Genomic DNA, 72,089 nt, shown 5'->3' on the forward strand with positions numbered 1-72,089 from the left:
AGAATAGAATGAGGTCTAGAGGGAAAAACACTACCCATATGCACATGAGACAAACACAAACATATCACTCAATCAATCAAACAAAGGGCATACAATCGGTCTAGAACTATCGTTACAAAAGTGCTTGGACTATACTATATACATGGTGGAATACTACTACTGATATGGTGGTCGACTAGAAAAATTGATCGGTCGAGGACTCCATGATATCTGCTCCAGCTTCATCAACATAGTCATCATCGCTATCATCAGGGTCCGAGTCAGTGCCTTGATGATGATGTAGTTCTCCGGGCAAGTGGAATCGTCATCTTCTCCTCCTGGCGCGGGGTCTCCCATGAAAACTCCGAGCTTCCTAGTCAGGTCGTCATTCTTCTCGACTAGCACGACGATTTCCTCCATATAATCTTCGCGTGTAGCCTTGAGTTCTTCCTCCAGTTCCGTGATCCTTGTCATCGCCTTCTTTAAATCTATCATGCCTGCGCACATCTGGTTCTCCTGGCGTCGAATGTGCTGGTTTAACTCCTGGATGAAAGAGGCAATCGATCTATCCTTACTGGTGCTGATCATCTCCCATTGCTCATCTCGGCGCCCACAAATCTGGTAGATAGTATCCTTGAGATCCTTGTGGTAAACTTCTCCAATGCGTCCCATGGTAATGTGAGCTGCCATACTCTTTCCTAGACTCCAGGTTGGTGCATCAAAAGAAAACTCTATGGGCTCAGTGACTGGCGTGAACGTCCTTCCTGGAACTTGAACTTGAATCATCCAGCGCTCCTCTTCTGGTAAAGTGGCGTTATAAGTCCCCGTGAAGCTTGGTATTCCGATGTTCAGGTACCTAGTAACTTCCTTCAAGTGGCGTCCAAAAGGGGTGTCTTCATCTGGTTGCATGAACTTGATCCTTGCATCCGCCATCCTAAAGAGTAGAAAATGGAGAGGAGTTAAAATGAGAAGAGAGTAGTGATCTAGGGCTTTAGCTTAGTGGTCGTGTCCTACAGTCAGCGGGTGCTCTGATACCATCTTTGTAGCGACCAGACCTCAGACAGTCTGATCTCTGTGCATAAGTGTCATCCCTGGATCGGTAATGCTGACACGCACAATACTTGAAGGATTTATAACAGAGTAGCAATCACACTTATTACATCGAATGTCTCAAAAGAGAACTTATTACAATAAAAATGACTTAAGGCCATCTAATACGATAACAGCGGAAGGCTTGGAAGATAAAGTGAGTCCATCAACTCCAACGGCATCACTGAGTGAAAGAACGTGACCTAAGGCTCCTTACTCGTCGTCTGAAAAGTCTGCAACATGATACGTTGCGGCCCGAAAACGGGTCAGCACATGGAATATGCTGGCAATGTAACACAAGAGAGTAATGAACAGAATAATGCTATCACTATATGCATATATGGCTAGTGGAGGCTGTATGGTTAATATGTTTTGCGAAAAGCCAATTTTTCCCTACTACAAAGGAATATATTTTATTTAACTACAAAGTTTGTTGAAAAAAATATTGAGAAGGTAAACCCCCTCTCAACCCCAATTAAAAGTAATCATTAACAACCCAACAATTTTTTATAATTAAGAGTGATGAGATCAACATGATAATCCAAGAACCAGATACTCAAGATGTCCATAACCGGGGACACGGCTAACCATGATTAGTTTATACACTCTGCAGAGGTTTGCGCACTTTTCCCCACAAGACACGATCTCCTCCGTTGGATTTCTCGCACTACATGGTGTTTGAGAAACGGATGACCGAGACACAGTCTTTCAGAAGCGTTAGCGCCTTATGATAGGTAGACAGTACCACCTACATCCCCTACATCTGCTAGTCTACCACTGTAAGAGTTCACGCGACTTAATCAACTATGCTAGAGCCCATAATAGCTTGTGGCTGCGCACAGAAGTTTCTAGCATGAATAATCTTATGATCCCTTTGAGCCTAGGTGGCAGTCCATAGGAGAATCACACGGTACCCCGGGATTTCCAAAAAAATACAGGCAATCACTGGAATTCCCCAGGTGCCTCAATCCACCCAGATGTGTATTTAAGTTGCCACCTTAAGTTGAACCATTAATTAACAATCTCACATCAGTCATGAATACTCTCAAACCCAAACCACGTCTACGAGCATAGCATGGCAATATAAGCATAACGTAATAGTAACTCCCAAGGTTTGAATGCAGGGCAATAGGTTCCTACCTCATCAACTACTTCCCAATACCCACATGTTATCAATCCTACTCATGCAATGTTTGAGGGGTGATACTAATGCATAAAAACTGGGTATGAAAGAAGTATGATCAAAGTGTTACTTGCCTTGCTGATGATCCGCGAAACCTAGAGACTCGTAGTAGCACGCTTCGCACTCCGGGTACTCTATCACAAACAAACAAGCATACAATAAGCAATCAAGCAAGGGCAAGGGTAAAACTCAAATAAGAGATCTAACCAGAAAGTCAACTTAAGAACTCCAGTTTGCAAAAAGAATCAAATCAAACAAAGCAACAAAACTCAAACGGCAAAAGAAACAAGCTTCGTTTACTAATCTGGACTAAAGTCAAATTTTACAGTAGCAAAACTTGTTTAAGTTGGTTAAACAGAAAGAGGGCTTCGAGACGAAACTCTAGGCGCTTGAATCGCCTGATTCAGAATAAACGAACGAAAAGTTACACTAAAACGAAAATCAGATCACAAATCACGATCGAAAATAATCGCGGAAAATCCGAGAAAAAGAAAAACTGACGAATAGGCTAACGAACGAACGTTCGTTGTCTGCGGTTAAACGGTGAAAACCGTTCATTAAAACGAACGAACGAATGGGCGTTCGCTAAATAATTAAACCGAAAAAAATAAAATAAACCGATCTAAAAAAATAAACCGCGGGTCTTTTAAAAAAACCGTACGGTTTTCCGAAGAAAACCGGCGGCGGCGGGCGGCTACCTCCGGCAAGTCCGGCGAGGGCGGCGGCGGGCGGCTCCGGCGAGGCGGCGCGGGGCGGCGGCGTCGGGCAAGTGTTAGGGTTTCGGGGCGCGGGGCGGGCTGGCGGCGCTGGTGGGCTTCGGCGACTCGGGGTGGCGGCTTATAAAGGCCCCCCGGGCGGAGTCCCGCTCGGGTACGGCCCGGAGTCGGTTTGACTTTTTTTTAAATAATTCTGACGTGTAGAAAAAGAAAGAAAAGAAATACTAAACGGACTGCAAAAATCCCGAAATAAATTTTCCCCGTCTTCTAAAAAAAGCCGGACAAGGTGAACATTTATTTGGCCCTAAAATGCAATTTTTAAAAACGCATATTTTTCCTAATTCAAATAAAATAGTGATAAAACTCCAAATAAAAATCTTATTTGATTTTAATATTAAATCTCCGATATTTATTTATTTTGGGGAAGTCATTTTATCCTCTCTCTTTTATTTTAATAAAAGAAATATTTCAGAGAAAAATAATTAAAATCAAACGATCCTCTTTTCAAAATTCGAGAAAAACTCGAATATGAAAATTATGAAATCCCCAACTCTCTCCGTGGGTCCTTGAGTTGCGTAGAATTTCTAGGATCAAATCAAAATGCAATAAAATATGATATGCAATGATGATCTAATGTATAACATTCCAAATTGAAAATTTGGTTTGTTACAGATCCTCATCCACTTGCTAATCTTTTAAAAAGATCCAATTATGATGAACCAATTGCTAGTGAGTTGGGTGCACTAGATTATCTTTATGAAGTTTTGCTTGAAATTTGTGAATCTGAAAATTGTGATGAAGAGCTAAAAAGGAAATTTATGAAGTGATTCATGATAGCTCCTTGAATTAAAAGCATGATTGCAATGGTGTTATTATACATTATATTAATGCCAATTTGCTAATAATATGCCAAACCCCAAGCCTGCGGATGCTAATTTTGATATGTCTACTACATTGCAATGATCATGATTGGGGTGATTCTTCTTATGATCTTGAAAATTTATTTAAGCCTCATGATGAATATTTTTGCAATAATATTGAAAGTTGGGTTCGAAGAGTGTCAACTATAGCTAAAAATAAACCCACATATTTGGATATTGTTCAATCTTATGATTTTTTTATGAAAGTGGGCTTGGAGAGGTCATGACTTTATTTGATGATAATCCCACTATTTTGGAAGAGTGTCAACTTTGCATGCATGTGGATCATGTAGAGAATATGTTACGTGATAGCTATATTGTTAAATATGAATATGATCCAACATGTAATTATTATGAGAGAAGAAAATATGGTTGTAGAAATTTTCATGTTACTAAATTACCTCTCGTTATGTTGAGACTGCTATTGTTTCTTTCTTCTTCCTTGCATATGCTAGTTTTTGCTGGTCTTGATAGATATTTTCCCTATAAAATGCCTATGCATAGGAAGTACGTTAGACTTAATTTTTTTTTCACATGCTATATGATGCTCTCTTTGTGCTTCAATTTTTTGTCTTTCGTGTGAGCATCTTTAAAATTATCAACGCATACCTAAAAGGCTTTAAAGAAAAGCGCTTGTTGGGAGACAACCCTGTATTTTTATTTTTATTTTCTGTTTTATGAGTATATGCAATATTACTTCTGTAATAATTGTGTTTTGGTGTTTTAATTAGTGTTTGTGCCAAATAAGACCTTTGGGATGATTTCAGTGATAGTTGATTTGATTTTGCTGAAAAACTAATTTTTTTTGCATCTAGTAGCAGAATTGTTAAAATTCACTGGAGCGTGATAAAATTCTGATTATTTACACAAGATTGATATACAAATTGCCTGCGTTGTCCTAATTTTTCAGAAGTTTTGGAGTTACATAAGTTTGGTCAAAGTCCACATTACTACAGGCTGTTCTGTTTTTGACAGATTCTGCTTTCATTGTGTTGTTTGCTTATTTTGATGAATCTATGGGTAGCATTGGGGGTTATGAACCATGTAGAAGTTAGAATACATTATATATAACACCAATATAAATTTGGAATGAGTTTACAACAATACCTAAAAGGGTTTATTTGCTTTGTTTCACTAATGGATCTCATGAGTTTTCTGTTGAGTTTTGTGTTGTGAAGTTTTCAAGTTTTGAGTGAAGTTTTGATGGACTAGAGAATAAGGAGTGGCAAGAGCCTAAGCTTGGTGATGACCAAGGCACCCCAAGCTAATATTCAAGGACAACCAAGCATCTAAGCTTGGGGATGCCCCGGATGTCATCCCCTCTTTTGTCTTCAATCCATCGGTAAAATTACTTGAGGCTATATTTTTATCCACGACACGATATGTGTTTTTCTTGGAGTGTCTTGTATTATATGAGTCTTTTCTTTTTAGTTTGCCACAATCATCCTTGCTTTACAGGCCATTTGAGAGGGACACACATTAATCGTGAATTTATTAGAATACTCCGTGTGCTTCACTTATATCTTTTGAGCTAGGTAGTTTCTCTAGTGCTTCACTTATATCTTTTTAGAGCACGATGGTGGTTTTATTTTGAAGAAATTGATGAACTCTCATGCTTCACTTATATTATTTTGAGAGTCTTATAAATAGTATGGAAATTTGCTTAGGTTATGAATTTAGTCCTAATATGATGGGTATTCAAGAGGGATACAATAAAAACTTTCATGAAGGTCATTGAATATATGAGAAGTTTGATTCCTTGCATTTGTTTTGAGATATAAAGATGGTGATATTAGAGTCATGGTAGTTGGTAATTGTGGATTAGTAAGAATATTTGTGTTAAGGTTTGTGATTCCTAAAGCATGCATGTATGATCTCTAGTTATGCGATGAAGTTGGAGCATGATTTATTTTTGATTGTCTTCCTTATGAGCGGCGGTCGGGGACGAGCGATGGTCTTTTCCTACCAATCTATCCCCCTAGGATCCTGCATATTAGTACTTTGTTTCGATAGATAATAAACTTTTGCAATAAGTATGTGAGTTCTTTATGACTAATGTTGAGTCCATGGATTATACGCACTCTCACCCTTCCATCATTGCTAGCCTCTTCGGTACCGTGCATTGCCCTTTCTCACCTTGAGAGTTGGTGCAAACTTTGCCGGTGCATCCAAATCCCATGATATGATACGCTCTTTCACACATGAGCCACGTTATATCTTCCTCAAAACATCCACCATACCTACCAATTATGGCATTTCCATAGCCATTCCGAGATATATTGCCATACAACTCCCACCGTTTTGTTTTGTTATGACACATCCCATCATTGTCATATTGCTTTCATATGCATGAGGCATTCATATAGAGTCATATCTTTGTTCTAGTATCAAGTTGTAATTCTTGAGTTTTAAGTAAACAAAAGTGTGATGATCATCATTATTAGAGCATTGTCCCATGTGAGGAAAGGATGATGGAGGCTATGATTCCCCCACAAGTCGGGATGCGACTCCGGACTTAAAATAAAAACAAGAAAAAGAGCCCAAAATAAAAAAAGGAAAACAAGAAAAGAAAAAAAAATTAGAGAAAAAGAGAGAAGGGACAATGTTACCATCCTTTTCCACACTTGTGCTTCAAAGTAGCACCATGTTCTTCATATAGAGAGTATCCTATTTTGTCACTTTCATATATTACTAGTTGGAATTTTTCATTATAGAACTTGGCTTGTATATTCCAATGATGGTCTTTCTCAACTTGCCCTAGGTCTTCGTGAGCAAGCGAGTTGGATGCACACCCACTTAGTTTTCCTTTGAGATTTCATACACTTATAGCTCTAGTGCAACTGTTGCATGGCAAATCCTACTCCTTGCATTGACATCAATTGATGGGCATCTCCATAGCCCATTGATTAGCCTCGTTAATGTGAGACTTTCTCCTTTTTTGTCTTCTCCACACAACCTCCACCATCATATTGTATTCCACCTATAGTGCTATATCCATGGCTCACGCTCATATATTGCATGAGAGTTGAAAAAGTTTGAGAATATTAAAAGTATGAAACAATTGCTGGGCTTGCTGATACGTCTCCAATGTATCTATAATTTTTAATTGTTCCATGCTTTTATATTATCAATCTTGGATGTTTTATAATCATTTTATATCATTTTCTGGTACTAACCTATTGACATAGTGCCAAGTGCCAGTTGCTGTTTTCTGCATGTTTTTACATCGCAGGAAATCAATATTAGATGGAGTCCAAATGCAACGAAACTTTACGGAGATTGTTTTTGGACCAGAAGACACCTAACGGGCCCTGGCTGCGCCTGGGGGGTGCTCCGAGGAGAGCACAACCCACCAGGGCGCGTCAGGAGGCCCAGGCGCGCCCTGGTGGGTTGTGCCCACCTCGGGTGCCCCCCGGACCACCTCTTTGCTCTATAAATACCCCAATATTCCCAAAACCCTAGGGGAGTCCAGAACCACCAGATCCAATCTAGACACCATCTCGGATGGGGTTCACCACCTCCATTGGTGCCTCTCCGATGATGCGTGAGTAGTTCTTTGTAGACCTTCGGGTCCGTAGTTAATAGCTAGATGGCTTCCTCTCTCTCGCTGAATTCTCAATACAATGGTCTCTTGAAGATCCATATGATGTAACTCTTTTGGCGGTGTGTTTGTTGGGATCTGATGAACTTTGAGTTTATGATCGGTTATATCTTTTTATATCCATGAAAGTATTTGAGTTTCTTTGATCTCTTTTATGCATGATCTCTTATAGCCTCGTATTTCTTCTCCGATATTTGGGTTTTGTTTGGCCAACTTGATCTATATCCTGCAATGGGAAGAGGTGCTTTGTAGTGGGTTCGATCTTACGGTGCTTGATCCCACTGACAGAAGGGGAACCGACACATATGTATCGTGGCTACTAAGGATAAAACGATGGGGTCTATCTCTACATAGATAGATCTTGTCTACATCATGTCATCATTCTTATTGCATTACTCCGTTTTTCCAGGAACTTAATACACTAGATGCATGCTGGATAGCGGTTGATGTGTGGAGTAATAGTAGTAGATGCAGGCAGGAGTCGGTCTACTAATATTCGACGTGATGCCTATATAATGATCATTGCCTGGATATCGTCATGATTATTTGAAGTTCTATCAATTGCCCAACAGTAATTTGTTTACCCACCGTTTGCTATTTTTCTCCAGAGAAGCCACTAGTGAAACCTGCGCCCCCCGGGTCTCTTTCTCATATATTTGCCTTTGTGATCTACTTTTCCTTTGCATTTATTTTCAGATCTATTAAACCAAAAATACCTTGCTGCGTCTTATTCTTATTTATTTTATTTGGCATTCAATCTATCAATCTAGTACAATTTTATCTCACGTCCGTTTGCCAATTTCTGGCGCCGTTACGCGGAAGGGATTGACAACCCCTTTAACACGTCGGGTTGCGAGGATTTGTTATCTGTGTGCAGGGGATGTTTACGTTGTGTTGCTTGGTTCTCCTACTGGTTCGATAACCATGGTTTCTTCACTGAGGGAAATACCTACCGTCGCTGTGCTGCATCATCCCTTCCTCTTTGGGGAAATACCGACGTAGTCCTAGCCGACATCACTTGCCATCGGGGTTGTGCATGATAAATACTTTGTGTGATGAAGATAGAGCATGACAAGATTATATGATTTGGTAGGGATAACTTTCTTTAGCTATGATATTTTGAGAAGACATGATTGCTTTATTAGTATGCTTGAAGTATTATTATCTTTATGTCAATATTAAACTTTTGTTTTGAATCTTATGGATCTAAATATTCATGCCACAATAAGAAAGATTACATAATAAACATGTTAGGTAGCATTCCACATCAAAAATTCTGTTTTTATCATTTACCTACTCGAGGAGAGCAGGAATTAAGCTTGGGGACGCTTAATACGTCTCCAATGTATCTATAATTTTTTTAATCCATGCTATTATATTATCCATCCTAGATGTTTTTATGCATTAATATGCTATTTTATATCATTTTTGGGACCAACCTATTAACCTAGTGCCCAGTGCCAGTTGCTGTTTTCCCTTGTTTTTGTCTTTTACAGAAAATCAATACCAAATGGAGTCCAAACAGAATGAAATTTTTTGAGGATTTTTCTTGGACCAGAAGACAACCACGAAGCTTCGGGAGCAGGCGAGAAGAGCCACGAGAGGGCCACAAGCCCTAGAGGCGCGCCCTAGGGGGGGCCCCAGGGTTGTGGGCCCCTCGGGACTTCCCTAACCCTAATTCCAGCTCTATAAATACCCAAATATTCCCCGTATACCAGAGGGCACACCAAAAATACTTTTCGGCCGTCGCAAGCTTCTGTTCTTGTGAGATCCCATCTTGGGGCCTTTTTCGTTACTCTGTTGGAGGGGGATTCAATCATGGAGGGACTCTACACCAACCTTGCTGCCATTTCGATGATGTGTGAGTAAATTACCACGGACCTAAGGGTCCATAGCTAGTAGCTAGATGTGGCACCCCGGCTCAGAGAAAACCGGAACGCCCCGTATTCCAGCCCAGAGATCGAGGAGAAGTCTTCTGGAATACGGCACTGCTTAGCATAGAACAAACCAGCTTACTATTATTACAAGAATATGAATACAAGGTCTTCGATATTACAATGAATAACATCGGCACGGCGACACTACGCCATCCTCAGTTGCTCTATGCAAGCAGCAGAACAACTCGAAGCAGCGGAAAAACTTCTAGCAGCGGAACAACGACAACGGTGGTGAACTCCACTCCGCAGGGACTCTGGCTGGAACGCTTATCCTAGCTCGTGAACATAGGGACAACACCAAACAAGCAAGCAACCCAGGCACGACCTGCAAGCTGGCATGACACGCCAGGTCAGTACATTGAATGTACTTGCAAGCTCACAATAACCAGAAGCATTCAAGACAAACATCAGCATGGCAATTACAGGTTAAGCAGGACTTAACATGAGATCCTCATAACAACATGACATGAGCAAACTGAACATGATACAGCTAGAACAATATGGGCATGGCATGAACATATGAATCTGACGATACTAGTATGCAACATGATGACACTATATGCACTATTTATTCTGCTCGGGTTACTACGTAACCATCACATGCATCACTTACCAACCTCGGACATCACACGATCATCTCAGGATCAAATCAAGCTTGGTATAAACAATACTGTAGTCATTAAATGACCACAAGGAGCTTGATCTTTACCCATGATTCTCGCACAACATCACGAATACCCAACAACTCGATATCCTCGATACCACGGTGATCATTCCGGCGATCACAACCATGACCAACACTTGGTCTCAAACGGTGATCTTTCCGGCGATCACAACCAACTTATCTCATCATCAAACCGGGGTTGTCATTAATCAAGTTATTATTAATACTGTTGACTCACGGTGTGACCGACACGAATTGGGCCCTTATCCACGGGCGCGGCTATCGATAGATTTAATATACACTCTGCAGAGGTTAGTACACTGTACCCACACCACGGAACCCATGGCCTCGCACTCCCATTCGGGTGGACCAACGGCATTCTGACAAAACTGATCTATTGTCATGACACTCTCCCGGCCACTCCGAACCACTCCCAACTGGGCTAGTCTTGGGTGGCCCCGTGTCTACCAAAGACAAAATGACCACCGTCGTGGCCAAACGTCCCTCACGGGGACCGGATCCATAAAAATAACAACAACGGGCACACAAGGTTATGTCTGCTTACCTGATCAGGGTACACACGCCCATAACCTTCCCTAGTTGGAGGCACCGGCGAGAGGCACGACAATAGACCCAGTTAGGACCGTCCCATAAAGGTAAGCGTGGTTGCACTGGTCAGTTTCAATATGGTGGCACCATGACTCAGCCAACAGTTGTTCAAGTTCAATATAATCCGGTTAAACTTGAATGCAATATGCTGAGCCATGATAAAATAACATGATGCATATACAAAGCATGAGCATGATATCAACATAAGCACGGGATGCAACATAACTATCCATCATATCAACTATGAATAATCTCCAACTGAACATGGCATAATGACGAGCATAAATATTAGAAGTGCAACACTACTCATAGTATAACATGACCACTAGCATCAACCATAAATACCATGCCAGAACTCATCAATAACATTAACGAGTAACACTTAACCAACTAACAACAAAGGAACAATGCATATTAACAGTACTCGGTAACCGATGTTAGTCATGCACCAAAGAACATGACCAACCCACCATGTACTACTATCAAGCATGGCAATATGAAAGTAATACTAGCAACTAGCAGGGCATGATAACCTGGTGCATAACAACATAGCAAGCAAGTAAGCACTAACCCAGACCGAAACAACGATAACCATATTTTAACAAGCAATCATTTAATAAATATTCAAGTTGAAAACCATGGCTACTGCATGACTATCATGCAAGTGGGTATTGTGGCTTGCCTGGGGGTGAAGAAGGCATCGGGGAGAAGTGCGGTGAAGCCACAGAAAGATTTGCCGGAAACAGTTCTCTCTCGGAGGGGCTGTTTACGGGCAAGGGCAAAACGGTCATTTTTACAGTGTCAAACCATTGTGAAAATTAAACCAACAGAACGGGCTTGACGAGATGAAGAAGTGGGCTTTGGAATCACCTCATTTGGAGTTGTGGTTAAAAAGTTATAGCCCGACGAAGTTCAAGGACTGATCTGTAAAAGAATCTCTACAAACAGGCCCCTGAGTGAGAAAACAGAAGGCGCCTAAGGAGAGAATACGTTTTCAAACTATGAAAGCGCACTTACGGCTGGAGCAGAGGAGAAATACGCTTTTTGAAGGCAAAAATGTACTTCTGCGAAGTACGCTTCCAATATCCACGTGGACAGCGGCGGGGCCGGGCTTGGGTCGCTGACGTGCGGGTCCCACGGGCTGTGGGGCCTGTCACTTATCCAGCTAGGCAGGCAGGGTTAACGCCTGCCCGCCGACAGGTGGGGCCGCGTGGACATGGGGCCCGCCTGGCCTGGCTCCTTCTTCCTCCTCCCGCTCGCCCGCGATGCAGAGACGAGACCGGCGGCCCGACGCGGATTCCCGGCGACTCCGGCCACCTCTCGCGGCGTGCGACCTACCAGCGTGATCAGCGCAACGAGGCGGATCCATCCAGGCAAGATGCAGCCACGGGGAAGGGCTTGGCTGAGCGGGAGGCCAGCCGCGGCGGACGGCGATCTTCGGTCGGCGGCGAGCTCATGGCAGAAGGCCACCGGAGGGGAGGGAGAGCACGGGGGCGAAGTCTAGGTGGAGGAGGAGTCTATTGGTGGTGGAAAGAGAGGGGGAGGGGCACTGCCCAGCTCGAATTTGAGCGGAGCCGAAAGGCGGCCATGGTGGCAATGGAGGCCGAGGAGGGGTTCCGGTGCTCAGGGAAGGGGCTCGGGGGGACTAGGGGAGAGGAGTGAGGCTGCTGGTGCGGTCGAGGGAGCTCCGGGTTGGCTTATATAGCCACGGGACGAGGTGCCGCACTGGCGTCGCCGCGGACACGTGCCCTCGCTCGTGAGCTCGGAGGTAGACGATGTAGGAGGAGCAGTGGAGGCTCTCACGGGGCAGAGGAGGCCAAGGGGGCGCAGGGAGGAAGAAGACGGCGACGAACCGAGCCAAAACGCCACTGTACGTCCATGGGCACGCGGCGGTTTGCGTCGGTGAGGAAGCTGCCGGAGGGGGAGCGGGGTCCAGGTGATCGGCGACGACGAGAGGAAGACAATGGACATGCTCACGCGCGCTAAGACAACGAGAGGAGGAGGGGCCCGAGCAAGAATCCATCCTGGGCGCGGCCAATGGCAGCAGAGCACGCCACAGGCTTGCCATTAACGCGGTCACCGCGTGCACTGGCATGTAGCGGGGGAGATGGGCTGGAACTTGATGTCTACGGGTAAGTTCATCCAAGGTAGGTTGCAACTGCGCTGGTAGTTTGGTTAAAAGAGCTATGGTTAAATGCTAATCACCCTCTGCAGTAAACTTGGGTGAGAACTGCTGAGCAACAGGAAAGGGATTGGAAGCAATGGAGTTGTCTGGTAGGTTTAGGGTAAGAAGGACTTTCACCCTGGTAACTTGGAGAGGATTAGGATCAAGATTTAATGTAGTTGCTTAACAACCACATAAACTGGTCCAGAAACTAGATTAGGATGATGCACTCTGATGAAGCATCAACTGGAGCTCAGATTGGGCAAGGTAGAGTCATTTGGTCCTATGAAGATGCTCAAAAAGTCTCATACCAATTGGCCAAGCCAAACTGGTACTTGCCTCACAAACATCTCCTTTGGACAAAAACTTGCAAACATTCTAGAGGAATAATGGCTTGATGAACCATGCCCAAAATGGGTGGAGGTAGGTTATATGGATAGTAGAAGGCCTAGAATAATGGAGCAAGATAAAATATACTTGCTTCACAAACTGAAATTTTGGACAGAATCAAAGAATTGAAGATGAGCTCACATGGAGGCATGAAATGAGCTCTACTTTTGTAACGCCCACGATGCGGCTATATCTCCCACGTGTCGGGGCACGACTTAGAGGCATAACCGCATAGTGGTTTTGTCGCAAGAAGGGTCATCTTCACACAATCCCATGTAATGAACAAGAATGGGATAAAGAGTTGGCTTACAATCGCCACTTCACACAATACATAAATATCATCATACATCATCCAAAATACAATCATATAGACCGACTACGGTCAAAATCCAGATGAAAATAAGACAACCCCAAATGTTAGATCCACGATCGTCCCAACTGGGCTCCACTACTGATCATCAGGAAAAGACACATAGTAACGACCACGTTCCTCATCGAACTCCCACTTGAGATCGACGCCATCATCTGCACTGGCATCGTCGGCACCTGCAACTGTTTTGGTAGAATCTGTGAGTCACGGGGACTCAGCAATCTCACACCCGCGAGATCAAGACTATTTAAGCTTATAGGACAAGGAGGTGCAAAGAGGTGGAGCTGCAGCGGCAAAAGCATGTATGGTGGCTAACTTACGCAAATGAGAGCGAGAAGAGAAGCAATGGAACGGACGTCATCTAGCAATGACCAAGAAGAGGTCCTGAACACCTACTTACGTCATACATAACACAGACCGTGTTCACTTCCCGGGCTCCGCCGAGAAGAGACCATCACGGCTACACACGCACTTGGTGTATTTTAATTGGGTCAAGTGACAAGTTATCTACAACCGGACATTAACAAATTCCCATCTGCCTCATAACCGTGGGCACGACTTTCGAAAGATAATACCCTGCAGGGGTGTCCCAACTTAGCCCATCATAAGCTCTCACGGTCAACGAAGGATAAACCTTCTCCCGGAAAGACCCGATCAGTCTCGGAATCCCGGTTTACAAGACATCTCGACAATGGTAAAACAAGACCAGCAAAGCCGCCCAAATGTGCCGACAAATCCCGATAGGAGCTGCACATATCTTGTCCTCAGGGCACACCAGATGAACACTACGTACAGCTAAAACCAATCCTCGAGTTTCCCCAAGGTGGCGCTGTAAGTGGCTCTAGTTTGGACCAGCACTCAGAGGAACACTGGCCCGGGGGTTTAAAATAAAGATGACCCTCGGGCTCTAGAAAACCCGGGGGAAAAAGGTATAGGTCGCAAATGGTAAAACCAAGGTTGGGCCTTGCTGGAGGAGTTTTATTCAAGGCGAACTGTCAAGGGGGTCCCATAAATCACCCGACCGCGTAAGGAACGCAAACTCAAGGAACATAATCCCGGTATAACAGTAACTAGGGCGGCAAGAGTGGAACAAAACACCAGGCATAAGGCCGAGCCTTCCACCCTTTACCAAAATATATAGATGCATTAATTAAATAAGAGATATTGTGATATCCCAACATATCCATGTTCCGACATGGAACAAACTTCAACTTCACCTACAACTAGCAACGCTATAAGAGGGGCTGAGCAAAAGCGGTAACATAGCCAAACAACGGTTTGCTAGGAGAGGATGGTTAGAGGCTGACAAGGCTAAAAATAGGAGACATGATATGGCAAGTGATAGGTAGCGAGCATGGCAATAGAGCGAACAACTAGCATAGCAAAGATAGAAGTGATTTCGAGGGGTGGTCATCTTGCCTGCAAGATTCTCAGAGTTGTCGAAAGCTTGATCCTCGTAAGCGTACTCGACAGGTTCCTCGTTCACGAACTCGTCTCCCGGCTCTACCCAAGACAAGAGCACAAACAAATGGAACCACAATCAATCACGAGAAATGCGCGAGCAACATGATGCAAGACATGTATGATATGCAAGATGTGATATGCGATGCATATGCGTGCTCCGGAAGGAAAATGATGAACATGGCAGTAACTTGGCAAACCAAGCATGTCACTGGAAAGATGAGGTGATTTCGGTCGAAATCGATATAAAGATCACCGGAATCGGATGCACGGTTTGCAACTGGCAAGCAAAACAATAATGACACTAATCTGCGATAAACAGCAAGATAGCACTTAAAATGCAACAAGTGACAATGCTACAGCATCCCAACATAGCAACAAAGCACATGGCAGTAATCTACAGGAGATGCGTGACAAAAGATGAACACTGAGCTACAGCTAGTTTACAACATATCAAACTCAAACAAGCATGGCAAAAGTGCAAAAGATTACAGGTTCACAGACTTGGTGAAAAACTGGACATGGCAGAAATCGTCATCAGGTAGCCATGTTCAGAGCACGAAATCAACATGCTACAGGAACTTAACATAGCAAAACAAAGCATGGTAGTGTTCTCTTAAATGCACATGACAAAAGTCCCTTACTGAACATCAGCCAAAAATGACCAGAAGATAAGATGGCAAGCATGTAAACATAGCAAGTTTCGTTATCAGGTTTCAGACTTAGCAGAAAACAGAGCATGGCAGAAATATAAATATGTAGGCCTCTTTGTGAGCTTGATGCACTCACTACAGAGAAATGCATGACAAACCAAGCATACCTACAGCAAGATGGCATGTTTAGGAAGCTATCCATGGCAAGAACAATTGCATAGCATGTATGGCTCAACTAAAATAAGCTTGGCAAAAATGCATCTCATGTTAAGAATCTGCCAGAAATATTTTATAGCAAAAGTAGAGCAAGATAGAGTCATGCTATGACACTCTAAAATTGCAAACAATTGCAGGAATGGATCAATTACAACTATAGCTACAAAACATCCTTACTGAATATCTCCAAAATATGCATGGATCTCTCTGTAGCATCAAGTTTACATGACAACAAAATTACAGCAGACAAAGACTTAGAGAAATGAAATCACTAAGTCCCTGAAATCAGAATTATTACGGGGCCTACTTTGCATGCTTGTGCTAGTCACCACAAAGATCACAAAAATACATGGACTATACCACTGGAAAGATGGCATGGCATACTTCAAAACACATGTAGAGCTCATGCTCATAATATGCACAGAATAAATGATACAAAAATGACAAATCTCCAAGTTCTGATAAGAACCAGAGATTAACAGCAACTAGCCCTCTTCCAACGAAGATTTGGGCATCAGGATGACCTCTAATGAAAATTGTGCAATTGAACAAAATGAAGAGCATCACGAGGCGAACAATTTGACATATTATACACGCGAATCGGAGCTACATGCACAAAGTTATCGCATCGGGAACAGGAGCACTTGCTGATAATTATCCAAGACTTAGAAAAATAAAGAGGGGCGAGAAGTCAACGGGCTCACGGATCTGGATCGAGCTCCCGAGCTCGGGCTCGACCGGAGGCGAGGCAGGGGCCGGCGAGGCGAGGGGCGAGGGGGCCGGAGGCGGTCGCCGGCGGCGGGGCTCGGCGGGGCCGACCGGAGGCGGCGGCCGGCGGCGGGGCCGGAGCTTGGCGGCGGCGGGGCAGGCGCGCGGCGGAGGCGGCGGCCGGCGGCGGGGCAGGCGCGCGGCGGCGGGCGTGGGCCGCGGGGGCCGGGGTCGGGCCCGCAGGCCGGCGGGGAACGGCGGCGGTGGAGGCTGACGTGGCGACGGGCGATTCGTCCGCCGGCGCGGGCGGACGTGTCCGGCGCGGGCGGACGCTGTCCGGCGGCGCGAGGGATTTTTGCTAGGGTTAGACTGCGATTCCGTTTTCGGGATGCCCACTTATAAATAGGTAGAGGGAGCTAGGAGGCTCCAAATGAGGTGCGGTTTTCGCCCACACGATCGTGATCGAACGACCTAGAGCATGGAAGAGAGTTTGGTGGGTTTTGGGCTGGTTTTAGAGGGGGTTTTTGCTGGATACTCAAATGGACTTTGCGGATGCCCGGTTAACCATTGAAGTACCAAACGACCTCCGAATGGAACGAAACTTGACCGGTAGTCTCCGGGTGGTATATTAAGACCACTTGACAAGCCTCGGTCCATTCCGAGAAAGTTTGACACACGCACACGAAAGAAAACAAGAGGGGTGCACCGGAGGAGATAGGAGCGCCGGATTGGAAAACGGACAACGGGGAAAATGCTCGAATGCATGAGACGAACACGTATGCGAATGCAATGCACATGATGACATGATGTGAAAATGCATGACATGACAAAATACAAAACGAAAGACAAAAACCCGACAATGGAGGGAAAAACATATCACATAGCCGGAAATGGCAAGAGTCGGAGTTACAAATATGGCAAGTTACATGCGGGGTGTTACAACTTTGGTGGAGGGCTATGATATGATGATATGAGGGACCATGAAAAATGGCAACTCCTTTGGATATGCCTAGCTTGCACCTCCTTCACAAAGCTTCTTTCTGGATAGAAACTTTGGAAAATCATAATTAAATAATTACTAGGCAAATGAGGTTGCATTTTGGCATGTGGCAATGATATGGAGAGGAAAAGGTGTCCAAGGAGTTTGAGGTCAATTGGGAAAAGGAAAATAGCACTTGCTTCACAATGTGCCATTTAGGGCAGAATAGGAAATGAATTATTTGAGCATGATGATAAACATGACAAATGAAATATTTTGCCATATTTGAGAAAGATATGACCCAAACAATTTATGAGAATTATTTGGGAATTTTAGGAGTGATGGAAATAAAGGTTGCTTCACAACCTAGGGCAATTTGAGTTATCCCTTTAATAGAAAAGGAATATTCCCAATGAAAAGAATATTGGGATTTGGGCTAGGATGAAAATGACAGGGTCGGGAAGGAGTTGGGAATGACAAGCCACTCTGGAAACAAAGAAGAGGGCATCTTCTTCAGTTTCCAGACCACATAGCCACGGAAAAAGGAAACTCAAGCAAAAACCTCAGAAAAAACAAAAGAAAAAGAAAGGGCCAAAAATCAGGCTGTTACAAACCTTACCCCCTTAAAGAAATTTCGTCCTCGAGATTTGGTTGCTCAGGGAACAAGTATGAAGATACTGACTTAAGGAAACCGTTTCCAACTCGGGTATCCTTTTTCTTATTTTTGTTCCCACTAAATTTTTATCTGACTGGCCCTGGGGTGGTTTGCTTTAATATATCCATTTTCTGACAGATCTTACCTTGCTTGTTCATGCTTATACAGGCTCCAATTTCTTTTTAGACCTGCTGACTTAACTGATTGTGATGGATTCTCACGACTGAAATATATGTCGGTCTCACAAATCCAAGTGTGATTTCCGCTGGGTGTGTCATCCGGCACTGACAATCTTTCGTGAATTGGTGATCAGATTTTTCTAGTGGACACCCAAGCTCTAACTCCTTGCATTGGGTTTCTCCACCAAATGTAGGTCCTTCGGGTTCCAAACAGTGAGTTGGGTCATAACCGCTTTCCTGACAGATTCTGGCTTATCGCAGAAGTTTCTGAATCATCTTAACTGGTTCCACTGTCTTGAGTATCGGATCCGTACCAAATATTTGATTGTCGCCTGCATCATTGGTCTTGCTCCTTCATTATTGTTTTCTTGGTCTGGATCCTTGGCTGAAAGAGCTGGGTCATATTGCTTTTTCGTATCACCATAGGTACTGTCGGTACAATTTTTCGGCCATCATAGCTTATCCTCATTTTTCTGACAGGGTACCCAATTAAATGGCAGGTTCAACACCCCTCAAGTTCTGACCGCAGGAAAATGATCATCCGAACCTTTGCAAGAAATTGGCAAATAAATCAGTAGCTACCAGAACAGACTTTACAACTCAGATCTGGGACATTACTGAAATAACTCAACCACGGCTCAGGACGGCCGAAAAGCAGCTGAGAACATGAGACCGGGTTGATAAGAAGAAGGTGGCAGCTCCCTAAAATAGCCAAAAAGCAGCTATAGGGCTACTGTCACAAAAAGAAACTCAACAGCTGTACGAGACGGCCGAAAAGCAGCTCAGAACTCGTGACAGTCGTTGAAGAGAGAAATAAAAATCGGCATCCACCCCGGATAGCTAAAAACAGCTTAGATCACAGGCGCGGTGCCGTCATTGGAGAAAAAGGGGACAAGGGCTCATTAGGATCATTTTCCAGGTTCACAGGTACTTGCATTGAGCTCATTGATGTCGTCGAAGCTCATAATCCTTTGTCACACTGCGGTGTATACTGGCTTTCTTCTCTTAACCATCCTCACGTGGTTGTCAGATCCTCATCCGAGTGACTTGTAAGATCTTGGCGGTATGCTCATCGCATATATATGAGAATCTGATTCCCGAGACAGGCGTGTATTCTGACTGATTCTTGCTTCTGACCAAAATGTTGCGGATCTGATACTTGGGATTTACTGCCATATGCTGTCAATTCACGGCGTACTACCTTGTACCAATGTCTTACTGAGGAAGATTGGCTGGCTTGTGCTCGAAACTTTCATCGGACAGCTTGCTGAAGAAGACTGGGTATCGTGCTTCAGAAGCTTACCCCTTAAAGACTTTTCTGGGGAAAGACTCAGTACCTTATGCCGGAAGCTTTTCTGATTGCCTACTGAAGAAGGCAGAGTACCTTGTACGGGAAATCTTCCATGTATCGTACTGAGGAAGATAGATGAATCTTGCCTTGGAAGCTTTTCGGGTATCTTGCGAGGGGAAGATTGGGTTGCTTACACCAGAAGCTTCTTATTGTGATATGCGGACCGATCTCCACATATATAACCATCTTAATATTTTTGTTATAGATTTCTTGTATGAAACGGGGTTTTGCAGGACTATCCTCCTTTCTGAGTACATGCCATATTTTTGCTTGCTTCCAGGTACATTGGGTTCCAAAATCATCCTCAACGAAAAATTAAACTTGTATCTGAGCCATACCTTTGATAATATTCTATCAACCTTGCACACAATTTATTTTCTTGCTGATTTGATCATTCCTGCTATGAGGAGTGCACGTTAAGGCAAACTTTATACTGACATTCCATCCAGGATTTCTTTTGTATTCAGACGAGCTATTTCCAATTTCACCGCAGACTGCTGACAATTCCATTCCGTTTAGCTGAGTTTCCAAATATATGCATTTCTTGCTGACTCTTCGGGTCCGGTGTCGGCTGACGAGCAACTTTAATAGGGGAAAATTTGTAACACCGAAGGCCCAAAGAAAGAAACAAAAGAAACGACTAAAACAAAAGCACACAAGCATACTACTAATATAATGAATCAAGCAATCATCATATATTACTAGTACTCACACCATAATATGCATGCACACCTAAGCACACAAATCACGCAGAAACTCCGGTATTACGGTCTAATATGCTGTGGCGGTGTGCATGAAAATTATATCCATGTGTGGAAGGAGTTGGCGTAACCGAAGCTACACCAAGCACTAGCTGAACAGTGGCTGGATCTAGATGGATACACATGTGAGAACGGACTTGACGATCAAGTAGCGAGACACAAAAGTCACGACCACCTCATCATCAAGCGTACGAAGGGAATCGTACCCGTCCAAAGAATGAAATGACATGGCAAGATAACAGTGGAAGACTGGGTTTATTGGCATTGCCCTTTTCTGATAACAAAGATCAGCAAGGGTTGCCAAGGGGACGAGATGGAGGGCATGGATGATGATGTGGTCACATCACACCGAGGAGCAGGCATGCTAAGAAAGATGGTGCAGGCGGTGGACCGAAAACGATGCCACCTACACTCACAAGATTAACCGTTAGTGACAAAATAACAATCTATATGCATGCTATGCGACAAACAAATGCAACAATCAAGTGCAACAAACCAACTCGGGTCTATACTACCGCTTTCTAACGTTCGCGCGGGCTGGGGCATCCTACAGCCAGATCTGCTCTGATACCAAGCCTGTGGCACCCCGGCTCAGAGAAAACTGGAACGCCCCGTACTCCAGCCCAGAGATCAAGGAGAAGTCTTCTGGAATACGGCACTGCTTAGCATAGAACAAACCAGCTTACTATTATTACACGAATATGAATACAAGGTCTCCGATATTACAATGAATAACATCGGCACAGCGACACTATGCCATCCTCAGTTGCTCTATGCAAGCAGCAGAACAACTCGAAGCAGCGAAAAAACTTCTAGCAGCGGAACAACGACACTGGTGGTGAACTCCACTCCGCAGGGACTCTGGCTGGAACGCTTATCCTAGCTCGCGAACACAGGGACAACACCAAACAAGCAAGCAATCCAGGCACGACCTGCAAGCTAGCATGACACGCCAGGTCAGTACATTGAATGTACTTGCAAGCTCACAATAACCAGAAGCATTCAAGACAAACATCAGCATGGCAATTACAGGTTAAGCAAGAATTAACATGAGATCCTCATAACAACATGACATGAGCAAAATGAACATGATACAGCTAGAACAATATGAGCATGGCATGAACATATGAATCTGACGATACTAGTATGCAACATGATGACACTATATGCACTATTTATTCTGCTCGGGTTACTACGTAACCATCACATGCATCACTTACCAACCTCGGACATCACACGGTCATCTCAGGATCAAATCAAGCTTGGTATAAACAATACCGTAGTAATCATTAAATGACCACAAGGAGCTTGATCTTTACCCATGATTCTCGCACAACATCACGAATATCCAACAACTCGATATCCTCGATACCACGGTGATCATTCCGGCGATCACAACCATGACCAACACTTGGTCTCAAACGGTGATCTTTCCGGCGATCACAACCAACTTATCTCATCATCGAACCGGGGTTGTGATTAATCAAGTTATTATTAATACTATTGACTCACGGTGTGACCGACACGAACTGGGCCCTTATCCGCGGGCGCGGCTATTGATAGATTTAATATACACTCTGCAGAGGTTAGTACACTGTACCCACACCACGGAACCCATGGCCTCGCACTCCCATTCGGGTGGACCAACGACGTTCCGACAAAACCGATCTATTGTCATGACACTCTCCCGGCCACTCCGACCCACTCCCAACTGGGCTAGTCCTGGGTGCCCCAGTGTCTACCAAAGACACAACAACCACCGTTGTGGCCAAACGTCCCTCACGGGGACCGGATCCATAAAAATAACAACAATGGGCACACAAGGTTATGTCTGCTTACCTGATCAGGGTACGCATGCCCATAACCTTCCCTAGTTGGAGGCACCGGCGAGAGGCACGACAATAGACCCAGTTAGGATCGTCCCATAAAGGTAAGCGTGGTTGCACTGGTCAGTTTCGATATGGTGGCACCATGACTCAGCCAACAGTTGTTCAAGTTCAATTTAATCCGGTTAAACTTGAATGCAATATGTTGAGCCATGATAAAATAACATGATGCGTATACAAAGCATGAGCATGATATCAACATAAGCACGGGATGCAACATAACTATCCATCATATCAACTATGAATAATCTCCAACTGAACATGGCATAATGACGAGCATAAATATTAGAAGTGCAACACTACTCATAGTATAACATGACCACTAGCATCAACCATAAATACCATGCGAGAACTCATCAATAACATTAACGAGTAACACTTAACCAACTAACAGCAAAGGAACAATGCATATTAACAGCACTCGGTAACCGACGTTAGTCATGCACCGAAGAGCATGACCAACCCAACATGTACTACTATCAAGCATGGCAATATGAAAGTAATACTAGCAACTAGCAGGGCATGATAACCAGGTGCATAACAACATAGCAAGCAAGTAAGCACTAACCCAGAAGCATTACCGAAACAACGATAACCATATTTTAACAAGCAATCATTTAATAAATATTCAAGTTGAAAACCATGGCTACTGCATGACTATCATGCAAGTGGGTATTGTGGCTTACCTGGGGGTGAAGAAGGCATCGGGGAGAAGTGCGGTGAAGCCGCGAAAAGATTTGCCGGAAACAGTTCTCTCTCGGAGGGGCTGTTTACGGGCAAGGGCAAAAAGGTCATTTTCACAGTGTCAAACCATAGTGAAAATGAAACCAACAGAACGGGCTTGACGAGACGAAGAAGTGGCTTTGGAATCACCTCATTTGGAGTTGTGGTTAAAAAGTTATAGCCCGACGAAGTTCAGGGACCGATCTGTAAAAGAATCTCTACAAACAGGCCCCTGAGTGAGAAAACAGAAGGCGCCTAAGGAGAGAATACGTTTTCAAACTATGAAACCGCACTTACGGCTGGAGCAGAGGAGAAATACGCTTTCTGAAGGCGAAAATGTACTTCTGCCAAGTACGCTTCCACTTATCCACGTGGACAGCGGCGGGGCCGGGCTTGGGTCGCTGACGTGCGGGTCCCACGGGCTGTGGGGCCCGTCACTTATCCAGCTAAGCAGGCGGGGTCAACTCCTGCCCGCCGACAGGTGGGGCCGCGTGGAGATGGGGCCCGCCTGGCCTGGCTCCTTCTTCCTCCTCCCGCTCGCCCGCGATGCAGAGACGAGACCGGCGGCCCGACGCGGATTCCCGGCGACTGCGGCCACCTCTCGCGGCGTGCGACCTACCGGCGTGATCAGCGCAACGAGGCAGATCCATCTAGGCAAGATGCAGCCGCGGGGAAGGGCTTGGCTGAGCGGGAGGCCAGCCGCGGCGGACGGCGATCTTCGGTCGGCGGCGAGCTCATGGCAGAAGGCCACCGGAGGGGAGGGAGAGCACGGGGGCAAAGTCTAGGTGGAGGAGGAGTCTACTGGTGGTGGAAAGAGAGGGGGAGGGGCACTGCCCATCTTGAATTTGAGCGGAGCCGAACGGCGGCCATGGTGGCAATGGAGGTTGAGGAGGGGTTCTGGTGCTCGGGGAAGGGACTCGGGGGGACTAGGGGAGAGGAGTGAGGCTGCTGGTGCGGTCGAGGGAGCTCCGGGTTGGATTATATAGCCGCGGGACGAGATGTCGCGCTGGCGTCGCCGCGGACGCGTGCCGTCGCTCGCGAGCTCGGAGGTAGACGACGTAGGAGGAGCAGTGGAGGCTCTCACGGGGCAGAGGAGGCCAAGGGGGCGCAAGGAGGAAGAAGACGGCGACGAACCGAGCCAAAACTCCACTGTACATCCGTGGGCACGCGGCGGTTTGCGTCGGTGAGGAAGCTGCCGGAGGGGGAGCGGGGTCCAGGTGATCGACGACGACGAGAGGAAGACAATGGACATGCTTATGCGCGCTAAGACGACGAGAGGAGGAGGGGCCCGAGCAAGAATCCATCCTGGGCGCGGCCAACGGCAGCAGAGCGCGCGCACAGGCTTGCCATTAACGCGATCACCGCTTGCACTGGCATGTAGCGGGGGAGATGGGCCGGAACTTGTTGTCTACGGGTAAGTTCATCCAAGGTAGGTTGCAACTGCGCTGGTAGTTTGGTTAAAAGAGCTATGGTTAAATGCTAATCACCCTCTGCAGTAAACTTGGGTGAGAACTGCTGAGCAACAGGAAAGGGATTGGAAGCAATGGAGTTGTCTGGTAGGTTTAGGGTAAGAAGGACTTTCACCCTGGTAACTTGGAGAGGATTAGGATCAAGATTTAATGTAGTTGCTTAACAACCACATAAACTGGTCCAGAAACTAGATTAGGATGATGCACTCTGATGAAGCATCAAATGGAGCTCAAATTGGGCAAGGTAGAGTCATTTGGTCCTATGAAGATGCTCAAAAAGTCTCATACCAATTGGCCAAGCCAAACTGGTACTTGCCTCACAAACATCTCCTTTGGACAGAAACTTGCAAACATTCTAGAGGAATAATGGCTTGATGAACCATGCCCAAAATGGGTGGAGGTAGGTTATATGGATAGTAGAAGGCCTAGAAAAATTGGCAGCCATAATGGAGCAAGATAAAATATACTTGCTTCACAAACTGAAATTTTGGACAGAATCAAAGAATTGAAGATGAGCTCACATGGAGGCATGAAATGAGCTCTACTTTGGTGGAGGGCTATGATATGATGATATGAGGGACCATGCAAAGTGGCAACTCCTTTGGACATGCCTAGCTTGCACCTCCCTCACAAAGCTTCTTTCTGGATAGAAACTTTGGAAAATCATAATTAAATAATTACTGCGCAAATGAGGTTGCATTTTGGCATGTGGCAATGATATGGAGAGGAAAAGGTGTCCAAGGAGTTTGAGGTCAATTGGGAAAAGGAAAATAGCACTTGCTTCACAATGTGCCATTTAGGGCAGAATAGGAAATGAATTATTTGATCATGATGATAAACATGACAAATGAAATATTTTGCCATATTTGAGAAAGATATGACCCAAACAATTTATGAGAATTATTTGGGAATTTTAGGAGTGATGGAAATAAAGGTTGCTTCACAACCTAGGGCAATTTGAGTTATCCCTTTAATAGAAAAGGAATATTCCCAATGAAAAGAATATTGGGATTTGGGCTAGGATGAAAATGACAGGGTCTAGGAAAGGTGTTGGGAATGACAAGCCACTCTGGAAACAAAGAAGAGGGCATCTTCTTCAGTTTCTAGACCACATAGCCACGTTAAAAGGAAACTCAAGCAAAAACCTCAGAAAAAACAAAAGAAAAAGAAAGGGCCAAAAATCAGGCTGTTACACTAGATGACTTCTTCTCTCTCTTTGATCTTCAATACAATGTTCTCCTCGATGTTCTTGAAGATCTATTCGATGTAATCTTCTTTTGTGGTGCGTTTGTTGAGATCCGATGAATTGTGGATTTATGATCAGAATATCTATGATTAATATTTGAGTCTTCTCTGAACTCTTTTATGCATGATTAAAGCTTTGTATTTCTCTCCGATCTATTGAGTTGGTTTGGACAACTAGATTGATCTTTCTTGCAATGGGAGAGGTGCTTTTTTTTGGGTTCAATCTTGCGGTGTCCTCACCCAGTGACAGAAGGGGTAGCGAGGCACGTATTGTATTGTTGCCATTAAGGATAAAAAGATGGGGGTTTTACCATATTGTTTGGATCTATCCCTCTAAATCATGTCATCTTGCTTAAGGCGTTACTCTGTTCTTGTTAACTTAATACACTAGATGCATGCTGGATAGCGGTCGATGTGTGGAGTAATAGTACTAGATGCGGCAAGAGTCGGTGTACTTGTCACGGACGTGATGCCTATATTTATGATCATTGCCTTGGATATTGTCATAACTATGCGCTTTTCTATAAATTGCTCAACAATAATTTGTTTACCCACCGTATGCTTTCTTCAAGAGAGAAGCCTCTAGTGAAACTTGTGGCCCCGGGTCTATTTTTATCATATTATTTTCAGATCTATAAAACCAAAAACCAAAAAATACCTTGCTGCAATTTATTTACTTTTATTTAGTTTTGCACTTTTATTTATCTTTTATACCTATCTCTATCAGATCTCATCCTTGCAAGCAACCATGAAGGGATTGACAAGGCCTTTATTTCGTTGGGTGCAAGTATTTGTTTCTTTGTGCAGGTGCTATGATTGGAGACTTGTGTGTTCTTCCTACTGGATTGATACCTTGGTTCTTAACTGAGGGAAATACTTATCTCTACTTTGCTGCATCACCCTTTCCTCAAGGGAAAAACCAACGCAAGCTCAAGAAGTAGCAGAGAGTTAACATGAATTGGTCATTCACATGGTTAGTCATAAAATCCTACATAAACTTGTAGATTCAATATGATATGTTTGATTCCTTGCAATAGTTTTGCAATATTGAGGTGGAAATATGGGGGTATGCTAGTAAAATAATTAAAGTTAGGTATTAATAATGGTGTTAAGGGAAGTAAGTCTTTACACAAGTAAATCCTCACGCATGTAAAGTGGTGGCCGCTAACATTAGCGGTGAGGTCAGAGCATAATTTATCCTTCATTGAAATCCTTCTGTGCTATTTGAATCGGGGGTGTACGATGGTTAACTCCTACGAACCTCCCCCTAGGGGCATGCGATTAGTACTTTGTTTCGAGGGCTAATAAAACTTTCACAATAAGTATATGAGTTCTTTATGACTAATGTTGAGTCCATGGATTATATACATTCTCACCCTTCCACCATTGCTAGCCTCTCTAGTACCGTGCAACTTTCGCTGGTGCATAAACCCTCCTTATATCTGCCTCAAAACAGCCACCATACTTACCGATCATGGCATTTCCATAGCCATTCCGAGATATTTTGCCATGCAACTTCCATCATCATCATCATATACATGACTCGAGCGTTCATTGTCATATTGCTTTGCATGATCGTAAGATAGCTAGCATGATATTTTCATGGTTTGTCCGTTTTTTGATATCTTTGCTGTGCTAGATCATTGCACATCCTGGTACACTGCCGGAGGCATTCATATAGAGTCATCATGTATTAGTTGTATCAAGTTGTAATATCGAGTTGTAAGTAAATAAAGGTGTGATGATCATCATTATTAGAGCATTGCCCCAGTGCGAAAAGGATGATGGAGACTGTGATTCCCCCACAAGTCGGGATGATACTCCGGACAAAAAACAAAAAATAAAAATAAAAAAGAGGCCAAAAAGAGCCCAACAAAAAAAGAAAAAAAAAGAAAAAAGATAAAAAGAGAGAAGGGGAAATGTTACTATCCTTTTACCACACTTGTGCTTGAGAGTAGCACCATGTTCTTCATATAGAGAGTCTCTTGAGTTATCACTTTCATATACTAGTGGGAATTTTGCATTATAGAACTTGGCTTGTATATTCCGATGATGGGCTTCCTCAAATGCCCGAGGTCTTCATGAGCAAGCAAGTTGGATGTAGACCCACTTAGTTTCATTTGTGAGCTCTCATACACTTATAGCTCTAGTGCATCCCTTGCATGGCAATCCCTACTCCTCGCATTGATATCGATTGATGGGCATCTCCATAGCCTGTTGATCCGCCTAGTTGATGCGAGACTTTCTTAATTCTCCTATTGATCCCTACCACCGCATTCTATTCCACCCATAGTGCTATATCCATGGCTCACTCTCATGTATTGAGTGAAGTTGAAAATGTTGAAGCGCGTTAGAAGTATAACCCAATTGTCGGGTTTGACACCAAGGTGCTCATGATTTATACTTTATGCAGGGAAGACTGAGTGTGTCATGCTTACCACAATTAAGTGTATAGAGGTTGTTTCCTTTAGCTCCATTATTATGAAAGGCAATGATGAATTACACGCATGTCTTGTATTATTCTTTCGTTGTCAAATTGATAGACTATTGCCTTGAATCACTTGTGTCTTAATGTTCATGCCATGATTATATTACATGATCAAGATTATGCTAGGTAGCATTCCACATAAAAAATTATCTTTTTAATCATTTGCCTACTCTAGGACAAGTAGTAATTAAGCTTGGGGATGGTGATACGTCTCCGTCGTATCTATAATTTTTTTATTGTTCCATGCCAATATTCTACAACTTTCATATATTTTTGGCAACATTTTATATTATTTTTGGGACTAACATATTGATCCAGTGCCCAATGAGAGTTCCTGTTTGTTGCATGTTTTTTGTTTCGCACCATATCAAACAAACTCCAAACACGATAAAAATTTACCGAGATTTTTTTGGAATATATGTGATTTTTGGGAAGCGGAATCAACGCAAGATGATGCCCGAGGGGCCCACAAGCTCAAGGGGCGTGCCCCCCTACCCAGGGCAAACCTGGCAAGCTTGTGGCCACCTCGTAGGTCGGTTGGAGGTGTCCTTCAGCGGCAAGGAAGCTTATATCCGAATAAAAATTGTGTTAAAATTTTAGCACAATCGGAGTTACGGATCACTGGATATTTAAGAAATGGTGAAAGGCCAGAAAACGGGGTCGTGAAATAGAAGAGAAACAGAGAGAAAGATCCAATCTCGGAGGGGCTCCCGCCCCTCCGCCGCCATGGAGGCCATGGACGAGAGGGGAAACCCTCCTTGCATCTAGGGGGAGGTCAAGGAAGAAGAAGGAGGAGGGGGTCTCTCCCCCTCTCTCCCGGTGGCGCCGGAGTGCCGCCAGGGCAAGGATCATGTTGGTGATCTTCACCAACAATCTCGCTACCGTCAACACCAACTTTCTCCCCCTCTATGCAGTGGTGTAACACCTTTTCTCCCCGCTGCAATCTCTACTTAAACATGGTGCTCAACGATATATATTATTATTCAATGATATGTGGTTATCCTATGATGTTTGAGTAGATCTGTTTTGTCCTATTGTGACGCCCCCGATTCAGTCATACACTAATAATGCACGCAAACGTGTACGATCAAGATCAGGGACTCACGGGAAGATATCACAACACAACTCTGAAAACATAAATAAGTCATACAAGCATCATAATACAAGCCAGGGTCCTCGAGGGCTCGAATATAAGTGCTCGATCATAGACGAGTCAGCGGAAGCAACAATATCTGAGTACAGACATAAGTTAAACAAGTTTGCCTTAAGAAGGCTAGCACAAACTGGGATACAAATCGAAAGAGGCGCAGGCCTCCCGCCTGGGATCCTCCTAAACTACTCCTGGTCGTCGCCAGCGGCCTGCACGTAGTAGTAGGCACCTCCAGTGTAGTAGGAGTCGTCGTCGACGGTGGCGTCTGGCTCCTGGGCTCCAGCATCTGGTTGCGTCAACCAGGAAGAAAGGAAAAGGGGGAGCAAAGCAACCGTGAGTACTCATCCAAAGTACTCGCAAGCAAGGATCTACACTACATATGCATGGGTATATGTGTAAAGGGGCCATATCGGTGGACTGAACTGCAGAATGCCAGAATAAGAGGGGGATAGCTAGTCCTGCCGAAGACTATGCTTCTGGCAGCCTCCATCTTGCAGCATGTAGAAGAGAGTAGATGGTAAGTTCACCAAGTAGCATCGCATAGCATAATCCTACCCGGCGATCCTCCCCTCGTCGCCCTGTGTGAGAGCGATCACCGGGTTATATCTGGCACTTGGAAGGGTGTGTTTTATTAATTATCTGGTTCTAGTTGTCATAAGGTCAAGGTACAACTCCGGGTCGTCCTTTTACCGAGGGGCACGGCTATTCGAATAGATAAACTTCCCTACAGGGGTGCATCACATAACCCAACACGCTCGATCCCCTTTGGCCGTACACACTTTCCTGGGTCATGCCCGGCCTCGGAAGATCAACACGTCGCAACCCTACCTAGGCACAACAGAGAGGTCAGCACGCCGGTCTAAATCCTATGGCGCATGCGTCTGGGCTCATCGCCCATTGCACACCTGCACGTTGCGTGGGCGGCCGGAAGCAGACCTAGCCTAGCAGGCGTTCCAGTTCAATCCGGCGCGCGCCGCTCAGTCGCTAACGTCTCGAAGGCTTCGGCTAATACCATGACGTCGAGTGCCCATATCTTTCCCGCGTAGTTGGTTAGTGCGTATAGACCAAATGGCCAGACTCAGATCAAATACCAAGAACTCGTTAAGCGTGTTATTTTGAAGTAACCGCGGACGCCGACCAGGGCCAGGCCCACCTCTCTCCTAGGTGGTCTCAACCTGCCCTGTCGCTCCGCCTCAAAGTAACTGTCAGGGGCCGGCGGGAACCCAGGCCCACCTTTACCAGGATGGAGCCACCTGCCCCTTCAGCCCCCATCTCGGAACAGTATCATAAGTAATGTAACAGTATAAAGTATATAGCATATGCCCGTGATCACCTCCCGAAGTGATCACGGCCCAGTAGTATAACATGGCAGACGGACAAGAGTGTAGGGCCACTGATGTAACACTAGCATCCTATACTAAGCAGTAGGATAGCAGGTAAGGGTAACAACTGTAGCAACAATTATAGGCTATGCATCAGAATAGGATTAACCGAAAGCAGTAACATGCTACACTACTCTAATGCAAGCAGTAGAGAGAAGGAATAGGCGATATCTGGTGATCAAGGGGGGGGGGCTTGCCTGGTTGCTCTGGCAAGTAGGGGTCGTCAACAACGTAGTCGGTCGGGGCACCAGCAGCGGCGTCGGTCTCGTAGTCTACCGGAGAGAAGAGGGGGAAGAAACAATGAATACAATGCAAACAGATGCATGACAAAGCAAACAACGGTGTTAGGTGTGCCCTAACGCGGTAAGAGGTGATACCGGCGAAGGGGGAAACATCCGGGAAAGTATCCCTGGTGTTTCGCGTTTTCGGATAGATGAACCAGAGGGAGAAAGTTGCGTGTTCGATATGCTAGGGGTGTGTGGCGGACGAATGGGCTGCGTATCCGGATTCGTCTCGTCGTTCTGAGCAACTTTCATGTACAAAGTTTTTCCATTTGAGCTACGGTTTATTTTATATTAATTTTGAAAGATTTCAATCATTCTTTAGGATTTATTTAATTATTTTAAATCAACATTATCCAGAATAGTGTTTGCTGACATCAGAACGTTGACTAGGTCAAACTGACGTGTGCGTCCCAGCTGTCATAGACTGTTTAATCTAATTAGAATTTAACTAACCTAATTACTGTTTATCTAATTAACACTAGTTAATTAGGTTAATTAAACATAATTAATTAATTTAATTATTTAATGTATTATTATTTTTAAATCTTTTTTTACCATTCTAGGGGCTAGGCCCCACATGTCTGTGGCCAGGGGAGGCCTACCGGGCGCCGCTTAGCGGGCGCGGGCGTTGGACAACCAGGGCTTCGCCCCGGTGGTGCAGGTGCTTGTGGCGGGCGCCGGAGCGCACGGTCCAGGGGGAAGCAGCAGGCGGCGCCGGCGGAGGGCTGCGCGCGCGGGGGAGAGCTGTGGGGGGGGCAGCGCCGCGAGCGAGAGGGGCCTACGGGTGCGTGGGCCGGCAAGCCACCGCAGCGCCGGTGAGGCGGGGCCAGGCGCGCGGCGAGCGGGCGGCAGAGGCGACGGGGCGCGGCCACGCGCGAGCGCGGGGGTGCGCGAGCTAGGCGCATGCGGGGCGAGGTTTAGAGCGGGCGCGCGGGGGCGATGGCGCATGTGCGGAGGGCGCGGTCGGGCGTCGTGGCTGCAGCTAGCTGCGCGCGAGGGCGGAGGGCAGAGGGGAAGAGGCCGGGGGCCTCACCGCTGGTGTAGGGACAGGGCAGTGGGGCTCGGGGAGGAGACGACGAGGTCCGGTGGGGAGGCTCCGGCGAGGTCCAGGCGGCGGCGTGGGTGACGGGGACGAGGCAGTCCAGCGGGATCCGGCGACGGAGCGGTCGCGGACGAGGCGGCGAGGCCCTGGTCGACGACGTAGAGGTGGCGGGGTCCCAATCCAGATCGGGATCGTGGGAGGAGTGAAACGGGGGGGGGGGGAGTGGACTGAGAGGGGAGTGGGGTACGTGGGGGAAGTGGGGAGGGACCGCTAGGGTTCGGTCACCCCAGGGGGTGCTGTAGGCGCCAGCTGGGCCGGCTTGGTTGGCTCTGAGGCCATCTGGGCCGTGGCCCAGCGGGGGGGGGGGGTGGTGTTCTCTTTTTATGTTTTTTTTGTTATTTTGTTTTTCCTAATCTTTCTATTACTGTTTTATTTTTAGTTTAACTTTATCTTAGTTTTATAAACTATAAAAGTAGTCCCTACTTTAGTGTTAATAAATAGGCTACTGCCACATAAGTTTGGGCAACTAATTAACATAGTTTAATATTTTATTTATTGTAAAAGGCATTCAACTAATTGTTTTTGCTACTTTTTAAAAAAATTTAGAGTATTTTACACTTTTATAAAAGTGTGGTTTCTTTACCAAAATTACCTATGCAATATTTGGTTCACTATGAACATTTTAGTTTTATTATTTGAAAACTTTTATGGTTTGCTTGATTTTGAATTTGAATCGGTTTCGAACTAACGCGAGATTATCAACAGTAACGGAGGTGACGTGGCATCATTAACGTGGGATTACTGTAGCTTAATTATCCGGGCGTCACAATTCTCCTCCACTACAAGAAATCTCGTCCCGAGATTTAGGAGGGGAGTAAGGGGGAAGGGATTGGGTTACGAAAAATCTAACGGATCTTCTCGGTCTTGGTTGCTCTTCTCGAAGAGGTCGATCCATAGCGTTGATTTCTTCATACCTATGCATCAATGCATCATGATGAAGTTGTCGTCCTTTCTTCGGGAACTCCATCATACTTACGAAAGAATAAGGGGGGTATTCTGGGAGGGGTATTCTGGGAGAACGGACCTCTGCAAGATTGTCTAGCTTGTAGATAACATCGGGGAAGGTGGCGGAAAGTAACTCTCAAATTGAAACTTAATAAAATATCAAGAGCAAAGTATGAAGGTCGCATGAGAAGTTTCAAATGGATAGGAAATCGTTCGATGCCTAATCAGAAGGTGAAAGGGTTTCAGGGCAACGAGAATAAGTATTGCGTCTGATACCAGAATAGATCACTAGGCAGGTGGCCCGTGAATTACATACGAAGTCAAGCGCGAGGATTAACTTTGACAATAGGTTGTACAGGAGAGTCAGGTTTCGATCCTGTGGAATTGTGGGTTATGGGCCCACCATGTGGGTTTAAAGTAGGAAAGGCGCTGACATCTTGTACGGTTATGATAGCAAGGCATGGCAGGGAATAACCTGTCGGTTATGTCGGCAACAACGTCGGTACCAAGGGCGAGGGACGACGAGAACAATTTTCCTGCTCGTCAAACGAGGCCGACCAATAGGCAAAGTTCTCGTCCATTGGTGGCTGCCGGAATGTCATCAACAATAGTAACAGGGTCTTGCTGACAGAATTGTACACCGAGGTGTTTACATAAGCAGGAAATTATTTTTGCTTAGATCATATAGTGCACAAGAAAGTTTAAACAAAACAATGGAAAGGTAAATGTGATTTCCAGATTAAACAACAATGAAAAGGATAATGTGCTTAAACACATATTTTAGGGGTATAACCTTCCCAGGGACAAGCAGTGCATGATATCCATGACAGGATAGAAAGTAGAAAACCATTTAGGTAATGGGAGAGGAATTTCATGACATTACCCATACAAAGGTGTTTGGATAATTGATAAGGAAAATTTAGCATTGTGCTTCAAATGTTCTTATTGATGATAGGAGTACCACATACATGCTTCGAGATATCATTGACATGGTCTTCAAGCAAAGGCCGGACTTTGCATACACAAAGGATTCATCAGGAACAACTTATAAAATAAGTCTTACGATTTCCCCATGGAAGAATTGCTAACCTTTCTTAAAAGGGAACTATATCAATAGGTTCTCCAGCCAGGTGCGCTAGGCATGACATCACCTTAGCGGGTCATATAAAGACCAATGTTATAACTCTTGGAAATATGTTCCAACCATCACATCTGACCAAGGTTCAGATTCGATTGGCATTAGGATACCTCAGACTCATGATGTCTAAGAAGGAAGGGGTGCAACATAATTTGACGAGATGGCGTTGCAAGATCCTCGGGAAATGAATCATGGAACCAAGTTCTGAATCATGAGTTCATCATTAAACCAAGGAGAAGAAGAGGATGTGGCTGATGGACTCAGCGACAATACATCAAGATTTCCAAAGAGATGGATTTCCACAATCATGTGAACAAGTAGATAAAATTAGTCAGATGAAATGATACAATGATGTATGCTCGAGGAAAACATACACAATTAAACATTGGTTGAAAAGGTGCACCCAAAATATGGGCCAAGTAGCACGATCAATGTTAGGATGGTGAATCAATAACCAAAAAGTCTTAGAATGAAACTATCGACCATTCACTTCAAGGCAAGAGGGTTGCTAGAAGTTTTGAATTCACACATCATAGTTCAATTGTCGGTATTCCCGTTAGAAACAACACGGGGAACAAGAAATAATGGTGGTGGTGAGAAGTATCACTATGTATTAAGGATTCTCAAGACGTGGTGAAATTCCCACGACATTCTTGACATAAAAGATGGTAATATTCCAAGGTAAAGAAGAACAATTGTTGGATAGCAATGAACTCAAGGTATAACACCAAACACGAACAAGTTTGTGTTGAACGGAAGGCAATAAAGTGGTCGATGATAACACAAATCATCGAGGGCAAGGATGGTATTTCTCATCATGAATTCAATTGATATCCTGGAAGAGCTCAGAATGTTGATGATGATCATGACACAGTTGTCGAGAGATTTCATGAAGATATAATCGATCGACGATGACATCAAGTCAAAGGAATGATGAAGCGAAAGGTTATTGGAACCATGGGTACGACACAAACTCGAAACCAAGCTTGTTGTTCAAGGCGAAACGGTAAGACAAGGAAGATCGTCGTAAGCTTAACTCATCGCCGAAAGTGGTGCTCCGGGAGTAAGGACCAGGTAGCACAGTTAAAATCAGCACGATACTGATATAGCTGATCAGGCTAGAAATGACATGACCGAGTACAAACTCGTAAGTAAAGAAGATTACTAATTGTTGTTTAATCGCGATGCGGACTCGATTCAGTTATCGGTGTCCTTGAGTGTTTAATGACTCAAAGCCCGTGAAAAAATTGGAATCGGTGAGAATGGTACTTGATGAAGAACTCATAAGAGGTTATGCAGTTCCATTATAATCTCGAGATACCAGGGGGTAATACTCGATGACAGATTAAAGTAGAGGTTGGTCTGGTGTATTGCTCTGCAGAAGACAAGTGCTTAAACTTGCACGATAAATGGTATTTAAAGGAGAACATGATCGGAACCACGATTGCAAAAGACCAGATCCCAAATATAAGATGAACTTATACTAAGGGAATAATTAATTTAAGAAAAGCTTTAATGATAAGATCTACATCGTGTCCATGGGCATGAACACAAAGTTCAAGGTCGACTCCCACTTCTCCAATGCATAACCTTTCATTCACTGCTCTACTAGAAATGATTTGAGTGTGTAGATCTACCTGGTGAATTACCAGAGGGGTATGAACCTTGGAAAACTTTCGGGTTCACACAGATTAAGGAAGGCATAGGTTCAACCCATCGGGGCATCTTAGAAACATATACCACAAGCTTCGAGAGTAATTATCACCAGCTTGAAAACAGAGCATGGTTGGCCAAATCCGAGAATAGGATTTACCAATGGCATTGTGTATCAGGGAAAGAACTTCCAAAGTGATTGAATAGGAAGGACGTTGTCGGATAAAACCCAACAAAGGTTCTGGTGGTCCTCAAGGGATCTGATGTGAGCATCGGTACTCAACCAGAGGAAGAAGGAATGCAAGGAGATCAGATTATAGAAACAACTGACTAGTTCAAAGCTCAAAAGCAAAAGAAATATGATTTCCAAATCAAGGCATCAGAGGCAAACACTCTGATTAAGGATGGATAAGTCAAGTAGGCTTAGGGGTACCATCGATAGTAATTTAATTGGTTGAGAACCAGCTCATGTTCAAAATGACATCTGAGCCAGAAGGATGAGTTCTAGGATCCGATTGAGGATTGCGAGCATTCACAACATATTGAGTCAAGGGACTCGAAATGATAGTGACCAAGGATGTCAACGGAGATTACTAGAAATATGGAATTTAACCATAAAGCAGGAAGGCAAGGAATCCAAGAGCAATAGGTTGCTGAGGATTTTCAGAAAATCAAATAGTATTTCAAAGAACTTTTGTGAAACACATGAACAACTGGGGATGAGCGGATACTCGGTAAATGCGAGGAATTATCCATAGAGATATTCATGAGGTAAGAACTGCAGGGCAGTAAGCTCAAAGGATTCTCGGAACAACGAAGAGCAGTTCGGGGCATCTTGTAATAACAAGATCAATGGGATTGAATGTAGGCAAATGTATGCAGTTATCCATACGGATATAATAGTGGTAGGGAATTTGCAAAGGCGGCGGGCACAAGCGTCTCGGGAAAACATCGAATAGCATCTTCGGAACCTTCTGGTGAAGCAGTCGATCATCTGGAATGAAGGGGCTCTCCGGCAGGAAGTGGTAACGAGAACCTAGAGTTATAATTAGTAAAATCATTTAACCCGAATAGAAGAGAGATCAGAATCCTAGAGTATAGACGAGGAATAAAAGATCCTAATACCACCCAATGGCGACGTGGGCCCGTAAGCCACACAGTCATGTTAGTAAACGTTTTGCAATGACTAGACTCAACTTCGGCCAAGGAGTTTGGAAGGGGGATTCCTACAGGCAGTCGGCTCTGATACCAACTTGTGACGCCCCCAATTCAATCATACACTAATCATGCATGCAAACATATACGATCAAGATCAGGGACTCACGGGAAGATATCACAACACAACTCTAAAAACATAAATAAGCCATACAAGCATAATAATACAAGCCAGGGGCCTCGAGGGCTCGAATATAAGTGCTCGGTCATAGACGAGTCAGTGGAAGCAACAATATCTGAGTACAGACATAAGTTAAACAAGTTTGCCTTAAGAAGGCTAGCACAAACTGGGATACAAATCGAAAGAGGCGCAGGCCTCCCGCCTGGAATCCTCCTAAACTACTCCTGGTCGTCGCCAGCGGCCTGCACGTAGTAGTAGGCACCTCTAGTGTAGTAGGAGTCATCGTCGACGGTGGCGTCTGGCTCCTGGGCTCCAGCATCTGGTTGCGTCAACCAGGAAGAAAGGAAAAGGGGAAAAAGGGGGAGCAAAGCAACCGTGAGTACTCATCCAAAGTACTCGCAAGCAAGGATCTACACTACATATGCATGGGTATATGTGTAAAGGGGCCATATCGACGGACTGAACTGCAGAATGCCAGAATAAGAGGGGGATAGCTAGTCCTGTCGAAGACTACGCTTCTGGCAGCCTCCATCTTGCAGCATGTAGAAGAGAGTAGATGGTAAGTTCACCAAGTAGCATCGCATAGCATAATCCTACCCGGTGATCCTCCCCTCGTCGCCCTGTGTGAGAGCGATCACCGGGTTATATCTGGCACTTGGAAGGGTGTGTTTTATTAAGTATCCGATTCCAGTTGTCATAAGGTCAAGGTACAACTCTGGGTCGGCCTTTTACGGAGGGACACAGCTATTCGAATAGATAAACTTCCCTGCAGGGGTGCACCACATAATCCAACACGCTCGATCCCCTTTGGCCGGACACACTTTCCTGGGTCATCCCCGGCCTCGGAAGATCAACACGTCGCAGCCCTACCTAGGCACAACAGAGAGGTCAGCACGCCGGTCTAAATCCTATGGCGCAGGGGTCTAGGCCCATCGCCCATTGCACACCTGCACGTTGCGTGGGCGGCCGGAAGCAGACCTAGCCTAGCAGGCGTTCTGGTCCAATCCGGCGCGCGCCGCTCAGTCGCTGACGTCACGAAGGCTTCGGCTGATACCACGACGTCGAGTGCCCATATCTTTCCCGCGTAGTTGGTTAGTGCGTATAGACCAAATGGCCAGACTCAGATCAAATACCAAGAACTCGTTAAGCGTGTTATTTTGAAGTAACCGCGGACGCCGACCAGGGCCAGGCCCACCTCTCTCCTAGGTGGTCTCAACCTGCCCTGTCGCTCCGCCTCAAAGTAACAGTCGGGGGCCGTCGGGAACCCAGGCCCACCTCTACCGGGATGGAGCCACCTGCCCCTTCAGCCCCCATCTCCGAACAGTATCATAAGTAATGTAATAGTATAAAGTATATAGCATATTCCCGTGATCACCTCCCGAAGTGATCACGGCCCAGTAGTATAACATGGCAGACGGACAAGAGTGTAGGGCCACTGATGTAACACTAGCATCCTATACTAAGCAGTAGGATAGCAGGTAAGGGTAACAACTGTAGCAACAATGATAGGCTATGCATCAGAATAGGATTAACCAAAAGCAGTAACATGCTACACTACTCTAATGCAAGCAGTAGAGAGAAGGAATAGGCGATATCTGGTGATCAAGGGGGGGGCTTGCCTGGTTGCTCTGGCAAGAAGGGGTCGTCAACAACGTAGTCGGTCGGGGCACCAGCAGCGGCGTCGGTCTCGTAGTCTACCCGAGAGAAGAGGGGGAAGAAACAATGAATACAATGCAAACAGATGCATAAAGATGCATGACAAAGCAAACAACGGTGTTAGGTGTGCCCTAACGCGGTAAGAGGTGATACCGGCGAAGGGGGAAACATCCGGGAAAGTATCCCCGGTGTTTTGCGTTTTCGGACAGATGAACCGGAGGGAGAAAGTTGCGTGTTCGATATGCTAGGGGTGTGTGGCGGATGAACGGGCTGCGTATCCGGATTCTTCTCGTCGTTCTGAGCAACTTTCATGTACAAAGTTTTTCCATCTGAGCTACGGTTTATTTTATATTAATTTTAAAAGATTTAAATCATTTTTAGGATTTATTTAATTATTTTAAATCAACATTATCCAGAATAGTGTTTGCTGACGTCATCATGATGTCAGCAGTCAACAGAACGTTGACTAGGTCAAACTGACGTGTGGGTCCGAGCTGTCATAGACTATTTAATCTAATTAGAATTTAACTAACCTAATTACTGTTTATTTAATTAACACTAGTTAATTAGGTTAATTAAACATAATTAATTAAGTTAATTAATTTAATTATTTAATTATTTAATATATTATTATTATTATTTTTAAATCTTTTTTTACCATTCTAGGGGCTAGGCCCCACATGTTTGTGGCCAGGGATGGCCTACCGGGCTCCGCTTAGCTGGCGCGGGCGCTGGGCAACCGGGGCTTCGCCCGGGTGGTGCGGGCGCATGTTGCGGGCGTCGGAGCGCGCGGTCCAGGGGGAAGCAGCGGGCGGCGCCGGCGGAGGGCTGCGCACGCGCGGGAGCACTGTGGGGGGGCAACGCCGCGAGCGAGAGGGGGCTGCGGGCGCGTGGGCCAGCAAGGCCACGCAGCGCCGGCGAGGCGGGGCCAGGCGCGCCGCGAGCGGGCGGCAGAGGCGACGGGGCGCGGCCACGCGCAAGCGCGGGCGTGCGCGAGCTAGGCGCGTGTGGGGCGAGGTTTAGAGCGGGCGCGCGCGGGCGATGGCGCCCGTGCGGAGGGCGCGGTCGGGCGTCGTGGCTGCAGCTAGTGGCGCGCGAGGGCGGAGGGCAGAGGGGAAGAGGCCGAGGGCCTCACCGCTGGTGTAGGGACAGGGCAGTGGGGCTCGGGGAGGAGACGACGAGGTCCTATGGGGAGGCTCCGGCGAGGTCGAGGCGGCGGCACGGGTGACGGGGACGAGGTAGTCCTGCGGGATCCGGTGATGGAGCGGTCGCGGACGGGGCGGCGAGGCCCTGGTCGACGACGTCGAGGTGGCGGGGTCCCGATCCAGATCGGGATCGTGGGAGGAGTGAAACGGGGGAGGGGAGGAGTGGACCGAGAGGGGGGGTGGGGTACGTGGGGGAAGTGGGGAGGGACCGCTAGGGTTCGGTCGCCTCGGGGGGTGCTGTAGGCGCCAGCTGGGCCGGCCTGGTTGGCTCTGAGGCCATCTGGGCCGTGGCCCAGCGGGGGGGGGGGGGTGTTCTCTTTTTATGTTTTTTTGTTATTTTTTTCTTAATCTTTCTATTACTGTTTTCTTTTTAGTTTCACTTTATCTTAGTTTTATAAACTATAAAAGTACTCCCTACTTTAGTGTTAATAAATAGGCTAGTGGCACATAAGTTTGGGCAACTAATTGACATAGTTTAATATTTTATTTATTGTAAAAGGCATTCAACTAATTGTTTTTGCTACTTTTTAAAACATTTTAGAGTATTTTGCACTTTTATTAAAGTGTAGTTTCTTTACCAAAATTACCTATGCAATATTTGGTTCACTCTGAACATTTTAGTTTTATTATTTGAAAACTTTTATGGTTTGCTTGATTTTGAATTTGCATCGGTTTCGAACTAACGCGAGATTAGCAACAGTAACAGAGGTGACGTGGCATCGTTAACGTGGGATTACTGCAGCTTAATTATTCGGGCGTCACACCTATGGGTTGATTAAGGATCGTGGTTTGTTTGAGTTGTATATTTGATTATTGGTGTTGCCCTACGGTGCTCTCCGTGTTGCGCAAGCATGTGGGATCCCCGCTTTAGGGTGTTGCAATACGTTCATGATTCTCTTATGGTGGGTGGCGGGAGTGACATATGCTTATACTCGAGTAAGGGGGTTGTTGCGTATGGGAGTAAAGAGGACTTGGGTTTTACCTTAATGATCTTTAGTAGTTGCAGATGCTTGCTAGAGTTCCAATCATTAGTGCATATGATCCAAGTAGAGAAAGTATGTTAGCTCATGCCTCTCCCTCATCTAAGATTACAATAATGATTACCGGTCTAGTTATCGATTGCCTAGGGACAAATAACTTTCTTGTGTTACAAAAGCTTTCTACTAAACAACTAACTTTATTATCTTTCAATTTACTCATAGTTTTATTCTCGCTAAGTACATCTCGTTTTATTCTTGCAAACCTATCCTATCACACCTACAAAATAGTTTCATACTTGTTCTAGGTAAAGCGAACGTTAAGTGCGCGTAGAGTTGTATCGGTGGTCGATAGAACTTGAAGGGAATATAAATTCTACCTTTAGCTACTCGTTGGGTTCGACAATTTTATTTATCGAGAAAGGCTACAATTGATCCCCTATGTTTGGCAACGTTGCATGGAAAACGAAAAAAAAATCTACGCACATGCAAGATCTATCCATGGAGATATATATCTTTGAGAGGGGGAGAGCATCTACATAACCTTGTAGATTGCTAAGCGGAAGCGTTTATCAACGCGATTGATGTAGTCGTACACCTTCACAATCCGTCTCGATCAAGTACCGAACATACGGCACCTCCACGTTCAACACACGTTCAACTCGATGACGTCCTCGCCTTCTCGATCCAACAAGAGAGGCGAAGTAGTAGATGAGTTCCGGCAGTACGACGGTGTGGTGGCGGTGGTGGTGAAACTATTCTGCAGGGCTTCGCCAAGCATAATGGATGTGGATGGAGGAGGAACTAGAACTAGAGGGAGACGGGGCCCCGACACACGGCTTGGTGAATCGTGGTGTCCCCCAGGGGCTAGCCCTGCTCCTCTATTTATATGTTGAGCCCTGGGGTCATTTCTTGGAGAAAGATCCTCCTCAAAGTCGGTTTGGAACACAAGGATGAGTCCTTCTCGATTTCTAGGGTCCCTGGCGTCTAGTCCCCGACCTCCGCAAAACTTCCTTTTGCACCCGTGGCCCCCCTTGGCCCAACCATATCATCCTATATATCAATCTTTACCTCCGGACCATGCCGGAGCTCCTCATCATGTCCGTGATCTCATCCGGGACTCTGAACAACATTCGGTCACCAACATACATAACTCATATAATACTATATCATCAGCAAACGTTAAGCATGTGGACCCTACGGGTTCGAGAATGATGTAGACATGACCGAGATGCTTACCCATAAATAACCAACAGCGGGACCTGGATGCCCATATTGGTTCCTACATATTCTACGAAGATCTTTATCGGTCGAACCTTTATGACAACATACGTAGTTCCCTTTGTCTGTCGGTATGTTACTTGCCCAAGATTCAATCGTCGGTATCCTCATACCTAGTTCAATCTTGTTACCGGCAAGTCTCTTTACTCATTCCGTAATACATCATCTTGCAACTAACTCCTTAGCCACTTTGCTTGCAAGCTCTTTGTGATGCTGTATTACCGAGAGGGCCCAGAGATACCTCTCCATCTAAATCCCAATCTCGATTCACGCCAACTTAACAAACACCTTCGGAGATACCTGTAGAGCATCTTTATGATCAGCAAGTTATGTTGTGACATTTTGTAGCACACACGGTGTTCCTCCGGAGTCCGAGAGTTGCATGATCTCATGGTCGAAGCAATATGTATTTGACATTAAGAAAGTAGTAGCAATATACTGAACAATCGTATGCTAAGCTAACAGATGGGTCTTGTCCATCACATCATTCTCCTAATGATGTGACCCCGTTATCAAATGACAACTCATGTCTATGGTCAGGAAACCTTAACCATATTTTGATCAACGAGTTAGTGTAGTAGAGGCTCACTAGGGACATGGTATTTGTTTATGTATCCACACATGTATTTAAGTTTCCGGTCAAGGCAATTCTAGCATGAATAATAAACATTTATCATGATTAAGGAAATATAATAATAACCACTTTATTATTGCCTCTAGGGCATATTTCTAACAGTCTCCCACTTGCACTAGAGTCAATAATCTAGATTACATAGTAATGAATCTAACACCCATGGAGTCTTGGTGTTGATCATGTTTCGCCCGCGAAAGAGGTTTAGTCAATGGGTCTGCCACATTCAGATCCGTATGTACTTTGCAAACTTCTATGTCTCCATCCTTGACCTTTTCACGAATGGAGTTGAAGCATCTCTTGATGTGTTTGGTTCTCTTGTGAAACCTGGATTCCTTCGCTAAGGCAATTGCTCCAGTGTTGTCACAAAATATTGTCATTGGATCCGATGCACTGGGTATTACACCCAGATCGGATATGAATTCCTTCATCCAGACTCCTTCATGTGCCGCTTCCGAAGCAGCTATGTACTCTGCTTCGCACGTAGATCCCGCACGCCGCTCTGCTTGGAACTGCACCAACTGACAACTCCACCATTCAATATAAATATGTATCCGGTTTCGTGACTTAGAGTCATCCGGATCTGTGTCGAAGCTAGAATCGACGTAACCCTTTATGACGAGCTCTTTGTCACCACCATAAACAAGCATATCCTTGGTCCTTTTTAGGTACTTCAGGATATTCTTGACCATTGTCCGGTGATCACTCCTGGATTACTTTGGTACCTCCCTGCCAAACTTATGGCAAGGCACACATCAGGTCTGGTACACAACATGGCATACATAATAGAACCTTTGGCTGAGGCATATGGAATGACTTTCACTTTCCCTCGTTCTTCTGTCGTGGTCGGACTTTGAGTCTAACTCAATTTCACACCTTGCAACACAGGCAAGAACCCTTTCTTTGACTGGTCCATTTTGAACTTCTTTAGAACTTTTGTCAAGGTATGTGCTTTGTGAAAGTCCTATTAAGCGTCTTGATAGATCTTGATACCGAATATATAAGCAGCTTCACCAAGGTCTTTCATTGAAAAATTCCTATTCAAGTATCCTTTTATGCTATGCAGAAATTCTATATCATTTCCAATCAGTAATATGTCATCCACATATAACACCAGAAATGCTGCAGAGCTCACACTCACTTTCTTGTAAATACAGGCTTCTCTGTAAGTCTGTATAAAACCATATGCTTTGATCACATCATCAAAGCGTATATTCCAAATCCGAGATGCTTGCACCAGTCCATAGATGGATCACTGGAGCTTGCACACTTTGTTAGCACCTTTAGGATCGACAAACCTTCTGGTTGCATCATATACAACTCTTCTTTAAGAAACCTGTTAAGGAATGCAGATTTGACGTCCATTTGCTAGATTTCATAATCATAAAATGTGACAATTGCTAAGATGATTCGGGCAGACTTAAGCATCGCTACGAGTGAGAAAGTCTCATCGTAGTAAACCCCTTGAACTTGTCAAAAACCTTTTGCGACAAGTCGAGATTTGTAGACTGTGATATTACCATCAGCGTCTGTCTTCTTCTTGAAAATCCATTTATTCTCAATGGCTTGCCGATCATCGAGCAAGTCCACCAAAGTCCACACTTTGTTCTCATACATGGATCCTATCTCAGATTTCATGGCCTCAAGCCATTTGTCGGAATCTGGGCTCATCATAGCTTCTTCATAGTTCGTAGGTTCGCTGTTGTCTAACAACATGACTTCCAGGACAGGATTACCGTACCACTCTGGTGTGGTACGTGTTCTGGTGGACCTACGAGGTTCAGTAGTAACTTGATCTGAAGTTTCATGATCATCATCATTAGCTTCCCCTCTAGTTGGTGTAGGCATCACGGGAACGGTTTTCTCTGATGTGATACTTTCCAATTCGAGAGAAGGTACAACTACCTCATCAAGTTCTACTTTCCTCCCACTCACTTCTTTCGAGAGAAACTCTTTCTCTAGAAATGACCCATTCTTAGCAACAAAGATTTTGCCTTCGGATCTGTGGTAGAAGGTATACCCAATAGTTTTGTTAGGGTATCCTATGAAGACGCACTTCTCCGCTTTGGGTTCGAGCTTATCAGGCTGAAGCCTTTTGGCATAAGCATCTGATACGTCTCCAACGTATCTATAATTTTTTATTGTTCCATGCTATATTATATTCTGTTTTGGACATTATTGGGCTTTATTATACACTTTTATATTATTTTTGGGACTAACCTATTAACCGGAGGACCAGCCCAGAATTGCTGTTTTTTGCCTATTTCAGAGTTTCGCAGAAAAAGAATATCAAACGGAGTCCAAATGGAATGAAACCTTCGGGAACGTGATTTTCGGAACGAACGTGATCCAAAGGACTTGGACCCTACGTCAATACATCAACCAGGTGGGCACGAGGTAGGGGGCGCGCCTACCCCCCCAAGCGCGCCCTCCACCCTCGTGGGCCCCATGTTGCTCCACCGACGTACTTCTTCCTCCTATATATACCTACCTACGTACCCCAAACTACCAGATACGGAGCCAAAAACCTAATTCCACCGCCGCAACCTTCTGTACCCGTGAGATCCCATCTTGGGGCCTGTTCCGGAGCTCCGCCGGAGGGGGCATCGATCACGGAGGGCTTCTACATCAACACCATAGCCTCTCTAATGAAGTGTGAGTAGTTTACCTCAGACCTTTGGGTCCATAGTTATTAGCTAGATGGCTTCTTCTCTCTTTTTGGATCTCAATACAATGTTCTCCCCCTCTCTCGTGGAGATCTATTCGATGTAATCTTCTTTTGCGGTGTGTTTGTTGAGACCGATGAATTGTGGGTTTATGATCAAGTTTATCTATGAACAATATTTGAATCTTCTCTGAATTCTTTTATGTATGATTGGTTATCTTTGCAAGTCTCTTTGAATTATCAGTTTGGTTTGGCCTACTAGATTGATTTTTCTTGCAATAGGAGAAGTGCTTAGCTTTGGGTTCAATCTTGCGGTGTCCTTTCCCAGTAACAGTAGGGGCAGCAAGGCACGTATTGTATTGTTGCCATCGAGGATAACAAGATGGGGTTTATATCATATTGCATGAGTTTATCCCTCTACATCATGTCATCTTGCTTAAAGCGTTACTTTGTTCTTATGAACTTAATACTCTAGATGCATGCTGGATAGCGGTCGATGTGTGGAGTAATAGTAGTAGATGCAGGCAGGAGTCGGTCTACTTGTCTCGGACATGATGCCTATATACATGATCATACCTAGATATTCTCATAACTATGCTCAATTCTGTCAACTGCTCAACAGTAATTTGTTCACCCAACGTAATACTTATGCTCTTGAGAGAAGCCACTAGTGAAACCTGTGGCCCCCGGGTCTATTTTCCATCATTTTAATCTCCCGACAACAAGCTATTTCTGGCGCCGTTTTTATTTTGTTTTCTTTACATTGCATCTTTATCATAAAAATATTATCTTATCATATCTATCAGATCTCACTCTCGTAAGTGACCGTGTAGGGATTGACAACCCCTTATCGTGTTGGTTGCGAGGATTTATTTGTTTGTGTAGGTGCGAGGGACTCGTGCGTGGCCTCCTACTGGATTGATACCTTGGTTCTCAAAAACTGAGGGAAATACTTATGCTACTTTGCTGCATCACCCTTTCCTCTTCAAGGGAAAACCAACGCAGTGCTCAAGAGGTAGCAAGAAGGATTTCTGGCGCCATTGCCGGGGAGGCTCACACCAAGTCAAGTCAAGATTTGATTTCCCGTCAACGAGCCATTTCTGGCGCCGTTGCCGGGGTGTCTACGCAAAAGTCAACATACCAAGTACCCATCACAAACCCTTATCTCCCGCATTACATTATTTGCCATTTGCCTCTCGTTTTCCTCTCCCCCACTTCACCCTTGCCGTTTTATTTGCCCTCTCTTTTTCGTTTGCCTCTTTTTGCCCGTCTCTTGTTTGCTCGTGTGTTGGATTGCTTGCTTGTCTCGATGGCTCTACCAAGATTTGGTGATCCTCATCTTAAAAGGCTAGAAGAGATCGAAAGCAACGTTAGGAGTTTCATGGTCTTACAATTTGAACATAACAATTTCTTTAGAAACGAGCTTAAGGAACAAAAAATCTTTATGAGTTATATGAATAAAGAGCTCGATGATATGTCTAAAGAATTTGATGGTTTGAGATCCCAGATTGCTCATCTTGAGAAGTTAATAGCTGAAATTTCGGATAAGCAGGCCACCTTAGTTAATAAGATGGCCGCTAAGCCGGAAAACTTTGAAAATAAAGAGGAAGATCTAAAAGTTATTGATGTGTCCCCTATTAAATCTTTGTTTTGCAATATGAATCTTGATAATGATGGGACTGAATATGATCCACCTTTACCTAGAAGGCGTTCCAAAAATTTGGAGTTTTTAGATCTTAATGCAAAAATTGGTAAAAGTGGGATTGAAGAGATCAAGACTCTAGATATTAATGAACCCAATATTTTGGATTTCAAGGAATTTAATTATTATAATTGCTCTTTGATAGATTGTGTTTCCTTGTTGCAATCCATGCTAAATTTTCCTCATGCTTATAGTCAAAATAAAGCCTTTACCAAACATATCGTTGATGCTTTGATGCAATCTTATGAAGAAAAACTTGAGTTGGAAGTTTCTATCCCTAGAAAACTCTATGATGAGTGGGAACCTACTATTAAAATTAAAATTAAAGATCATGAATGCTATGCCTTGTGTGATTTGGGTGCTAGTGTTTCCACGATTCCAAAGACTTTGTGCGATTTGTTAGGTTTCCGTGATTTTGATGATTGCTCTTTAAACTTGCACCTTGCAGATTCCACCATTAAGAAACCTATGGGAAGAATTAATGATGTTCTTATTGTAGCAAATAGGAACTATGTGCCCGTAGATTTTATTGTTCTTGATATCGATTGCAATCCTTCATGTCCTATTATTCTTGGTAGACCTTTCCTTAGAACGATCGGTTCAATTATTGATATGAAGGAAGGAAATTTTAGATTCCAATTTCCGTTAAGGAAAGGCATGGAACACTTTCCTAAAAATAAAATAAAATTACCATATGAATCTATCATGAGAGCCACTTATGGATTGCCTACCAAAGATGGCAATACCTAGATCTATCCTTGATTTTATGCCTAGCTAGGGGCGTTAAACGATAGCGCTTGTTGGGAGGCAACCCAATTTTTTTTTTTGCTTTTTGCTTCTGTTTAGGAATAAATATTTGATCTAGCCTCTGGTTAGAATTGTTTTTATGTTTTAATTAGTGTTTGTGCCAAGTTAAACCTATAGGATCTTCTTGGATGATAGTTATTTGATCTTGCTGAAAATTCCAGAAACTTTTTGTTCACGAAAATAATTGTTAAATATCACCAGAACGTGATAAAATATTGATTCCAATTGCTGCTGATCAATAAAAAATTTGTCTAGATCGTCCTATTTTGGCTGAATTTTTGGAGTTCCAGAAGTTTGCGTTAGTTACAGATTACTACAGACTGTTCTGTTTTTGACAGATTCTGTTTTTCGTGTGTTGTTTGCTTATTTTAATGAATCTATGGCTAGTAAAATAGTTCATAAACCATAGAGAAGTTGGAATACAGTAGGTTTAACACCAATATAAATAAATAATGAGTTCATTACAGTACCTTGAAGTGGTGTTTTTTTTTCTTTCGCTAACGGAGCTCACGAGATTTTCTTTTAAGTTTTGTGTTGTGAAGTTTTCAAGTTTTGGGTGAAAGATTTGATGGATTATGGAACAAGGAGTGGCAAGAGCCTAAGGTTGGGGATGCCCATGGCACCCCAAGATAATCTAAGGACACCAAAAAGCCAAAGCTTGGGGATGCCCCGGAAGGCATCCCCTCTTTCGTCTACTTCCATCGGTAACTTTACTTGGAGCTATATTTTCATTCACCACATGATATGTGTTCTGCTTGGAGCGTCTTGTATGATTTGAGTCTTTGCTTTTTAGTTTACCACAATCATCCTTTCTGTACACACATTTTGAGAGAGACACACATGATTCGGAAATTATTAGAATACTCTATGTGCTTCACTTATATCTTTTGAGTTATATAGTTTTTGCTCTAGTACTTCACTTATATCTTTTAGAGCACGGTGGTAAATTTTGTTTTATAGAAACTATTATTCTCTCATAATTCACTTATATTATTTTGAGAGTCTTAAAACAGCATGGTAATTTGCTTAAATAATCCTAATATGCTAGGTATTCAAGACTAGTAAAAACTTTCTTATGAGTGTGTTGAATACTAAGAGAAGTTTGATGCTTGATGATTGTTTTGAGACATGGAGGTAGTGATATCAAAGTTGTGCTAGTTGAGTAGTTGTGAATTTGAGAAATACTTGTGTTGAAGTTTGCAAGTCCCGTAGCATGCACGTATGGTAAACGTTATGTAACAAATTTGAAACACGAGGTGTTCTTTGATAGTCCTCCTTATGAGTGGCGGTCGGGGACGAGCGATGGTCTTTTCCTACCAATCTATCCCCATAGGAGCATGCGCGTAGTGCTTGGTTTTTGATGACTAGTAGATTTTTGCAATAACTATGTGAGTTCTTTATGACTAATGTTGAGTCCATGGATTATACGCACTCTCACCTTTCCAACATTGCTAGCCTCTTCGGTACCGTGCATTGCCCTTTCTCATATTGAGAGTTGGTGCAAACTTCGCCGGTGCATCCAAACCCCGTGATATGATACGCTCTTTCACACATAAACCTCCTTATATATTCCTCAAAACAGCCACCATACCTACCTATTATGGCATTTCCATAGCCATTCCGAGATATATTGCCATGCAACTTTCCACCGTTCCGTTTATCATGACACGTTCATCATTGTCATATTGCTTTGCATGATCATGTAGTTGACATAGTATTTGTGGCAAAGCCACCATTCATAATTCTTTCATACATGTCACTCTTGGTTCATTGCATATCCCGGTGCACTGTCGGAGGCATTCATATAGAGTCATACTTTGTTCTAGTATCGAGTTGTAATCATTGAGTTGTAAATAAATAGAAGTGTGATGATCATCATTTCTAGAGCATTGTCCCAAGTGAGGAAAAATAAAAAAAACAGAAAGGCCATAAAAAAGAGAAGGCCCAAAAATATGAGAGAAAAAGAGAGAAGGGACAATGTTACTATCCTTTTTACCACACTTGTGCTTCAAAGTAGCACCATAATCTTCATGATAGAAAGTCTCTTGTTTTGTCACTTTCATATACTAGTGGGAACTTTTCATTATAGAACTTGGCTTGTATATTCCAACAATGAGCTTCCTCAAATGCCCTAGGTCTTCGTGAGAAAGCAAGTTGGATGCACACCCACTTAGTTTCTTTTGTTGAGCTTTCATATATTTATAGCTCTAGTGCATCCGTTGCATGGCAATCCCTACTCCTTGCATTAACATCAATCTATGGGCATCTTCATAGCTCATTGATTAGCCTCGTAGATGTGAGACTTTCCCCCTTTTTTGTCTTCTCCACATAACCCCCATCATTATATTCTATTCCACCCATAGTGCTATATCCATGGCTCACGCTCATGTATTGCGTGAAGGTTGAAAAGGTTTGAGATTACTAAAGTATGAAACAATTGCTTGGCTTGTCATCGGGGTTGTGCATGATGAGAGAATTCTTGTGTGACGAAAATGGAGCATGACTAAACTATATGATTTTGTAGGGATGAACTTTCTTTGGCCATGTTATTTTGAGAGGACATAATTGCTTAGTTAGTTTGCTTGAAGTATTATTATTTTTATGTCAATATTGAACTTTTATCTTGAATCTTTCAGATCTGAATATTCATACCACAATTAAGAAGAATTACATTCAAATTATGCCAAGTAGCATTCCACATCAAAAATTCTGTTTTTATCATTTACCTACTCGAGGACGAGCATGAATTAAGCTTGGGGATGCTTGATATGTCTCCAACGTATCTATAATTTTTGATTGTTCCATGCTATATTATATTCTGTTTTGGACATTATTGGGCTTTATTATACACTTTTATATTATTTTTGGGACTAACCTATTAACCGGAGGCCCAGCCCAGAATTGCTGTTTTTTTTGCCTATTTCAGAGTTTCGTAGAAAAAGAATATCAAACGGAGTCCAAATGGAATGAAACCTTCGGGAACGTGATTTTCGGAACGAACGTGATCCAAAGGACTTGGACCCTACGTCAATACATCAACCAGGTGGGCACGAGGTAGGGGGCGCGCCTACCCCCCCAAGCGCGCCCTCCACCCTCGTGGGCCCCATGTTGCTCCACCGACGTACTTCTTCCTCCTATATATACCTACGTACCCCCAAACTACCAGATACAGAGCCAAAAACCTAATTCCACCGCCGGAACCTTCTGTACCCGTGAGATCCCATCTTGGGGCCTGTTCCGGAGCTCCACCGGAGGGGGCATCAATCACGGAGGGCTTCTACATCAACACCATAGCCTCTCCGATGAAGTGTGAGTAGTTTACCTCAGACCTTCGGGTCCATAGTTATTAGCTAGATGGCTTTTTCTCTCTTTTTGGATCTCAATACAATGTCCCCCCCTCTCTCGTGGAGATCTATTCGATGTAATCTTCTTTTGCGGTGTGTTTGTTGAGACCAATGAATTGTGGGTTTATGATCAAGTTTATCTATGAACAATATTTGAATCTTCTCTGAATTCTTTTATGTATGATTGGTTATCTTTGCAAGTCTCTTTGAATTATCAATTTGGTTTGGCCTGCTAGATTGATCTTTCTTGCAATAGGAGAAGTGCTTAGCTTTGGGTTCAATCTTGCGGTGTCCTTTCCCAGTGACAGCAGGGGCAGCAAGGCACGTATTGTATTGTTGCCATCGAGGATAACAAGATGGGGTTTATATCATATTGCATGAGTTTATCCCTCTACATCATGTCATCTTGCTTAAAGCGTTACTCTGTTCTTATGAACTTAATACTCTAGATGCATGCTGGATAGCGGTCGATGTGTGGAGTAATAGTAGTAGATGCAGGCAGGAGTCGGTCTACTTGTCTCGGACGTGATGCCTATATACATGATCATACCTAGATATTCTCTTAACTATGGTCAATTCTGTCAATTGCTCAACAGTAATTTGTTCACCCACCGTAATACTTATGCTCTTGAGAGAAGCCACTAGTGAAACCTATGGCCCCCGGGTCTATTTTCCATCATATTAATCTCCCGACAACACGCTATTTCCGGCGCCGTTTTTATTTTGTTTTCTTTACTTTGCATCTTCATCATAAAAATACCAAAAATATTATCTTATCATATCTATCAGATCTCACTCTCGTAAGTGACCGTGTAGGGATTGACAACCCCTTATCGTGTTGGTTGCGAGGATTTATTTGTTTGTGTAGGTGCGAGGGACGCGTGCGCGGCCTCCTACTGGATTGATACCTTGGTTCTCAAAAACTGAGGGAAATACTTACGCTACTTTGCTGCATCACCCTTTCCTCTTCAAGGGAAAACCAACACAGTGCTCAAGAGGTAGCATCATCGCATCCTCAAACTTTAAGAAACGACAGCTTAGGTTTCTTGCCAAACCATTGTTCATACGGTGTCATCTCAACGGATTTAGATGGTGCCCTATTTAACGTGAATGCGGCTGTCTCTAATGCATAACCCCGCAATGATAAAGGCAAATCGGTAAGAGACATCATAGAACGCACCATATCTAATAAAGTACGGCTACGACGTTCGGACACACCATTCCGTTGTGGTGTTCCAGGTGGCGTGAGTTGTGAAACAATCCCACATTGTTTTAAATGAAGGCCAAACTCGTAACTCAAATATTCGCCTCCGCGATCAGATCGTAGAAACTTTATACTCTTGTTATGATGACTCTCCACTTCACTCTGAAATTCTTTGAACTTTTCAAATGTTTCATACTTGTGTTTCATCAAGTAGATATACCCATACCTACTTAAAACATCTGTGAAGGTCAGAAAATAACGATACCCACCGCGTGCTTCAACACTCATTGAACCGCATACATAAGTATGTATTATTTCCAATAAGTCATTAGCTCGCTCCATTGTTCCGGAGAACGGAGATTTAGTCATCTTATCCATGAGGCATGGTTCGCAAGTATCAAATGATTCATAATCAAGTGATTCCAAAAGTCCATCTGCATGGAGTTTATTCATGTGCTTTAAACCAACATGACCTAAACGGCAACGCCACAAGTATGTTGCACTATCATTATCAACTCTGCATCTTTTGGCATCAATATTATGAATATGTGTATCACTACAATCGAGATTCAACAAAATTAGACCATTCATTACAGGTGCATGACCATAAAAGATATTACTCATATAAATAGAACAACCATTATTCTCTGACTTAAATGAATAACCGTCTCTCAATAAACAAGATCCAGATATAATGTTCATGCTCAACGCTGGCACCAAATAACAATTATTGAGGTCTAAAACTAATCCCGAAGGTATATGTATAGGTAGCGTGCCGACGACGATCACATCAACCTTGGAACCATTCCCGACGCGCATCATCACCTCGTCCTTAGCCATTCTTCGTTTATTCCATAGCTCCTGTTTTAAGTTACAAATGTGAGCAACCGAACCAGTATCAAATACCCAGGCGCTACTACAAGCACAAGTAAGGAACACATCAATAACATGTATATCAACTATACCTTTGTTCACTTTTCCATCCTTCTTATCTGCCGAGTATTTGGGGCAGTTCCGCTTCTAGTGACCATTTCCTTTGCACTAGAAGCACTCAGTTTCAGGCTTGGGTCTAGCTTTGGGTTTCTTCGCGGGATGGACAACTTGCTTTCCATTCTTCTTGAAGTTCCCTTTCTTTCCCTTGCCCTTTTTCTTGAAACTAGTGGTCTTGTTAACCATCAACACTTGATGCTCCTTCTTGATTTCTACCTCCGCTGATTTCAGCATCGTGAAGAGCTTGGGAATCGTTTTCGTCATCCCTTGCATATTATAGTTCATCACGAAGCCTTTGTAGCTTGGTGGCAGTGGCTGAAGAACTCTTTCAATAACATTCTCAACTGGAAGATCAATTCCCAGCCGAGTCAAGTGGTTATGATACCTAGACATTTTGAGTATGTGTTCACTGATAGAACTATTCTCCTCCATTTTACAGCTAAAGTACTTGTTCGAGACTTCATATCTCTCAACCTAGGCATTTGTTTGAAATATTAACTTCAGCTCTTGGAACATCTCATATGCTCCGTGGCGTTCAAAACGCTTTTGAAGTCCCGGTTCTAAGCCGTAAAGCATGGCACACTGAACTATTGAGTAGTCATCAGATCGAACTTGCCAGACGTTCATAACATCTGCTTTAGCTCCTGCAGTAGGTCTATCACCTAGCGGTGCATCAAGGACATAATTATTCTGTGCAGTAATGAGGATAATCCTCAAGTTACGGACTCAGTCCGTGTAGTTGCTACCATCATCTTTCAACTTAGCTTTCTCTAGGAACGCATTAAAATTCAAGGGAATGATAGCACGGGCCATTGATCTACAACATAGATATGCAAAAACTATTAAGACTAAGTTCATGATAAATTTTAGTTCAAATAATCAAATTACTAATGAACTCCCACTTAAATCAACATCCCTCAAGTTGTCTAAGTGATACATGATCCAAATCAACTAACCCATGTCCGATCATCACGTGAGATGGGGTAGTCTTCAATGGTGAACATCTCTATGTTGATCATATCTACTATATGATTCACGTCCGACCTTTCGGTCTCCAGTGTTTCGAGACCATGTCTTTACATGCTAGGCTCGTCAAGTTTAACCCAAGTATTCTGCATGTGCAAAACTAGCTTACACCCATTGTATGTGAATGTAGAGTCTATCACACCAGATCATCACGATGTGCTTCAAAGCGATGAAGTTTGGCGACGGTGCATACTCAGGGAGAACACTTTAATATTGAAATTAAGTGAAGGGATCATCTTATAATGCTACTGTCGTTCTAAGCAAAATAAGATGCATACAGGATAAACATCACATGCAATCAAGATATGTGACATGATATGGCATCATCATCTTGTGCTTTTGATCTCCATCTCCAAAGCATCGGCATGATCTCCACTGTCATCGGCACGACACCTTGATCTCCATCGTAGCGTCGGGGTCATCTCGCTAACTATTGCTTCTACAACTATTGCTAATGCATAGCGATAAAGTAAAGCAATTACATGGCGCTTAAGTGATTGACACACAGGTCATACAATAATTAAAGACAACCCTAAGGCTCCTGTCGGTTGTCGTACTCATCGACATGCAAGTCGGAACTTATTACAAAACATGACCATCTCATACATCAACATATATCACATCATATCTTCACCAATCACATCACAACATGCCCTGCAAAAACAAGTTAGACGTCCTCTACTTTGTTGTTGCAAGTTTTACGTGATTGCTACGGGCAACTAGCAAGAACCGTTCTTACCTATGCAAAAACCACAATGGTGATTATCAAGTTGCTATTTAACCTTCTGCAAGGACCGCTGTAGTCAAATCTGATTCAACTAAAGTAGGAGAAATAGACACCCGCCAGCCACCTTTATGCAAAACAAGTTGCATGTCAGTCGGTGGAACCGGTCTCATGTGCGTGGACATGTAAGGTTAGTTCGGGCCGCTTCATCCCACAATGCCGCCGAATCAAAATAAGACATTGGTGGGAAGCAATATGAACCTCACCGCCCACAACTTCTTTGTGTTCTACTCGTGCATATCATCTACGCATAGACCTGGCTCATGATGCCATTGTTGGGGAACGTTGCATGGAAAACAAAAAAAATCTACACACACACAAGATCTATCCATGGAGATGTTGCTAAGCGGAAGCGTTTATCAACGCGGTTGATGTAGTCGTACACCTAAACTATCTGTCCCGATCAAGTACCGAACGTATGGCACCTCCATGTTCAGCACACGTTCAGCTCGATCATGTCCTCGCCTTCTCGATCCAGCAAGAGAGGTGAAGTAGTAGATGAGCTCTGGCAGCACGACGGTGTGGTGACGGTGGTGGTGAAACTATTCCGCAGGGCTTCGCCAAGCACAACGGATGTGGACGGAGGAGGAACTAGAACTAGAGGGAGAGGGGGTGCCGGCACACGGCTTGGTGAATCGTGGTACCCCCCAGGGGCTAGCCCTGCTCCTCTATTTATATGTTGAGCCGTGGGGTCCTTTCTTGGAGAAAGAGCCTCCTCAAAGTCGGTTTGGAATGCAAGTAAGAGTCCTTCTCGGTTTCCAGTACCAGACGCCAGGGTCCTCGGCGTCTGGCCCAGACGCCATGGGCCTCGGTGTCTGGCCCAAGGCCAGACGCCAGGGTCCCTGGCATGTTGTCCTTGACCTCCGCAAAACTTCCTTTTGCACCGACTTAAAGCCCTGTGGGCCTTACCCCTTGGCCCAACCATAACATCCTATATATCAATCTTTACCTCCGGACCATTCCGGAGCTCCTCATCATGTCCGTGATCTCATCTGGAACTCCGAACAATATTCGGTCAGCAACATACATAACTCATATAATACTATAACGTTAACGAACGTTAAGCGCGCGGACCCTACGGGTTCGAGAATGATGTAGACATGACCGAGATGCTTCCCCGTGAATAACCAATAGCGGGACCTGGATGCCCATATTGGTTCCTACATATTCTACGAAGATCTTTATCGGTCGAACCTTTATGACAACATATGTAGTTCCCTTTGTCTGTCGGTATGTTACTTGCCCAAGATTCAATCGTCGGTATCCTCATACCTAGTTCAATCTTGTTACCGGCAAGTCTCTTTACTCATTCCGTAATACATCATCTTGCAACTAACTCCTTAGCCACTTTGCTTGCAAGCTCTTTGTGATGCTGTATTACCGAGAGGGCCCAGAGATACCTCTCCGTCACACGGAGAGACAAATCCCAATCTCGATTCACGCCAACTCACTAGAAACCTTCAGAGATACCTGTAGACACTGGCGGAGCTACGTGCAGACAAAAGCGTGCCGTGGCCCGCCCTGTCCAAAGGCAAAAAAGAAAGCTACGTATGCCTAGTCCACTACATCCATGAGGCGTCAGCGGCCTGAATGCGCTCAATGCACACGACATATGACTTTTCCTTTGGTTAGCTTGTGTGTACACATGTCTGACTTGCTGCTTGAAGCAGGAATACCCAGCCAAGTGCAGCTCAATCCGTGAGTAGACTAGACCAGCACGCTTCACATCCAGCAAAACATCTATTCCCGATTCAGCCACAGTAGCACGCTCCAGATTCTGCCCCATCAGGGCGCGACTGCATCGTCACACATACTAATTTCCTTTCTTTCTCCTAATTCTAGTTCACGGGACCATCTCAAAAATTCCGAAGACCAATTTTCCACAGAATCATTTCAAAATAAAAAGTCCTATATGCTATAGTTACTGAAGTTCGATTTCCTATCATGAGTTATTAAATTGTTTACAAACTTCTACAGATTGTAGTTTACCAACTGAAAAATTGGCCATGGGTAAGCCAGTTAGCAAACAATTGGTTCTTTTCAAAAGAAAATGACGGTTTAGAGTTTTGATTATTTTTAAAATAACTGGCACCGACTAATACCTAGCTATTACTACCTTCGTTAGATAATTCCATACAGAGAGACTAGTATTAAAAAAGTATGGTTCAATTTTTTCTGTGTTCTCCTTTAGACCAGCCCACCCAACGTTTTATTTGTAGCTCCGCCACTGCCTGTAGAGCATCTTTATGATCACCTAGTTATGTTGTGACGTTTGATAGCACACAAGGTATTCCTCGGAGTCTGGGAGTTGCATGATCTCATGGTCGAAGGAATATGTATTTAACATTAAGAAAGTTGTAGCAATAAACTGAACGATCATATGCTAAGATAACGGATGGGTCTTGTCCATCACATCATTCTCCTAATGATGTGACCCCGTTATCAAATGACAACTCATGTCTATGGTTAGGAAACCTTAACCATCTTTTGATCAACGAGCTAGTCTAGAAGAGGCTCACTAGGGACACGGTATTTGTTTATGTATCCACACATGTATTTAAGTTTACGGTCAATACAATTCTAGCATTAATAATAAACATTTATCATGATTAAGGAAATATAATAATAACCACTTTATTATTGCCTCTAGGGCATATTTCTGGAGTAGTCGCGAACACTGTTTCGCTAGTAAAGCAAGATTAAAACTGTGAAGGTCCCTAAACCCCAAGCCCCCTTTGCTCTTTGGGATGCACAGTTTCCACCATGCAAACCAGTGCATTTTCTTCTTCTCTTCACTATCTCCCCACCAAAACCCTGTGTTCTCATCAGTTATTTTTTGCAAATCCCTTTAGGCAATTTAAATACTGACATCGCATAGGAGGGGATTGCTTGAGGCACAAACTTTATTAAAATTTCCTTCCCTTGCATGGATAGTACCTTCTCCTTCCACCCTTTTAGTCTTTGACAAATTCTGTCAATTAGCTGCTGAAAACAGCCACAACTACAAAAACAAGACACATCCATGACATTATGACCTGGACGAATTTTTTCTGTCATTGTTACGACACTTCTTTGACGATAATTGTGACAAAAACACGTATTATCATTGATGTGGTGGGATCCTTCTTCTACGACAGAAAATGGGCTTTTCGTCCTGGGCCAGCCGGAGACGCACCTACAAGACATTCTTTGGGGAGTCCATGGCATAAAAAATCATGGTAGAAGTGAGGGTGAGGAAAATATCGGGGAGTTTCGGTTACGGTGGGTGGTCGGGGACGAGCGATGTAGTGTGGTTTGCGCGTTTCTCTCGTACGCGTGTGTGTGCGAGGCGCTCGCTAACTGAACCCTTGCAAGGCGTTCGCTTATTGAACCCGAGCGATTGCACTAGCTAGCTACATACTGAACACGAGGGATCGATCCCACTACATACTGAAGCCGGTTGATCCATCCCTTCGCTAATAACTGAACCCGAGTGATTCCTTCGCTGCTAACTGAAGCCAGTCGATTCCTTCGCTCCTAACTGAATCTGATCGATCCTTCTCGCTGCTCACTGAAGCCGATCGAGCCCTCGTGAGAGATGTAGCCAGCTGGTGTGTTGCGTTGCCTCTGGATGAATAGTGTCCGTTGCTGCCGCGCGCGCGATATGTAGAAACGAGTCGAGATGTGTGACGAGTCCAGCCAGTCGATTGGTTGTGGATGAACATTTCCCGTTGCTGCCGCCCACTCGTAAGTACGTGTACGCCCCACCCCAGCCGGTGGGGGGTGGATGAACAGGACCCGTGGTAGTAGGCGGTTGCTGCTGGATGAACAAGACCCCGAGGAGGCCGCCACACCCCAGTCGGTTGAGGGTGGATGAACAGGACCCCGTGGAGGCTCTATGAACAGTAGCCGGTGGAGCCTGGAGGACTATGTTGGATGAAGTGTAGCCCGTGGAGTCCCGTTTTGCGGTACGCCACACCATCCCGATGAACAGGACCCCGTTTCAACCGTAGGCGCTCCAACATAAGTCCATTTCCTCCGTTTTGCGGTATGCCAGACTGCTCCTGATCAACAGGACCCAGTTTCGATCGTAGGCGCTCAAACAGAAGTCTGTTTCCTCCGTTTTGTGGTACGGCAGACCCCTCCCGATGAACAGGATCTGGTTTCGACCGTAGCTGGTCAAACAGAAGGCCAAGTAAAATACATTCCCAAAATTTCCAAAATAAGGACTTCAAAATTATTTTAAAGGATGTGGCAGGGTCTTGTAAACATTTATACAATGTTTACAGTGACTCTACCGCATTGATTAAATCAACCTCGAGGTATAGCTACTCCCCAGTCGGTCACCCATCCTCGGACTGCTCCAGCCACAATGCGCTTAATATTCTAGTTCTTTTGGGAATGAGGTACCAAAAGGGAATATGCACCTTCCTGATATGGGTTATCAATCAGACCTATGACACCTATGAGAATGTCACATACATTCTTCAAAACTTGACCAAACTCATATGACATTTTGCAAACATGTCATGAAGTAATGCCATAGACTTTACAGAAGCCAATAACATGCCTTGAAAAATAAAAAAGCATTCTAAATTTTTCAAAACAAGGTCCTCGAGGTTAATTTAAGTGACAGGACCGATCAACCAGTTCTGTACACAGTCAAATGTTTACAGTGACCCATCCCATCGACTAATTTAACCACAAGGACACTTCCCTTCCGGTCACCCATCCTCAGACTACTCCAGCCCCAACACGCTTAACCTGGAGTTCTTTTAGGATGACCTATCGGTAGGAAACCTACTCCTTGATGATATGGGATGCCTCTTGGCATCCTTTATAGCGTACCCGGCTGACCGCACCTTGCCGACCCAATGCCACGTCGCCCGCGAATCTAATATTGTGCTCAACATACTTTGTGCTTCTGTAGGTGAACTAGCTATATGGTGTACTATGCTATGGTGACCTAGCTATCTATACTGTGATGTCAATTATATACATCCTCATGGCCATGATATGGTTATGAAATATATTTTGTGTCTGATATGAAAACGTGGTAAATATTTGTTTGATATGAATTGTGAATTTGCTTATTACGGGGACTAATATTAGTAAGCTAATAAACCTACTAATTGGGTCAATCCATTGCACAGGGTTATCAGTTAAGTACCAATAAAAACTTTGTGCAAAAATATTGTGTGCGACCAATGACTAGGTCGCAAACGTTTCCAATAGAAAAGTCGTTTATGATGGATCATCCTGTCTCAAATGATTCCTTTGGCCGCATCATCTGTGATGCACTACACTAAAAAATATTTCCCCTAAATACATTGTGTGTGATGTGCAGCAGATCTCACATGGCTTTCCAATTTTACTTGTTTGTGATAGCTCTACTGATCACACACGAGCACTTTCTCTCTTAATATGTGTGATCAGAGGAGCTATCGCTGACAATTAATCTGGGTCATGTGGGATGGAACCCCTTATCGCTCACCTTAGCAAGGCGACAGTTTTTGTCGGTGCACTAAGAATGAGGTTCTTAGCGCCCCTGACTTGTGCACGGACGGTGGCAGCATTTCCAGCAAGTGGCCTTGGCGAGGAATAGTACAAAACCAGAGAAACCGCTCTTCGTAAGATCAAGAAGAGCATTAAGAATACCAAGCATTGGAACAAGCTACAAATATTGCAACGGGAGCAACCAACTTTGGCAGAAACAAGCCGGCAAGCCCCGTGGGCACGGGCTCCCCGCCAACACCAGCGCTACGTCTCTCTGGCCAGCAGGTCGCTGATTAGTGAGGTGTTGAGCCCGCAGGTGCTTAGTGGATGTAACCCATGCGTGTCAGCTTGCTAGAGGAGTAAATCACCTTTATTGACACCCGTCCTAATGGCGTGTCACGCTAATAAGAGGTAGCTGGATAAGCGGCGTGGCAACCTTGCCGGGCTTCAACCTCCACATGACACCTAGCAGCACATTTAATGTGTTTTGTCCTAACTGCCAGAGTAAGGTATGATAGCTCTGTATCAGTCTAATCACCCATGTAATGACTGTTTTGCCACTGTGGTAACCCCTTGAGCTATAAAATGAGGGCCAGGGTAGCATTTGAAGGGGTTCAATCTTAGCAACTCTCTCGCATAGGTATTCCTGTAGCTGCCCCTTCCACCACTTGCCGGGGAGGGAGCGCTCCATGTATTTATGCTCAACACCATCCAGTACACCCAAGGCAGGAGTAGGGTTTTACGCCTCTGGGCGGCCCAAACCTGGGTAAAATTGTGCGCCCCTCATTGTGCTTGCTCTTTGTGTCGATCGCCTCCCCTTGCCAAACCAGCAAAGGTGCTGCCCTGCCCCATAGATCGCTGGCTCCACGCTGACATCTTTGGCATGCCAGGTAGGGGATCTGCATTGTGTGAATCAAGACAGCGAGCAGCGCATCGACCATAAAAAGTTCTGCATCTTCTTCATCATCCATGGCGCCCAAAAAGAATGGCTCCACGACGACAAAACCATCCTCGTCCAAGCCCCCACCCCACTCGCCCACAGATGGCGCAGGCAGCACCGTCGTGGTGGGTGGTGCGAAGGCCACTGGGGCGCGCCCCACACAAGAAGTGTTGTCATCGTGCCCACCGCGACGGAAGCAGACGATAGGAACGCCGTAGCCGGTCAGCTCCCACGACCCTCTGGCGACGTCCACAATGATGGCGCGGGCGGCGCAGACGTGTAGCTCCCACTTCCCCCGCACCATGGCGAACGCAGCCTCCAGACCAACCCCGCTCGATCGAACGTGGACTGCAGTTTTCCCGCCATAGCCGCGCGACCGGTGACCAGGGAGAGGAGGCCTCAGCAACGAAGCATGCGTGGTTGGCCCAGTTGTCGACAAGCCAGTGCCCGGCGACTTGGGTACCCACTTAGCAAGGTTGGGTACCCAGCAGAGCTGTGGGTCGCGGCAAATCCATTGGATATCCACTGGGCCCGGCAAGCACCGGACGCTGCTGAGGCGCCGCGGCAAGATGCCCACCTCGCTTTCCCTCAATGGAATTCCAAACGTATCAAGATCCTTGGCACGCATTCCATGTGTAGAGAAGAGAGATCTTCGCATGCGGGATTTCCAAGGGGGGAAGAGAGCAGGAGGAGTCGCCCCTCCCACCGGACCAAGACTGCGGCAAAAGGAAAAGCTAAGTTGGAAAAATTTTCAACTTCCTATTCCTCAGTTTATTGTTCGCGATTCCATTCGCTTGAACCAGATGATTGTATAAATAACCTACACGTGAAGGAACCCCGCCGTGGTCATTCGCGCCCTTGACTGTTTTGAGTCTGCTCAACAGCTCACGTGGCTGCATTGATAGCGTCGAAGGGCAACTTGCTGGTGGCAACACTACCAGCAGGCTAAGGATCCATCCTCAAAGCGCTCGCGGTCAGTGATTAGCCGCGACAAGGTTCCGACATGTGTAGGGTAGTTAATTGTACAAAGACAGAAGGCAGAATAAAGGGAAGGGATAGCTTAAGCTTATGCGACTACTTAAAAGTGATATTACACTACGAAAGTAGCAAAGACCTAACATAAGGTCGACTATATCTTTTTCTGGCAGCATGGCGGTAAAGCTACGGACGGCCCTAGTCGGTGCACTCGCCCTGGACCCTGGGGATCTTGAGGACCTTGAGGCAATGGGGGCGACAATCTTGGCGGCAGCAGAGACATCTGTATTTTCCGGTAGCTTCTTGAAGGTTTTGGAGATGTCGAGCCCCGGATTGCGGTGGACCAAGCTTACGAATGCAGTAAAGCACATCGCGAGCGAATTGCCGGGATTCATTGGCAAAGGCCACGTTCCTATCATCATGATATGTCTTCAACACCTCAATCAGGCAATCGAAGAACTTGGACAGCCTGGCACTGGCAACCTCGTGCTCCGAAGTGGGGAAACTCCAACTCTTCATGTCCATGACCGCGAGATGGGAAGAGAGACGCTCAGCCGTATTGACCAACTCATCTGTCCAGAGGGAGTACATCTTCTGCAGCTTGTCCAATGCACCTTCAACATCTTTTCAGAGTGTTACTGGAGCGACAAGCTTCTCTACCAAGGCCTTGTCCCGCGAGTTGGTGGACTCAAGGTTCTGCTCCAATCCAACAAGCTTGGATTTAAAATCTTGGATCACACCATCGGTAGTGATCAGTTCTTGGCCCTTGGACGAGAGTTGCATCTGCAGCTCCCCTAGAGTGCGAGTCGCTTTCTGCGCCTCGACCTTGAGGGCCTCGACCTCTTTGCTGCTGGCGGCGAGCACTTCCTTTAGTTTGCCAGCCTGGATCTCCAAGTCTGCTTTGGCGGTGGTAGCGGCTGCAGCCTTGCCAACATCTTTGTTAAGCTTGGCGGTGTTCTCCGAAGCTTGTGCCTCTAAGGCCTTCTGGTGGTCATCCTCCAACTTCTGGGTTGGCTGCCTCACAAGCGATCCGATCTCGTCATCTTTGCTGCGGAGGATAGCGGCGAGGGCTTGGTCCCAGGAGGTGAGTTCTTCGGCTTTGGCATTGATCTGCATCTCGCGCTCCGTCAACTTGCCGTCGCGAGCTATTGCCTTCTCCCCGGCAGCGGCCAACTTCTTCTCGTGATTCCTGAGTTTGCGAGATCGATTGTTATACCACGTGCGCAACTCTTCCGATTTCTCCTCCAGTTGCCGGTCGACCAAGCCCAAAGCTTTGCGCTCTTCCTCAATCCGCTTCCACCTTTTGTCGTACCTATCCTGAGCATCCTTGAAACCAACAGCCATGCCTAGTCCTCCTGCTCATTAGCGATGTCTTCAACATCTGTGGACCTCTGGCCCAAGGGAAGTAGGATTCGAGCGACTTCCACTTCAAAGTTTAGTTCGGCGGGGCCAGATGAGCTGGGGGCTCCACCACTGGCCTAGAAGATCACCACCTCTGTGTTTGCTGGCAATATTGGTGGGGCCACTGTCACTGGTTGCTCGGCAAGTACTAGCGGCGGGTCAATAGTGTGTGCCACATCCACATCCATCTTGGCGGGCTCAGTCTGGTTGCCAGAGGCATCCTCCATTGCCGCATGGGCCTCTCGGGTGTCGCCGTCAGTTCGCTCAAGGTTTTCTGTGGCAACAATCTTGGCGGCCTCCTCGACGGCAGCCTTGGCTATGCCGGCCACCTCTGTGAGCTCGTCACCTCCCGCGGGAGAAGTTGGGGCTGGAAACCAAGATACAAGAAAGAAAGAAGGAATGAGGTTCAAATCACAGATAGAAACCATGGAAATTTCTTATGGAAATAACTTTGTGGCAAGAGGTTTACCCAGGTGCACTTGTTGGGAAGGGGCGTCCCCTTTCCCGGTGGCGTGCATTGCCGGTACACAGCCCATGACATTCCCCTTCATCGCAAAATGCCGGTGTGGACAGAGTCGTCAGTGGAAGCCCTTGCTGGCGAAGCTTCTCCGGGAATGACGATTGACGGGGGCCCTTTGGCGGGATCTACTCCTTGGCACTCCTCACCTTGGTGCTCCCCTTCCATTTCCTTGTCCTCCCCAGAAGGATGAACTTCAGCATCAACAGCAGTCGTTTGGGACGACGAAATGTCTTAAGGTGGGGGGCTAGCCTGGGAGCTTGTGGCTGCCGTGTCGGCCACTGGCGTTTCCCGCCCAGCCCTTCATGACGAACCATGGCCCGCCGATGGCTTAGGCCGCTTCATCCATTGGACAAGCGGCTCCTCATCCCTGAAGCAACAGAAGAACCAGATGAACTGAGACATGACGAAAAGAGGCAGGAAGTTGCTTACTCTTCATCATCATCAGACTCGAGAAGGACACTCATTTTGTACCGAGACGACGGTGGGGACTCTCTGGCCCTCTTGATAGCTGGCGGCGGTGAGCTTGGCGGGAGCAAGGCCTCATCCTCTCCGGGAAGATGGGGCCTTGAGCTTGGCCTTCCATGCAGACTGTTGGCATATCACCTCCTGCTTCCCAGGCTTGGTGGTGGATTTCCTCGGGGGAGCGGTGGATTGAGGCGGGGGAGTACCCACGTGCTCTTGGCTGTTCCTACTGCGGAGACGCCGCGTTGGCTCCAACACCTGGAATTCCACTTCCTCAGGTTTTCCGGCTATTTCCGTCCTGGCAGCCTCATCTCCGCCAAGCTCCTCCTGCCCCTCCTCTGCAGGATCCTCATCGTCATCATCATCTTTGTCCTCTTCTTCCTCCTCCTCTTTATCTCCAGTACTATTAGAAAGTTTCGCAGCCCTCGCAGCTTCCAATCTACGGGCCTCAATGATCCTGCTGGCAATGTATGCCCGCTCTTCCGCCTGGTGGCCTTGACGAGGCCGTCCTCCTCTCGCTCGGCCTCCTCCTTTAGCTCGGAGGCCCATTTCACCTCATCTGCTAGCTTGCGCAGCTTCCAGCTTTCCTTGACTCCTGCGGCAGAACAGTCTCACATCCACGCCAAGATAGCACTCCTCTCTGAGTTGATGTGCAGCGGCACGACCATGGCCGGCAAGTGGAAAGTGCCCAACTTGTGGAACAACTGCTGGCAGAGCCAAGAGTGGCCCAGCACCGTAAAATTGTAGCCGCGGCCTGGATACAGCCGCATCTTGTCCCCGACATTCTGGTACAACCAAGTTGTCTTGTCTCTTTGTTGAAGTGGGGCGATGCGACGCCGCAGAAAGTCAGCTCCGACCATCTCTATATTTAGATTGCCATCCCGCAGGCGGGCAATCCTGTTCAGGATCGGGCGGGGATTCTTCTTGCTGGCGCCATACTTCTTCCAATCATCATCACGATCAATTCTCTCTGTTTGCGGCAAGCAGAATGCTGGGAAGTTCTCCTCCTGGATCCAGCACCAGGTCTCCCTCCATTCCTCCCACTTGCCGTGGAGCTGTCTAGGGATGTAGTCCCTCTGGTCCTTCCTTCCCCTCGGGAACCATCTCATGCTCCCAGACAGCGCTTTGCCTTCGACCCGAGGGACAAAGAAATGAAGGAACAGATCTACATTGGGCATCACCCTGATAAAGTTTTTGCAGAAATGTGCAAAACCCGCTATACATGTCATGGCATTGGGGGTGAAATCAAGCAGCCGGGACTCGTATGTGGACATCAACTCGGAGAAGAAGTATGAATATGGAGGCAACAATCCGTAATAAAAATATGCGCAGAAGAAGGGGTAGGAGTTGCTTGGGACCATGGGGCCGAAAGGGAGAACCTTGGGGGCTCCATGGCTATCAGTCTCCTTCCCCCACATATACGCATACCTTTCGATCAAGTTATTGGCAAACAAGGTTGGCGGCGGAAAGATGACGTTCTCCTGCCACCGTCTCTCCAACTCCTCCGGCTCCCTCTTCTTCTGCTCCGCCTTGGGGTCGAGTTGTTTTGCCGCCTTCTTTTCCTTTGCGGCGGCTGCCTTGGGCGCCATCAGGGGCTCAGGAAGGAGGAAGGCTTGGGGTCGAGATGAATTGATGGCGGTGATGGCGGCGGCGGATGCGGTTTCTGGCGAGAGGAAGAAGATGAAGCAGGGGAGGGCGAGAGTGAATGAGCAGCGCCCCCTTCGCAGTTACCTCTTTATGGGGAATACGCGAGGGGGCTGGCTCTTCGCCGCCTCTCCTAGCCACGCCCTTTGCAGGCACACCACGACGGGTAACTGCAGCAGCCCCCACGCTCGCATGACCTGCGGTTAATGTGCAAATTGGATGCGCGTCAGCAGGGACCCTCATGATTAAAAATCGCTGCAAAAGATTATGTCAGTTATCCTCCACCACGTGTGTCCGTGCATGTTTTTGGGCCTGGCCCAACCATGCCTCGGATACGCATATGGACATGGCCTGGGGACTCCTATCGGTGCACTAAGAATGGGGTCCTTAGCGCCCCTTACTTGTGCACAGACGGTGGAAACATTCCCGGCAAGTGACCTTGGCAGGGACTAGTACAAAACCAGAGAACCCGCTCTTCGTGAGATCAAGAAGAGCATTAAGAAGACCAAGCATTGGAACAAGCTACAAATATTGCAATGGGAGCAACCAACTCCGGCAAAAAGAAGCCAGCAAGCTAAGACCCGGCAAGCCCTTGGGCATGGGCTCCCCACCAACACCAGCGCTCCGCCTCTCTGGCCAGCTGGTCGCTGATTAGGGAGGTGTCGAGCCCGTAGGTACATTGGTGGATGTAACCCATGCGTGTCAGCTTGCTGGAGGAGTAAATCACCTTTTTTGATACCCGTCCTGATGGAGTGGCACGCTAATAAGAGGTAGATGGATAAGCGGCACGGTAACCTTGTCGGGCTTCAACCTCCACATGACACCTAACAGTGCATTTAATGCCTTTTCCCATAACTGCCAGAGTTAGGTACGATAGCTCTGTATCAGTCTAATCACCCCTATAATGATTTTTTTGCCACTGTGGTAACCCCTTGAGATATAAAAGGAGGGCTAGGGCAACATTATAAGGGGTTCAAATCTTATCATCTATCACGCATTGGTATTCGTGTAGCTGCCCCTTCCATCACTTGCCGAGGAGGGAGCGCTCCGTGTATTTGTACTCAACACCATCCAATACACCCAAGGAAGGAGTAGGGTTTTACGCCTCCGGGCGGCCCAAACCTGGGTAAAACCATGTGCCCTTTGTTGTGCTTGCTCTTTGCGTCGATCGTCTCCTCTTGTCGAACCAGCAAAGGGGATGCCCTGCCCCACAGATCGTTGGCTCCACGTCGACAGTTTCGAACTGTGTCAGCAAAAGGGGTTAAAAACCATTTGCATAGGACGACTCTACACTAGTGTATGTTGTGAACTCATATGTTGGGGAGAGGGAGATCAAAATGCGCTTCTATCCTTAGTGAGGATTACAAAGTCTTCGTTGAGGTTAGGACCGCATCTTGGTTGTTATAGAATTTCATTTAAATCATCAAGTATCATCCATAAACCCGTTGCATTATCGTGTAGATCACACAAATAGGTACAAAGCCATGTGCTTCTTGTTCCAAGCTGCTCACCATAGAATCCTATCAGGCACCAATCACCATTACCCCTTCCATAACGAGACCATCAATTAAATTAGAAAAGGATTAATTCAACACCACTTCATTAGTCTTGTTGTAAAACAGAACAAGACCATCGAGCGACCATCACTCTCTATTACATGAGAAAAGTGAAATCCTAATTTAATTCTCAACTTAATTGCCTTAGCTTTCTTCAGATGAGATTCAGACAAGAAGATCACATCCTGTCTCATTCATCTTTGGAGATCCAAGAGGTCACAAACTACCATGGTCAAAAGCATCCCATGACAGCTCCCCCTAAGATTTTCATTGCTCCTGGCGGTCCTCTACCATCGAGGTCGCTGATCCATTAGAGGAACTAGTATTAATTGCCATACCATTGCTACCCTTTAGCTTCTTCTTGTATGCATTTTCTCATAGAGTCCCAAACAGTCCACTCTTCGATGGGTGATGACCTACAAGTGCAGAGGGCCACTATAGCACTTTCGTGATAAGTGAAGTGTCGAACCCACAACGAGCAAATAGGAAGGAATTACAAACCCCGCAACTACACTATCGCTTATGCAGTTACGTACGCACCCAAACCATAGTTTCGAAATAGCCTATTATAGTTGGTTGCTAGGAAAACAAATAAAGATACTGTTTACTAAATTTCAAACAGGAAATTAAAGGCAAAAAATAAAGAGACCAAACTATGTGAAACAGTGCTTGAGTAGTAAACGTTCTCGAGGGATTCGAAGTCATCACCACAAGTATGATGCTGACAACGCATGATAAACATGGCTCTATATTTGTATCACTAATTCACTTTGTATATGATCTTGTGCGGGGCGAAGCCAACAAAGTATGCATCCCCACTCCGGTTATTGCGTACCCTTGTGCCACTACCGTGCTTCCCCACTTCGGTTATCACAACGATTAAGGGGAGTGAACTCCCCGTAGACATGGCATTAAGTTCAGGGGTTCTCCACTAATCCCTATTGCAATGACCAGGGACAAAGGGAGAGTAGGGATGTCACCACCTACCTTCGCAACCAGCCTGCTCACCAACATAAATCACCTCAAGTCCATAAGTGGCTAATGTTGTGTGGGGGCCCTTCAGAACACCATGAGACAATCAACGTTATACATATAAAGGGAATGATTGGATTGCTTATTCAATATCAAAGTACTAATCATGCAAGGGTTCATCCAAATCCTCAAGAACTAGTACAACTACTCAAACATAGGAGGGGGAGAAGGCAAGTTACAAGCCGGCAAAAATCTAGTGGGGGAGAGGAATATGGTGGAGCGATGGTGATGGCGGTGGCGCTGGTGGTGAAGATGATGATGGCGGCGACACCGATGATGAAGACCGCACCAACACGAAGGCCGGTGCACGTGGTGGGAGCGCCCCATCTTACTCCTCTTGGCTTGGCCCTTCTCTTCTCTATGGAGGTGGTGTTGGAGCAGTTATGGAGATGGATGACGACTGCATGTGTTGAATAAAGGAGTGTGGAGGCGCCTAGGGTTGGAGGTGCTTTTATAAAGGCCTCCCGGTTTCTCCTCCATTGATGTGGTCATCGAAGGGTTCACGATGAGCCTTATCCTCTCCCAATCCCTTCTTTTTGGGCCAAGCATGTTGTGGGAACAATTAGGGACGAAATAGGTTAAGAATCCTGTTAGAAGAGGCAACTTTCGAAACTGCCTGGATGTCATATGACCATGGATGGTTGTATGGTACGTCGTCTTTGATAGTGTCCTTCTCTAATGTTTTGGCCACCGTTTCTTCATACGGACTCCGATATTGATGTTCTTGGGCTCGTTGGTTAGTGAGAGCGACGCTGATCAATTTTTTGTGTTAGATCTTGATTTTGTCTACTTTCAAAAAATGACTTTTCCCAACCTCTGAAATGGCTAAGTCTGCCCCCTTGGGGCCTCCGTATTGAACCCGTCTTCGACTCTTTCACCGTGCTTGGTCCTAGGTTGCTCCAATACACCTGTAGACACAAGAAAACAAATAAAACTAATATAGACTAAATAAAATACTAAATGTGCAATGCTCACAATGATAAAGACGACGTTCTCCTGTCGCTGTCTCTCCAACTCCTCCAGCTCCCTCTTCTTCTGCTCCGCCTTGGGATCAAGCGGTTTTGCCGCCTTCTTCCCCTTTGCGGCAGCTGCCTTGGGCGCCATCAGGGGCTCAGGAAGGACGAAGGCTTGGGGTCGAGACGAATTGATGGCAGCGGCGGCGACGGCGAATGCGGTTTCTAGCAAGAGGAAGAAGATAAAGCAGGGGAGGGCAAGAGTGAATGAGCAGCGCACCCTTTGCAATTACTTTTTTATGGGGAATACGCGAGGGGGCTAGCTCTTCGCCGCCTCCCCTAGCACGTGATACTTCTCCACTATATCTATAATTTATGAAGTATTCATGCCATGTTTACAATAATTTTATATGGTTTTGGTACGATTTGCATGGAACTAACCCGGACTGGCGCTGTTTTCACCAGAACTACCATGGTGTTGTTTTTTGTGCAGAAATAAAAGTTCTCCAAATGCAACGAAACTTTTTGATGATTTTTCTGGAACAAAAAAGTCACTAGAAGCTTCATGGGAGGGCCAGAAGAGCCACGGGGTGGGCACAACCCACCAGGGCACGCCAGCACCCCTAGGCGCGCCCTAGTGTCTTGTGGGCCCCTCGTGGCCCATCTTCGCGTGATTCCAACGCTGAAAAATCCTATAAATACAGAAACCCCCAGAAATGACCCTAGATCAGAAGTCCCACCGCCGCAAGCCTCTGTAGCCACGAAAACCCAAGCAAGACCCTATTTCGGCACCCTGCCGGAGGGGGAAATCATCACGACGGCCACCATGATGAGGGAGTAGTCCACCCTCAGGGCTGAGGGTTTGTACCAGTAGCTATGTGTTTAATCTCTCTCTCTCTCTCTCTCGTGTTCTTGATTTGGCACCATCTTGATGTATCGCGATCTTTGTTAATATAGATGGATCATATGGTGTTTCTCCCTCTCTATCTTGTTGTGATGAATTAAGTTTTCCCTTTGAGATTTCGTTTTTATCGGATCGAATACTTTTATGGATTTGAGAGCACTTGATGTATGTCTTGCTATGAATACCCGTGGTGACAATGGGGTATCATATTGATTCACTTGATATATGTTTCGGCACTCAACTCACGGATTCCCGAGGTGACATTGGGGTAATCTATGCATACGGGTTGATGCATGTTTTCGTCCTTGTTTCTTCGGTAGAAATCTCGGGGAACTCTTTGAGGTTCTTTGTGTTGGATTGAGTATTATGAATTTGAAATTGTTTGATGCATATCATATAATCAACTCACGAATACTCGTAGTGACATTGGAGTACCTAGGTGACATTAGAGTTGGTTGATGTGTATCATTTGGTGTTATTTTAGTATGAACTCTTAGATAGATCCATCGGAAATGATAACTTTGAGGTGGTTTCATACCCTACAAACAATTTCTTCTTATGTTCTCCAC

At 45.3% G+C, this 72,089-nt stretch overlaps 1 long non-coding RNA gene across 1 annotated transcript; it reads right to left on the minus strand.

The window, feature by feature from the left end:
* Nucleotides 1-21,274: 21,274 nt before the first annotated feature.
* On the minus strand, nt 21,275-23,431 carry LOC120965844 (uncharacterized). Its single transcript, XR_005758845.2, has 3 exons — nt 23,345-23,431; nt 23,158-23,237; nt 21,275-21,524 (listed from the first exon to the last, which is right to left on the minus strand). It is a non-coding gene; the product is annotated as an uncharacterized lncRNA (long non-coding RNA).
* Between the last annotated feature and the right edge of the window lie 48,658 nt (nt 23,432-72,089).

Source organism: Aegilops tauschii, chromosome 6 (genome assembly GCF_002575655.3).
Source record: "Aegilops tauschii subsp. strangulata cultivar AL8/78 chromosome 6, Aet v6.0, whole genome shotgun sequence".
Lineage (NCBI taxonomy): Eukaryota > Viridiplantae > Streptophyta > Magnoliopsida > Poales > Poaceae > Aegilops > Aegilops tauschii.